At 35.2% G+C, this 72,089-nt stretch overlaps 3 protein-coding genes and 1 pseudogene across 6 annotated transcripts; 1 reads left to right on the forward strand and 3 right to left on the reverse strand.

Moving 5' to 3' along the window:
* The first annotated feature begins 11,556 nt into the window (after window positions 1–11,556).
* Window positions 11,557–25,506, forward strand: LOC107818011 (protein DWD HYPERSENSITIVE TO UV-B 1-like). Of its 4 annotated transcripts, none has more exons than XM_075218032.1 (10): window positions 11,557–11,705; window positions 18,269–18,335; window positions 18,757–19,010; window positions 19,876–20,452; window positions 20,808–21,446; window positions 21,965–22,405; window positions 23,306–23,500; window positions 23,632–23,688; window positions 24,728–24,790; window positions 24,869–25,506. In XM_075218032.1, exons 1-10 carry the CDS (start codon window positions 11,668–11,670, stop codon window positions 24,950–24,952), a joined length of 2,415 nt encoding a protein of 804 aa, XP_075074133.1. In that variant the 5' UTR covers window positions 11,557–11,667; the 3' UTR covers window positions 24,953–25,506. The 4 variants fall into 4 exon arrangements, with proteins under 4 accessions (XP_075074133.1, XP_075074135.1, XP_075074134.1 ...); XM_075218033.1 differs by lacking the exon at window positions 11,557–11,705 and adding an exon at window positions 11,784–11,825; XM_075218034.1 differs by lacking the exon at window positions 18,269–18,335 and having other exon boundaries at window positions 11,591–11,705; window positions 19,863–20,452.
* LOC142162482 (U4 spliceosomal RNA) lies at window positions 18,009–18,145 on the reverse strand (annotated as a pseudogene).
* Window positions 25,507–28,881: 3,375 nt separating the features above from the next.
* Window positions 28,882–34,026, reverse strand: LOC107818014 (uncharacterized). Its single transcript, XM_016643922.2, has 6 exons — window positions 33,711–34,026; window positions 32,649–32,854; window positions 31,655–31,928; window positions 30,998–31,105; window positions 30,019–30,263; window positions 28,882–29,360 (listed from the first exon to the last, which is right to left on the reverse strand). Exons 1-6 carry the CDS (start codon window positions 33,900–33,902, stop codon window positions 29,264–29,266), a joined length of 1,122 nt encoding a protein of 373 aa, XP_016499408.1. The 5' UTR covers window positions 33,903–34,026; the 3' UTR covers window positions 28,882–29,263.
* Window positions 34,027–45,750: 11,724 nt separating this feature from the next.
* Window positions 45,751–48,230, reverse strand: LOC107818015 (probable indole-3-acetic acid-amido synthetase GH3.1). The gene is given in 3 exon segments (NM_001326012.1): window positions 45,751–47,361; window positions 47,486–47,587; window positions 47,842–48,230. Coding segments are annotated over 3 exon segments (1,788 nt in total). The 5' UTR covers window positions 48,162–48,230; the 3' UTR covers window positions 45,751–45,995.
* Window positions 48,231–72,089: the final 23,859 nt, after the last annotated feature.

The following is a 72,089-nucleotide window of genomic DNA, read 5'->3' on the forward strand; positions in this document are numbered from 1 at the left end:
TATTCCTCTTACTATCTATTTCTTTTCAAAATCCAATGTCCAATTTCAGTCTTGAAATCTATTTTTTTGGCTATCCAAAAGAATTCTTTTCCAGTTTTCTGTTTTTCAGAACTTAACTCTCCTAAAAATGTTCCCTCTCAATTCAACCTGTTATTATCAATGTCTGTCTATGTGTGTGTATTCTTGCTCCCCCCTTTTACTGATGGAAGTCCTACCCTTTTATAAGCCTTAACATCAGCCCTTTAACAGCCTGTTAGACCAAAAGAACACCACTCCCATATGCTATCTTCTTTTCAGTTTCCACTTAGCTATTTAAGTATTAACCCCCCCCCCCCCCATCACATTCCCTGGCAGACTTACTCTTTTAAATGAGGTTTAATACTTCTTAAACTAAAGCAGGGTAATGGGCAACAGAATATATCTGACAGCATATGCTGTCAAACTATTTTTAAATCAAAAAGCCCTTTATGCAGGAACCAGGCTGTGCACAAGTGCACATACCCTCCAATTCAGAACTTAAACAAAACATTCCTTTTACATTTCTGATTCAAATTAACAACTATAAGTAAACAAACTCAGTTCCTAATTGATTCAAGCAAATGCTTAGCAGAAGTAAGTCGATTTGTTATTGTTCGGACAACTGAAACTAATTGACGACATATGTCGACTCGACTATACTAGTTATAACACATACAATCGAAACCAAAATCAGACATTTAACAGTATCGAACACATGATTCGAATTGTACTGACTAAGCAAAATTGTACTCGAGGAATCAGTTGGTCAGTTCAAATTTGAAAATCAGCTAATTGCACAACACATACATACATACGCATTATCAGAACAAGTAGAAGAAGGACTCAATCAAACGCAGAGGTTCAGGCAAGGTGGACAGGACACAGTTGGTAAAATTCGAAACATAAATTTCACAAAACATGAACAGCCTTTTAAACAATCACATGGACTAAAGCAAATAAAGAAAAGAAAGCAAAACTCACCTTAAACCCCGAAAAATCAAAAACCCTAGCTTGGACTCGAACAGACCTTTCTTAAGGCTGAACGGACTTTAATCGAAGTGTTTCTCATATGAGAAACACTTCGATTAAGGTCCATTAGACCTTAATCTCTTGGTTTAAACGAGATACGGACCAGTGACGAGGAACCCTAAGGTTCCAAAAATTAGATCCGGGATTCATGCTTCCCTGGTCAGATTCGGACCAAACCAAGCATGGTTTGGTCACGAGGGGGTCTGGGGAGTGTCTGGTGTGAAGTTGAGGGCAGATCGGTGTAGATCGAGTTTTGAATCGAATCTTCAAATGAAGATTCGAGAAGATGGGATTCGAAGTGTGTGATTGGTGGATTTGGGTTCAGGATGGTGAGGAGCATCTACGGTGTTAAGGGTGGGGCCACCGGCGTCCATGTCGCCGGCTTTCATGGTGAAAGTATACAGGGGCGGCTAGGGTTTGAAGGGGAAGGGTCTGGTGAAGACGAAGGTTGGGGTATTGGATAGGGGGCAGGGTATGGTTGTAGGTTTATATAGTTAGTGGATAGGTGGATCCTGGCCGTTGGATGAGACATGATTAAGGGCCAGGATCCTTCGACTAACAGGGAACGTCGTCGTTTCAAGGGTAAAGGGTTGAGGTCGGTCCGGGTGAGACGGGTCGGGTCTGTTAGTGGGTTCGGGGTGAGAGATCTTGGCCGTTGATCTTTCAGAGATCAACGGCTCAGATCAGCCTGGATTAAAACAGCGTCATTTGGACGTTCTTGAAGTAGGCTGGTCACGGACCGGGCAAGCATGGGTTTTGGGCTGAGTTTGTTTGGGCCAATTTGTTTAAAATTGGACTGGCCCAAGTCCGAGAATTTTTTTTCTTTTATTATTATTTTATTTTCTTCTTTATTTTAAAAATAAAACCTAAGTAAATCAAATTAAAATTAAATAAACACTTAATACAATTATTTGCACACACATATTAAAATATTTAAAACAGGTAAAATCAAACAAAAACAAAATCACAGACAAAGATGCCTATTTATGATTTTCTATTTAACGAACGGATCTCGGTTCAAATTACGCATGACACATACATTTTTGTATTTTGCTTTAACAAAAATAAAATGGGCAAAATTATAAATAATCAACAAAGTGCCATGTAAAATCCAAAAAATTGTACAATAGGACCATTTGTTATTATTTTTATTTCTTTTTGGAGCGATTGTCGCGTAAAACAAAAATCACGTGCTCACAACAATGAAAGTAACAAAGGGGAGCAAAACAAAGCCAACATGTTAGCATTAGGGCATTTATCAGATATAAATATCACATTGTGTGCAAAGCCCCTAGTCATAGTTAACGGTTCTAGAATGGCTTCGAGGGTACGAAGGTCATATGACATCATCCCAATTTCACTCTTCTTGCCCCATTTCCTTCTTCATTTTCCTTTCTAACACCACCTGGTTTTTCATTTCTTTCCTTTCATTTCTCACGTCCCACAACTTCATTCTTTTTTTCTCTTTTTCTTCTTTTTGTTTTCTTCTTCTTCTTTTTTTTTTTAAATGATGATTCGATCGAACCCTATGTAGGTTCCCTACGTATCGTGTCCCTTATGAATCAGATCAAGTGTAGTTCTGGAAAAAGTAATGGACAAATAAACTAAAAATAAAAATCTTTTTTAAATTTTTCATTTATAATTTTTTTGTTTTTTCAAATACATCACAGGAAGTATGATAACAAAAGACTAGACAAACTCTTACACCACCTAAAAGACTCAAAACTACTAGACAAGACAAGAAAGCAAAAGAAAACATGAAAACAAACTCAAAATATAAAAGGCCTCTTCAAATAACCTCCAAAATGCGATGGTCCTGAGATATCAATCATGCTCGAGCTGTGGTAAATGAATCCATACCTAAATGAGAAAAATAAGACCAAATAGATCAGTGACTCAAGACATGTGTGACGCCACGACACCTTCTATTGGACACATGCAAGGCATGATTAAGGCTATTTTTACAAAATGACCTATGTAGCCAAAATGTGGCTATTAGCACAAACTCAACAAAGATGGACTCAAAGACATGGAAAACCTCCCTAAGGCTTATATGGATTCATACTCCCAATAATCATGGCCCAAAATTAATTTACAGAAATGACCCATGTTGCAGAAACGGCCGATATGGCCAGACGTGGCTAAAGATGCAAACTCAATAAGGACGGACCTTAAAGCTGAGAGGACACCTTGCTGTGGGCTTAGGACTCTAATACATGGGTTAACAAGCCATTTTGAGAAAATATCCTTATTTTGCAAGAATGACCGATGTGGCCAAAAGTGCCTAGACATGCAAGATTTGGCTAAGACCCTGCAAAGCCAAGAACCTAAGGCTTACTAAGAAAGATCGGACCCTATGTGGGTTGCCTACGTCTCCCGCCCCGAGATACAAGAATCAAGTATGCGTAGTTCGGGAAGATTGGATATGAGAGAAAGCTTAAAAAATGAAACTAATTTGGAATATATATATATATATATATTTGTCTTTTTCAAAAATGATGGAAAATGTAATTTTTTTGGATTTTTTTTTTTTGAATTTTTGGAAAATGATGGGAAAGTGCAAAATCATTTTGGATTTTTCATTTTCAATTTTTTTTGGTTTTTCTTGAAAAATTTGTGAAAGAAAAATATAACTCGGCCCTACTTGCTTTATTTTTCACCCTTCTTTCCCAAACATCGGTCCGTCAAATTACCCTTTTACCCTCAAAGATGCAACATGTATCACATATGAATGATTGAATGTCTTTTTGGGCCACGGGCCCATTTTGACAAAATTTGGATAGGCTTCCTACAAAGGGACACGGTGCCTGGGACCGATCCCTACTAGGTCCAAATGACATGATGCAAATAAAAATGACCTAAAGGCTGACCTAAGTTTGGGGTTCACTAGACAAGGCAATTTGGGGCGGCACGTGGTCGATGGCGGCTGCTCTAGCTGTCCGCCCACTCCACGCTCCCACGCCACCCCCTAAAGACAGGGGTGACTCACAAAAAGGTCGTGTACGCTCAAACGTACTCCGGAAGACTTGTTGCAGAAAGAAGACTCGAGGTTATGCAAATGATGACAATTTATAAAGTAGTAACACATAAAGGAAAAGCTATAAGCAAATAAGCAACTAGCAAATAATAAAACGACATAAAATAAAATGAAATAAAGCAAACAAAACACATAAAAACCTCAACCGAAAATCCTAAAAAGCCAACAAAATCAAGTATTAGCTCGAACCTGCAAATTCCCCAGCAGAGTCGCCAGAGATGTCACACCCTTTTTTTTTCTAAAAATAATGTTATCCTTTCAAAACACCTGAGACTCCAAAACTAAGTCTGTACCAGAGATTCGGGTAAGGGGTTCATTTGACTCAGGAAGAAGGTGTTAGGCACTCCACAAGTCCCGTAACTAGTACAGTTGCGTACTAGATCTAATCAGCTTTAAAATATTCAATTGAGGTAGAAAACACAGAAAAAAGAAAATAAACACACAAGAGGCTCGAGGTCGTCCCCACCTAAATAAAATAAAAATAAAAATAAAATAAAAATACTACAAGTCTCTACTTTTGCCTCCAAATACAAATACTTCGGGGCATACCCCGGATAAAAATATATACAAATCCTTCGAGGCATTCCCCGGATAAATTTAACTAAGGGAACGACCTCTCACCTCAAAACTAACAGAAATCCTAAAGATTGCCTACCCAGGTGTGGTCGGCCTAGTCATGCTCCTAGCGAACGATGTAACAAAATAAGCAAATAAAAGAAAGAAAAAAAATAAAAAAAATTCTAATTCATGTTAATCTTTTTGACAACTAATTTCATTTGTTAGACCGAGCCCAATCCTAAAGCATGTAAGTACATTAATCACTAATGAGCTCAGTCTTTCCTCCCAACTCATGCGACCCATTCTATATAAAGAGGCATAAACAGTAACAAATGTGAATCAGAAGAGACAAAATCAACTATCTAAAACAAAGAAAGCATCCAAGATCATCTATGGCATCTACGAGTTAACGAAAGCTAAACATGAAAAAAGAAAAATTGAACTAAAGCCATCAGAAAGAGCCATTCAAAGGTGTCCCTCGTCACCCCACTTTCGTTAATTTTCCATTATGTCAAATCCAGGACTCTCACTATCACATTCAAGATTTTACTAACTTAATATTAAACTATCCTAACTGAAATAAGTAAAGAAAATTATATCCAAAGTTCATGTAGCCACACAAAGAGAAAAGTTTAGAAGCAAAATTTGTCATGATTTAACATTCGAATCAGAAGCTACCTAAGACATGAATTGGAAAAGTTTGCTCTAACATTTTAAGTTACTCAAATCTTACATCTTGACAGAGAGATGATCAAATCCATTCATTACAATAATAAGATCCCTTCTTATCTTCAATTTTATTTTAATAAGGTAAGACTACTAGCTAATCTTAACGTTTGAGATAAGAATAATAACAAACAAAAAAAACGCGACAAAAGATGCTTCAAACCTCACGACAAACAAAGATCAAAAAAATTAACTCTCCCTTAAATGGCTCTCCCGAGGCTTTTGTTCACTCTAATAACAACAAATAAATAAATGAAAGAGGGGAGGAATGAACCTGAAAATGCTTCTCCTTCAATATGTAAAGAAAGTTTCGGCAACAGATTTAACAAGATGAAGGCCCGAGGAAAATACAATCATATGAAGCAGAAACCGCAAATTCAAACCGGGAAACGATCTCGAAGAGAAACTCCAAATCCAAACACCCACTTCAGCTTGACTCCATTTCAAAAGAAAATTCTAGAGGAAGCAACGGAATTATCCTTTTTTTTTTGTATTTTTCTGATTTTAAAGTATAATTGAAGCTAGATGAACTGATTTTTCTTTTTTTTTATATACAAAAAAAAAGAACTGAATCCAAAGATCAGAAGACAAAATGTGGAAAACAAAGAAATCGACACCCTAGAAACTTTTTCTTTCGAATCTTTTCTTTTTTCTGTCCGAAAATCTCATTGATATTTCGTGCGAACTTTGAAGGGAAATAGAATGTCAAATGAAAATTGAAAAACAAAAATATCTTCCTAACACCTTGAAACCTTTTGATCTTCTGTGTAGGTGAAGATGACTGTTGGTGTTGTGGAGAAGAAGATGGCATGGGGTGGGGGGGTCGATTTTTGGAAGTTGCGGCTGGGGTCTTGGAGAGGAGGGTGGCGGTTGTTGTCTTTTGGGGTCTAGAGCTCTAGGGTTTGTCTTGTTCTCTTGTCTTCAAGGTTGAAGATGGCTGCTCCCCGCTCCAAATCAGAGGGGTCGTTGTTTTGCTGAAGAAAAAGAACGATGGAGGGTGGAGGGGTTCGATTTTTGGGAGTTGCTGCTGGGGTCCTCTTTTTGGGCAGGGATTCTAGGTTTTTTATCTCATTAAGGGAAATGGGGTATGGGCTAACAAGATTTGGGCTTCAAAAATAAAGCCCTAGTTTCCTACAAACATTGGGCTAAAAAAAGGCTGAAAATTTAATTTGCCTTTTAAAAATACTTATAACAAGGTATAAAATAACTCTTAATTGATTATATTTAAAATAAAACTAAAAATTAAAGGTGAAACTATTTTTGGTATTTTCAAAGATTATATTAAAATAAAATAAAAATAGGTTCAAAGTAATATATCCTTCTAGAAATATCTAATACGTGAATTAAATAGAGAAATATGGAACTATTTTTTGTAATTTTCCATATTTTTTCTTAAAATAAGGTAAAATAGTTAAAACTAGGTAAAATAGCGATGTTAGGCCTAAACTAAATATCTAAAAGCTAAAAAGTGTAAAATCTCGGGGAGGGTCAAAAATCACATGTCTATAGATATTATTTTATTTTAATAATTGAATTAATTTTTAACTATTTGCGTATAATTGTATACCCTGTTGGTATAGCTATATACTATACTGGTATCATATGTTAGTTAATATTTTTTGGTTGTATTAACTACATTTAATTGGTATACAATTTGATTTTATTTAGTAATAATATAAAAAAGGAATAATAAAAAATAATGAAAATAGTAAATAAAATTAGATTATAAAGAGAAAAAGAATATAAAAAAATAAAAGTTGAATGAAATTAGAAAAGAAAAAAAGAAAAAAATAAGAAGAAAACGAGAGAAAAAGGAGAAAAGAAAAGAAGCATAGAAATAAAAAAGAATTGGAGAATAAAGAAAAAATTCCCCACAAAACCTACTATGAGCAGGAAATGTAATTAGTTTATGGATAGAAAAACAAATGGGTAGATAAAGGTAAATAGTTTTATTTTGTAAGTAACTGTGTCAAAACCCCATTATTTTTAGAGCGATTATACAATGTTATTTTTCTTGCTAGAAGCTCAAGTTAACAGGCAAGCAATTATTTTTTCATAGACGTATGCATAAAACTAAGCAATTACCTATAGATTTTCTCTTTCTACTAGTAAAATAAAGATTAGATTATCTTTAGATATACGCTTATGCACGTGCAATAGGTCATTAGATATCACATATTCACCATCATCCCACATATTAGTGGAACATTACTTACATTAGAGAGAGTTTAATTAGAATTACAATCTTAAAAAGAAGACAGATTATAAGTAACACGCAATAGTATAATTTTTTTTACAGTTATCCATAGATATTAGGTATCTAAAGGAGTTTGTAATTTATCAATCATAGATATTTGGAATTTACTTATCTTCTAGAGGTTTAAATTAAAATTTTGAATATCTCAAAAAGTAATTCGTTTTCTCAGCATTCAGTAGCAAAAGTATTAATGTATTATTATGTGAAAAATAGAAAAGTATTATTATTAATAAAAAAACTGTATTTGTTATGAAACAATAAAAGAAGAAGAACATTGCAGAGAAACGTAGGGAGAGAGAATTCTTATTGATTTTGGGATGAATTACAACAAAATAAAACCCTCTATTTATAAGGAAAGAGTGACTTAGCCACCAAGTAATAAACCCTAAAATCTCTCTAAATATAGATATTCACCATAAATAAAATTCTATTTATAACACTCCCCCTGAATGTCTATTCAACAGATAATGTGCCTCGTTAAATCCTTAACTAAATAAAACCCAATGGGAAAAAAATTCTAGAGAAGAAAAAGAGTACACATATCTAACAACACGTCTTTTGGTTACCTTATTAAAAATCTTGCAAGGAAAACCCAGTGGGACAAAACCTTGTAAGAAAAAAAGAGTGCAACACGTATTAACTCCCCCTGATGAGAGAATCAATTCACATCTTTGAGTCTTCGCATTCCAATCTTGTGCACCATCTTCAAAAGATCATTGGTACAGACTTGATAAATAAATCAGCCATATTAACTTAAATGAATTTGTTTCACCTTGAAATCATTATCCCTAATAGATGTATTGTCTTCATATGGTCTTGTTGGAATCGTCAGTTCAATATCTTCACATAGAGGTGAAAACTCTTGCTATCATATTATCATGCTTATAGTTATAGCAAGATTTATTTGTGCACAAATTGTACTGAGGAAGTGGTACTTCAAGATCAAGAATTGTATATGCTTCAAGCAACTTAAATCCTTCATGGATTGTCATATAAGTTAAGTCATATAAGCCATATAATAGACTTTAGATGCATATCAAGTTTTCATGTCTTGCTAGACATATAAGATATCGAAAACTGATTGCATATACCATTGACTTTATACTTTCAAGTGTTTGAACTACATGTCCAAAACTATATGTCCTTCGTATGAAACCAATTCTACTTGAATTGTGTCTCTTCGATTTGGCCAATATTTTTGTGTCTATATTCGATAGACTTAATATCCTCATCTATACTTAGCGCTATGATAGATGTCTTCGATAAATATTTTATATCGGTTCTAATATTTTTTCATAAAGACATAACATCGAGGTCTCTTCATTCATATATTCAGGTACCTGAATCTCTCATGAAAATTTATGAAGTGTTATGTCATGTGATCTTCTAGATCACTTGCCTCCTTATTATGATCGGTTTAATCATTTGCTCATCTTTTTTATTAAGAAGTTTTATTTGAAATCGATTTGTCTATATGCTTTAAGCGTACCCTAGACTTTGTACTTCTAGGACTTAATATGAGCATTTTCAATGAGAATATAGTTACTTTCTTTGGGTCAGCAAATGCGTCTGGCATGCTTTGAAATATATTGCAAATGAATTATCCTTTTATGAACTTCAAGTTCATATTATTTTATTCGAGGATCTAGATGATCACATACTAATTCATTTCACGTAACTTTTTCTCAACTGTTTATCGTGTCTCCCCCTCATGTTAGAAAAAACTAACTTGTTTCCTCAACCTTGAGAATCCATCTTTGTGCGTTATGGTGTTAATTAAAATATACACCGCACATCAATAATAATAAGATGGAATTATTTGATTCCTGACCCTGAACCACTTGTGAGGAGAGAATGTAATATACTTTCGTATATAACCTATATCAAGCTGATATAGATAATTTTGTTCTCATAAGAAATAATTTAGCTATTAAGTGGAGGCACTCAATAAATCATTTTGCTAAACCAGTTGTGATGTAAACCAACTTATCAAGATAAACTATCTAGAATAGAAAATCTGGAAATTATGCTCTAAATTAAATTATTGAGCAAGTTACCTCGCAAAACACCATGTTGTAGGTTAATAATAATCGCACATGTAATCATCTCATAGATGCATCTTATGTAGTATACATGACAGGTGAATGGACCCATATTCACCTTTGATATTTCCAGCATTCATGGGATTCAATCCCAATTTTAGTTGATCTATTAATTAATGAGAACAGGCAATATAAGAGAATTCGTAAAGAACTTTCTAGTTCTTTAATATTTACCCATGTGAATTCTCTATTATTTTTGCACATCATACTTAAATTGATATGGCTAAATCAAATGTTAATTGAATAAATTATCAATATTGATAAACTTCAAATTTACACCATGATGTGTGCAATTATCAATAAACTCCAAGTTTATTATGATATGGGTTTTTATATCAATAAACTTCTACTTTATTGTGGCATTCTTTTGTTTGTGTAGTACAAACTGAAGAATAAAGCGGGTAGCTTTCTACATGTATATTACCCCGCTACATATTTTAGTAATAGAAGATATTAAATCTTTCCTTTATTTATAGTCTCAGTATGACCAACCGCTTTCGCGAATACTTTAGAAACTCAATTAAGTTTCTTTGAGACTTACTACAACACAATGCCTTAGTGATAAGCAATTTTATTCCTCCAAAATAATAATAATTGGCTCTTCCAGAGATCTCAATTAATTTGGTACTACCACATATTCATCAACATCCATACGGTGAATATCTCTTTTAAAGAGAAAGTTATACCATTATGGTTACGGTCAAAATTATATGCAAGATATGTTTCTTGCATTAATGTTATTCTTTAATAATCACATTACCAAAATATTTTGGCGTGCAATAGGTACGTGACCAATGACCATTCATGCCATAATAATGACATTATTTTCTTATATCATATCAAACCTCCTTCTAGAGGTGTGTGTGGTATATTCACTACCACTAGCACGTTCAAATTTTTCCAAGAATGAATATGTATTCATAAATTAGATGTTGTCACATTCACATCATGAATGGACCATAATCATCTATGTGTGCTTTATAAAATCTCATGTCAAATCGATGACAAATATTACTTTCATAGAGTGAATGATTGTTTTGAGAATACTTATTATTTTCATTATCACAATGATGATGATTATAATTTCGTCAATTGCCACGTCCACAACTATTGATACCTTCACGGTAATAATTTTGTCTTCTTTCAGACTTTCACATATTACTATCACATTCTCTTAAGAGAATGAGAATGAAGCAAATTCAATGAGACAGATTTTCACTTCTTGTGTTCACAATCATACATGACTTTGATCATTGCAAGACATAGAAAATTTACCACTTCGAGTGGTTATAATTTCTTACTAACTCCGTTATAATCAAAATTTATTGTCTTTGCTTGTATTTAAAATCAAATTATAGAATAAAAGAGAAAAATACGGTAAAATACTTACCTTAAATCCGGAATTTAATCATGAAGGAATTTTATGGAACAATTGACAATCAGTATGCTCAATCCCAAAGTTTCTACTCAATTGGTTAGAGTCTCGTGCTGATAACGTGTTATGAAACAATATTTAAGAAGAATATTGTAGAGAAACGTAGAGAGAAAGAATTCTTATTGATTTGGGGATGAATTACAATGGAATAGAACCCTCTATTTATAAGGAAAGAGTGACTTAGCCACCAAGTAATAAACCCTAAAATCTCTCTAAATATAGACATTCATCATAAATAGAATTCTATTTATAACATTATTATTATTATTATTATTCACCTTCTTGGAACTGAAACAGATGTAAACAGCTAAAAGAGAAAAAAGAAAATGAAAAAGAAAAAGAAAAAAAGGGGACGATCAGGAGAGAAAAAAAATAATAGAAGGGCTGAAGATCATATAAAAAGATGAAAAGAACAAAGTAGACTTTTTGATTCCAAAAATTGCTTCTCCCCGTATAACGGCCAACAGTGTCGGAGTAATTCAGTCGGAGCTACCTCAACATCGCCATGGCATCCGGCACCGATATCTCGTCCTTAGAAACAAGGTCAAAATTTTCATCATTCATCACATGCTAAACATTTTTTCCCAGTTTCGTCACTAATGAATTAATTACATATCAATTACACCAAATGTAAATTCAGCCGTGTCTGCTTTTATAATCGTGGTATTCTTTACTGGAGACTGAAATTTACTATAACTTATACTATAACTTTATTTGTCGATTAGCAGGATTTTAAGAATTGAGATTGCAGCTATTTGTATCCATTGTTTCTGCTGCTTGATATTCTCGGTCCGTGATTCTCAAATCACTTATTTTTTGTGTTAAATTCCCTAATTTGGAATTATCCGTGCTAGACTAGGATGTTCTCGAAAGTCCAAAATGATTAATTTGGTCATATTAATTAGACCGGTATGAGAGGGTTAAAAATTGATTAGATTAGTGATGTAATTTTGGTTTAGTAGTTAACAGGTTTATAAGTTGGCTTATAATCATGCTTGGATACTACTCCTATCATTTTTAGCAAGAGAGCTAGACTATTAATGTGAGATATTACCTCACATTTTCTGGAAGAAATGAAAAGGGATGAACCCTAACACTAACGAGGAGAGAGAAGAGAGAAAATATCTTGGTACTTCTTATTTCCTGAAAATTCTCTTTTATGTCTTATTACAACACTAATAAAATGAATGAAAATGAAAATAGTAAAGAATTGGGCCGGGTATACAATTGGGCCAGCTTATGTCTGACTAAACTATGTAGGCCCAATATTGTCAACACCCCCCTCAAGCTGGAGGGTGTAGACACTCTAAGCTTGCACAAAAACTGATGGTGGAGAGGTCCAGACAAGTTCTTAGTCAACATATCAGCAAGTTGATTGGAGCTGGAGACAAATTGAAGAGAAATCAACCCAGAACTCAAACTGTCCCGTACAAAATGACAATCAACTTCAATGTGCTTGGTGCGCTCGTGGAAAACTGTTTTTTTAGCAGTGTGTAAAGCTGCCTGGCTATCACAAAACAGAGGAACAGGAGCAGAAATATGCAAATGAAAGTCACCAAGCAGTCGAACCAATCAAGAAATTTCAGCTACCACCATCCTCAAGGCCCTATACTCAGCCTCAGCTGATGAGAGAGACAATAGGCTATTTCTTGCTCTTCCATGAAATAGGACTGCCTCCAAGAGTAATATAGAAACCAGTGACAAACCTTTTAGAAATAGGACATGCAGCCCAATCAGAGTCTGAGAAAGCTGCTAAGGACAAATCAGAGCTGGCAGAGAGGAGAATTCCTTGGGCAGGAGCATTTAAGAGATATTTGAGAACATGAAGAGCTGCTAGCATGTGAGTAACATGAGGATATTACAAAAATTGGCTGAGGTGCTGGACAAAAAAAGATATGTTAGGTCTGGTATGTTGTAGGAAATTGAGTTTGCCTACCAATCTCCTGAATTTGGTAGGATCAGAAAGAGGGTCTCCCATATCAGTAACAAGTTTAACAGTGGAATCCAAGGGAGTAGAAACAGGGGTGAAGTTGTCACAATGAAATTCAGCCAAGAGGTCAGAAGTGTACTTATGTTGGCTCATGAGGTACCCCTGTGGATGTGAAGTGATTTCCAAACCCAAGAAATAATGGACAACACCTAAATCTTTAATCTTGAATTGGTTATCCAAGAAAGCCTTCAGAGAATTCAATTCAATAAGATCATCCCCAGCTAAGAGGATGTCATCCACATAAATGGCAACCACAATAAGAGAAGCACCAGAAGCCTTTGTAAATAAAGAGTAGTCATTTTTGCTGGAAGTGTAGCCTCTGGATAGCAAAGAATCAGACAACTTTGAAAACTACTGCCTAGATGCTTGCTTGAGGCCATAAAGAGACTTCTTGAGTCTGCAAACCAAAGGAAAAGAAGGGGAAGATGGAGCAGAGATCACCAAACCAGGGGGAATCTTCATGTAGACCTCCTCATGTAGGTCATCATGCAAAAAGGCATTATTAACATCCAATTGGAAAACAGCCCAACCCCTTTTGACAGCCAAAGTACAGAGGCATCTAATAGTGGCGATCTTAACAACTGGGGAAAATGTCTCAGTATAGTCAACCCCTTCTCTTTGGGTATCCCCTCGGATTACTAATCTGGCCTTGTACCTCTCAATGGTACCATCTGACCTTTGTTTGATCTTATAGACCCACTTACAAGGGAAAACCTTCTTATATGGAGGAAGAGGGACAATGTCCCAAGTTTGATTTGCAGCAAGAGCATCAAATTCCTTTAGCATGGCCTCTTACCAGGTAGGATTAGTAGCAACCTGTTGGTAAAATTGGGGCTCATGCATATGCAGGTCAATTGTAGGAACCTTAGATGACACATGAGGAGAAAGGGAGGAAGGTATAATTGAATTGCAGGCATAGTCCCCAAGATAAGCAGGGGCTTGAACATTTCTGCAAGATCTTCTAAGTTCAGGAGCAGGTACAGTAGGTATAGAAGCGGAAGAATGAGAGGTAGAAGAAGAAGAGGAAGAGATGAAAGTAGGAGGAAGAACATGAGGAAGAGTGGAAGGGGAAAGAGAAGGGACAGGGGAGGAAGAGGGTGGGACAAGAGCAACAGAATGTGTAGAGGGGACATCAACAAATATGGGAGGAGGAGAAGGATCAGAAGAAAAGGAAGATAGAAAGGGGAAGATATGCTCATGGAACACAACATCCCTAGAAAAGAAAATAGAGTGGGAAGATAAATTCAGCAATTTGTATCCCTTCTTCCCACAAGGATAACCCAGAAAAAAGCAGAAATGGACCTGGGTTGAAACTTATCTCTCCCAGGCTTGGGACTGAGAGCATGGCAAAGGCAACCAAAAGATCTTAGATGTTCATAAGTGGGGGCATAACCATGCAATTTTTCAAAGAGGAGACATTTAGAAGAACAGGAGAAGGAATTTTGTTAATGAGGTAAGTGGCAGTGAGAACACACTCACCCCAATACTTGAGGGGAAGCTTTGATTGGAAAAAAAATGCTCTGGAGACTTCTAACATATGTTTGTGTTTTCTTTCAACGATACCATTCTGTTGGGGAGTGTGAGGAATGGTTGTTTGGTGATGAATCCCATTAGCAGTAAAGAATTGTTGAGCTTCAGCGCTACTACCTAGTTCATAGGCATTGTCAGATCTAAAACATTGAACAGAGGACTGAAATTGGACTTTGACCATCTGAAGGAAAGCTTTAAGAATGGAAAGGGCATTACTCTTACAAGACATAAGATGAGTCCATGTGACTCTAGTGAAGTCATCAACTAAAGTCAAAAAATACCTAAAGCCATTGTATGTTTGGGTGTTGTAGGGACCCTAAATATCAATGTGGACAAGTTGAAAAGGTACAGTAGAATGGATAGAGCTAGGAGGGAAAGGTAACCTCTGTTGTCTAGCCATAGGGCATACATTACACAGAAATGGTTGCTTAGGTGAAATCTTATCTGATAAAAAAGGGATATACTTCATTCTTGCAAAAGGAATATGACCTAATCTTTGATGCCAAAATACATAATTTTTATTAGCAACAACAGAAGAATTACAATGTGAACTAGAGAGTACAGAATGAGAAGTAGAGTAAGGAACCTGACTAGGTACATTACAAACAATAGAATTTGAAACTGGAACAAACTTGGAAATAGAAACAGGAGAGGATCTACCAGCTGAATGCAGAAAATACAGTCCATTTGCAGCCTTACCAATTACCAGAGGCCTCCTCAGAGAAGGGCCCTGTAAAATACAATTGTAAATAGTGAAAACTACAATGCATGTGAACCGTAGAAGTAATTTGTGCACAGAAATCAAATTGAAGTGAAAAGATGGAACTAAGAGGACATTGTGTAATGTCATATCAAGACTGAGAATTAAGGATCCAGTAGATATGACTTTTACCTTATATCCATTAGGTAAGGTTATTAGGAAAGGTGTGGTTAAAGGTTTGAGATTGTGAAGGAGATGTTTGTGGGGTGTCATATGGTTTGTAGCACCAGAGTCAATGATCCAAGGATCTCTACCTAAATTTGACACTACAGATGCATGAAATGCAGCAGAATGGACCTCAGGGTGGTTGTACTCACCTGCAAAGTTGGCAAATCCAGTGCTGTCAGCAGCAATGTTGTCAAGATGGGAAGTAGGAGTAGCAATGTTGACATTCTGAAACAGGGTCATAAAATGTTGGTATTGTTTCTTGGTAAACCCATGGGCAGCAACTTCAGAAGGACTAGGATTGAGAAAACTAGAACTTGTACCAGAACTTTCAGACTGAACACAGGCTGCAGATCTCCTACTCTTTGTAAACTTGAAATCTGGTGGAAAACCATGTAGCCTGTAGCATTTATCAATGGTGTGTCCAGGTTTCTTGCAGTATTTGCATACTACATTACGAGAAGGACCGGGAAGTTTCTTTGACTCAAATTGAACCCTCTGATTGTAACCTTTATGGTTGCTGATAGGACCAGTTGCAGCAGTAAAGGAGACAGAATCATTTGAAAAACTGGGAATGGGAGCAGAAGTCTCTTTCTGTTTTTCATCATGTTGAAGCACAGAGTATGCTTTACTCAAGGAAGGAAGGGATGGCATCATCAGTATATTGCTTTTACAGGTAGAGGAAGATTCATTTAAACCACTATGGAGGAAGATTCATTTAAACCACTAAGGAACTGATATATCTTCTGCTCCTCAATGAACTTAGGTAAAGCACCACAAGAACACACAGGTCCAACATAAGCAGTGGTAAGTTCATCCCATTGACCTCTCAATTTAGTGAAGTAAGTTGCAATATCTAAGGATCCTTGGGAGGCTGCACTAAGTTCTCTTTGGATCTGGATGTATTTGGAACCATTGGAAGTACCAAATCTTTCATTTATATCAGTCGAGATGTCCTTAGCAGTATCAAAACCCATGACGCTATTAGCTATGTCCCTAGACAATGAATTAGTTATCCATGCAGTGACCATGTTATTGCATCTTTCCCAAAATTGATAGTAACGTGAATCAAATTGTGGTTTGGATATTCTACCAGTAATGAAACCTAGCTTATTTTTGGCAGAAAGTGCAGTCAACATGTTTTTACGCCAATTGACAAAACCAGTTCCATCAAAGGGGGAGACACCAGATGAGTGCTCGGACTATCCGAGGGATGTACATAAAAGGGATGAGAGATAGGGATAATGAATTCATCAAAACCCCCAATCGTAGAAGACGAACTTACTTCAGGACTACCCATACTGAAAACCCTAGAATTGTAAAGTTTACAGATAAATCCTAAGTAGAACAAAATTCGATCAATATTACTGTGATAAGAAGGGTTACCGTCCTCCTTTGCGACCTAAAGGAGCAAAAGCCTTGAAATTTGTTGAGGAAACCAGCAACAATATGCAACTGACTGTCGATCGAGCAAAACACGACCACTACTGTATATTAACCCAAACACGTTGAAGAAACACTGCAGAAATCGCAAACAAACACTGAAAAAACCCAAAAATCAGCGAATACCCAGCAGAAATGAAAAATTTGACGGAACAAAATCTCCGGTGGAATCCGATAAAACTATCATAGATGAGAAGAGCGGAGCCAAAATCGATTGATTTTAGGCTCTGATACCATGTTAATGTGAGATATTACCTCACATTTTCTGGAAGAAATGAAAAGGGATGAACCCTAATAGTAACGAGGAGAGAGAAGAGAGAAAATATCTTGATACTTCTTATTTCCTGAAAATTCTCTTTTATGTCTTATTACAATGCTAATAAAATGAATGAAAATGAAAATAATAAAGAATTGGGCCGGGTATACAATTGGGCCAGCTTATGTCTGACTAAACTATGTAGGCCCAATATTGTCAACATAGACTGAAGCATCTGGTCCAGTTGTCCAGAAATTAAGATACTAGTTTGTAATTTTGCTCTATGCTGGAATAGAGGCAAAAAGGATATACATTTGCAATCAACTTTTTTCTCTGAAGACATGATATAAGAATAAATGACAAATTTGATAACCTCAAAACTCTGTAATCAACTTTGATCTCTTAAAGCATGATAAATAAATAAAAAGGGCAAAAGTCTTGATAAAATGGAAAGACTAATCTTACTGTTCTATAAACTTTTATGCTTCAGGCATGAAGCACACTACTTATTTCTTAATGCTGAATTCCAATTTATCTAACGCTTTGTTTACTTGCTCTGCTATTTTTTTATTTTTTTTGTTTCTCACCGGTGTCCACTACCCACATTGGGCCCGACTAATTCGGATTCGCCACTTAAGATCCATCAAATGTGTGAAGCGCTCCGTACCAGCATTATTTTCATTCCTAGGGTTCAAACCCGAGACCTTTGGTGATTTTAATTCTCAACAGCTAGGGGTGAAACCAGGCCGAAGAGGGGGCCTGGAAATAGTTTTCAACCAGCTATAGACGCACCTCGGTTAGAATCTCACTAGCTGCGTCATTGCCCCAAGCACAAAGATCAACTTGCTCTGCTATTTCATAAGATGGCTGATGCTTTAGTTTTGCTGTATGTTATATTGTTATTGCTTTGTGATGTTCCTGACAAATGGTTTGGAACTTTCTAATTCTCAAATTGAGTCCAGGTACATTTGTTCTTGCCAGGCTAGAGGAATTACGCCTAATAAACAAGTTCTGTCAGCTCTTTTCAAGGTTTGTGATACTGTAGTTGTCCATGGTTTACAACCATCAGAAATGCTATCTTTACTGAAAATATAAGCTTATAAATCCATGTTTTCACTTGCTCGCCCATTGAGGTAGACTTCTACTTGCTGAATATCTTCTGGGAAACGATGATCCTCTTATAGAAAGATTTGGGCTTCATATCAAGAAAATTTATATTGGGCATGTTAACATGATTTGAGATTTGTTTCAAGAAACTTTTTGTTCTTCAGCATGCTAAGTAAATGTATTTCATGGTTGGCATCATAGGTGTGGCTATTTTATTAAGTGAGTTCCTTTATCCTTCTCACCGCTAGCGATGTTTGTTTGACTTTTGCTGCAGAATGTGCTGCTTGTTTCTTCATCTGTGTCATCTGAAATCTTACATTCTTACTGTCATATTACTGCCCAGGCCAAGTTGAAGAAAGCCCGCCATGAGGTGTCTAGCTTAGTGATTTTGCTGGATGACATTCAGGATGCTGATTTCCACTCACTGCTCGATTTGTTGATGGAAGTTGATGTTTCTGAGATTGATGCAGTAGATGTTATAAATAGATCTGTATGCACCCTGAGTTGGGAGTATCTTCTTTCTTTGCTGCGTGCTAGCAGTAGAAAGCTAAGAGTTGTTGATCTCCAGGATATATTGTTTGGCAAGGACTTCTTGCTGTAAGTATTGGCACAGTTTTGTATTCTATTCCCAACTCTTTGCCACAATTGATAATCTGTTTTGCTTTGCTGCAGATGCAGCCCTTTTTTAATTAGGTATATTTTGGAAAAGTAAATAAAGAAAGAAATGCATCTTTACGGTAGGGAATGAACCCACTTCAATTATGAACCATGAATTGCATGTGATGTTTTTTTTTGCTAACATATAGACTTTTTCTATCTATTTCCTTTAAAAAAACCACATAGATTTCTTTAATTACGTATTTCATAAGAGATGTTTTAGTTTTGACTAATATATACAGGAGGAATCAGCACAAAGTCCTTTTCTTATTTTACCTTTCTGGATCGGTTGCCTAAACTCATAAGAAAAAAGTTAAAGTTTAACTGTTGGCCAGTCCGAATTTACCTTCGAGGATCTGTAATAATCTCAAAATATTTGGTACACACACAATAATGGATTCTGGGAATAATGATCTTGTGAAAAAGAATACTTTTGTAAAGATGTAATGAAAATGTCCAGCATTGGGAAAATACTTATCTGACATAGATTAAAAATCTTTAGCAAGTTAACTTATATATACTCGAAATATATTCAGAATTAAATTGAACAGAAGCATCAAGGGGAAAGTTGCTTTGAACCAACTATTTTATCCGGAAATCAAACTATTCTAAAATATCCAAAAGAATTAACCCGACAATTGATCGTCTTCTTTACAGTGAGCATGTGTCTTTTTTCCTGTTTTCCGACTGACACATAAATTGCTTTTCCATTTGTTGTGTTTAGACATAATGTAAAATGGATAGGTGCTCCTTTATGCAGTACTTAGGCTGATGTGCATTCATTACCTTTAGATGTGTTTTTCAGGGATCTTGCTCAACGAGGCTTACCATGCCAAGTGCTAAATCTGAGGTCCTCCCATTTCCGAAAGCTCACCATGGTTGGGAATTTTATGCGGATGCACACCCTTAACCTGGATTCCAGTGCATCCCTTACTAACTTCCGTGAGGAGTGTTTTACCTGTATGCCAAATTTGAAGTTCCTCTCGTTGTGTGAGACAAGAATCACTAATTTATGGACTACCACGGCTGCACTTGCAAAACTGCCCTCCTTAGTTGAATTACGCTTTCAGAATTTTTTACAAGATGATGAAGCACGTAAACATCCTGCATCAGATAGAAGGGATGACTACTGGGATTCAGATCATACAGAGATTAGTATTCATGATGAAGCGCCATCAGTTAGTGGTGAAAGTATCATGTATAGGCATTTTAATGAAGAACAATATTTGAATAATACTGATATGAATATTGATAGTAGTAGTGAAGATTCATCTGATGACAGTGAAGTGGATTTTTCAAGTCAGGATCGTGAAACGAGTTCCATGGAACTCTTGCCTGATGCACCTCCTGGTTGGGAGGATCTGGTTAATCTGCAAAATGAGGTATACCAACAATTATTTTTTGTATTATTGTTACATATATCACTTAGCATGAACAATTAACCAGATTCCGCTTCTTATTTTTAATTGGGCTGAGAACACCAGTGATATGGATAACAGGAAAGTAAAGTTACTCTCTCTCGTATAGCACTCTTCTCTATGTTTTCCCTCTGATATTAATATCCAAAAACTAGGGGGTATAAATTAATTTATCTTTTGACACCATCATCTCTCTGCTTCTACGACCTGCTAAAGCTTTGCATGCTAAAAGTTTGATTTCACTGCAGAACACCTCCCTCAATGCCCCTATATTTGAGTGGGAAAAAATGACAGTTGTCTTTTTATTGCACCATGACAGGTTTCTTTTGGCACATTAGATATGCAGGATGACGAAGAGCCCTTCTTCCGTTTGTCTGACTCACGACTGTCATACATTGCTCCAAAGAAGTGTATATCTCATAATCCTTCACCAATATGCTTTGAAAAATTCTACCGCGAGTACATGATAGTCTCACTGCCAAACCTGAAAATTCTTGATAACTTGCCTATTAGGAAGGTTGACAGAGAAAAGGCCGAAGTGATCTTCTCACAAAATTTTGAGTACCTACCATATAAGAGGAAGAATAAGGAGAGTGTTGTCAGCATTCTGCAAAAGCGTGAGACTAGAGCAAACCATACTCGCAGGCTCTTTCCTAGGCGAAAGTCGCAATACTATTATTCTAGGTCATTGTCTGCTGCCAAAGTTGGTTCTGCTGCTTGGCCTGCCCTTTGTCCCCTCCCTATCATGGACACCACAGCAAGAGATGATAGAAGAAGCTATCGACCACGCCAATTTGAGTATCATCCGTCTGATGCAAGCCTTATGGTTTTTGGAACATTGGATGGTGAAGTGATTGTTATAAACCATGAGAGTGGAAAAATTGTCAGTTACATTCCCTCACTTGGAACAATGAACAGTGTTCTGGGTTTATGCTGGCTAAAAAATTATCCCTCCAAGGTATATCATCTAAAAGCTGTAAGTTATGACTGTATCTGGTGAAGGAATATTCCTGGAAATTGTGTTCCTTGGAATCCCTCTGTGCATACTATTGTATTTCAGACTATTCTTTTTTTCTTCTGATAATGGTAACATGTATTTCAGACTATTCTTTTCTTGCTAAACATGCTCCTTGCTGTTTCTGGTTTACACCTGATATTATTAATAATTTAGATATATTGTTGTTCATTTCCTGAATAATGTTGTCCAAAAACTGAATAAGAATCCAACCTTTGGCCGCAACTAGAAGTTGTAATTCTCAAGTAATATCAAAGGATTTGCAAGTATTTTGGGAAATGCTTTTCTTTTTTATAATAGCCATGGGTCCTCTATTAGTCTCCATGAACTCTGCAGAGGAAAAAATTTCAATGGCCATGCATATATATGTATAGATTTTTAAAGCGTTGTAAACTCAACCACGCCAAGTCGTTGAACTTGAGCACCTGCCTATTTTGATAAAACCCTTTTGTTTTTCTCAGGTCATTGCTGGTTCTGATAATGGTTCACTTAGATTGTATGACATCCGGTTGATGCCTCCAACAGCCACAGGCAGCCATCAGAGTGCAGGTTCAATTATGTTTGATGACTTTGACCAGTTAACATCTGTTCACGTCAACTCTACCGACGAGTTATTTCTTGCGAGTGGATACTCAAAACATGTTGCTCTGTACGACATTAGCAGTGGCAGACGCTTGCAGGTGTTTGATGATATGCACCGAGAACATATTAATGTCGTTAAATTTTCACACCACTCTCCATCTATTTTTGCCACTTCATCATTTGATCGGGATGTTAAGATGTGGGATTTAAGACAGAAACCAAACCAGCCTTGCTATACTGCTTTAAGTTCTCGAGGGAATGTGATGGTTTGCTTTTCCCCTGATGACCAATATCTTCTTGTTTCGGCTGTTGACAACGAGGTAATTTATTGAGATAAGTCAGAGGTTTTGTCCCATTTACAATGATTCTCCATGTCGGTCCCTGCTGTTATTGTGATTGTCTGGAGCTTTTTTCGTGATATGTCCCTGTTGCGAAAATTTCAATGTATAGCACAAAGTAATCATATCATATTACATGTACTTATAAAAATAATCATATTATATTACATATAGATTTTACCAAGAAACCTTTTTATCTTAAATGCTTGACTTCCACTATCACCCTCGTATTCTTTAATCGAGGTTAGAAGAGAACTGAATGCTATCTGATAATGTCATCAAATTGTTAGGAAATGATTAACTCATAAAGATGATTAAATATTCGGACAATTATCACCTTGGAAACCTGTATGCAATAGCCACTAAACAAAGAATTGGCCAATGTAACAGGAGAAAAGAGATTTAAGTACTGGCTGAACTCTACAGAATTACGATTGATGTTGTATACCTGCAGCGAAGCCATTCCGAAGGCTGACAGGAAGAGGACAATTGTTTAGGACCAACTTCCTTGGATATCCCAGGAGACATACTCCTATAAAACAAAAGTTTGATATGCAAAAAGAGAGCAAGAACTTCTAAAAGCATATAAAATGCTCATTATTTACTGAGGAATATCTTCTTTTTCCCCCTCATTTCCTTTGAGAAGGTTGATGAACTTATAAATTTGATAACAAGAAAAAAAAAATTGTTCCATACAAATAATGGCCCAACATTCACGTGGATAGGATAGTTTTAAGAGGGATATGTGCCAAACTGGCATAATACAGCAGTAAAATGAAAAGATTTATGAAAGTGGTTTTTAATGGATTTGTATTATATGCAGTTCCGCAAAACATCATCCTTTTCCAGGTTTTATTGAGAACATGGAAAAATTATTGGCAGGTGAAACAATTGTTAGCTGTTGATGGGAGGCTCCATCTAGATTTTACTATAACTTCAACAGGGAGCTCTCAGAATTATACTCGCTCTTATTACATGAACGGAAGGGATTATGTCATCAGCGGAAGCTGTGATGAACATGTAGTCCGCATCTGCTGTGCTCAAACGGGTAGGCGGCTTAGAGATGTATCATTGGAGGTAATCTGGTTTAACTTAGCTTGCTTTTCCACTGTTTTCAATTTAACTGATTCGAAAACATGATGATTATCTTTAACATCATAATTGCACTGGTTGCTGTTTGACTGAGATTGTATCTTCATGTTGTTCAGGGAAAAGGTTCAGGAGCTTCAATGTTTGTCCAATCATTGAGAGGGGATCCTTTCAGAGTGAGTCCTCTTTTCATGTCACAAGTTTTTTTGCCCTTTTCCTTTTAGCATAAAAATGCTTCTACGAGGTTTTAAGCTGATTAAAATCCTCTTTCCATGTGTCACTTTACTATTGGAAATTAGATATCACTTTATACTAACATTTGGAATTGTAATTATAGAACTAATAAATACTGAATACTGACTAGCTGCATCACTGATAGTCTATGACTATGAGTGTTTAAATAGACTTGTCGGAAGGGAAATGATGCTACTCTTGCGGTTAATAGTTAATGTATGTAATTATCTGTGGACTGTACCAAACAAATTCGCTCAACCTTGAGACAGAGTTTAGAAATTGCAGGTTAAAGAATTGAGCTGATCTTTCTGCTGGTCTTCTTGTGAGCATGGCTAACGGGTCTTATATCATTAGTGAAAGAGGGGTTTGACTAGATTCTTTCACTCTGTGCCAGAAACAGTTCTTGCATATTCTCGCATAGGAGAGAGATTTATATATTAAAAACATATTTTCTGAATCTGGAGGCATATTGAAATTTCGACCTTAAGGGAGGGGGGGGGGGGGGGGACTAGTATACAGCTGTAAAGTTTTTCAACTTATATATCCCCATGAAACTGTCAAAAGGCTTAGTTTCTTAAAAGCATCTATTTGGAAGGAGACATTTGGATTAAAGAGGAGATTTCAAATTTTAAAGATTTCTTATGAAATGATTCAAGTGTCATTTGAAATGAACCCCAGATTGAAATGACCTGCAATTTAAGTTTTTTTTTTTTAATCTCAAATTTGATGATCTAAGCCAATTAACTTGAGATCGATAGTATCAAATCCTCCATCACCTAGTGTGCCAAATTATTTAGCTGGAGTGCTGGACCAAGCTAGAAGTTGAAATATCTATCGTGAAGCTTGTCATGCAACCTTAACTTGCCACTTGTATTGCTTGAGATCAGTTCAGTCAAGTGTCAAAGGCTGGTACAGGAACAAGTCAATCCGTCAAACTGGGAAAGTTTACGTATCTCTTTTTCAATATTATGGTGTTTTCAGGATTTTAGCATGAGCGTCTTGGCAGCCTATATACGTCCGAGTTCAAACTCAGAAATTGTTAAGGTAAATTCAATGCCTTGACATGACGATTTTGACATTGAGCACCCAGATACCTAATATTCTTTCATGAATATGATGCAGGTAAATCTGCTGGCATCAAGTGACCAAGACAAAGGGTACTCGTACACTCAGCATTCTCATCCATTATTTAGTAGCGGTGGCTGATCTTTCTGCAGTCATATTACATGCTACATATAGTTCTTATGGACTCGGTTGAGAATGATTCTGATCTAGTTCATGGCCTATTAGAAGTAGAAGGCACTCCGTTCGGGGCTTCGGTTGTCGGCTCCCTGTCATCAGGTCACCAACTTTCTTGACTTTCCGGCACTGGGCAGGCGTCAGCCCCTAGTGAAGTCAATACCAGAGACAAGCTGTTTGGCAGACAAAACCAACTGAAGAAGGTACTTAAATGCTTTCGGCATGTTCAGTACATACCTGTAGTCTTTGTAGATGCACTGTAGGCTAGATAGTTATTAACTAAATGAAATTTAATCCGGAGTGCAACAGAATCAGAATGTAGGTTGCTTCAACTTGTCTGTAACTCTATTTGAGCAACCTGGTCTATGTCGTAACATTTGTACGACGTATAGTGCCTGATTTAGAAACATTACTGAAGTGTCTGCTTCTCTGATGTTCTCTCACGTTCTCTCATCTTGTACATATACCAAATATTGTAAAGACTAGCATATTGGGCTGTTGATGATGGTTTCAGTTCTGTACCCACGGGGCATTTTGGATATCATATATTTTGGTGAACATCGTTTATTAGTTAGAGCGCCCTTTTTCTTGTTAATACACATAGGATTTCATGGGAACTTCCACAAGACATTAGGATTTCATGGGAACTTCCACAAGACATCTAAGGTTAGAGCATTTTAGTTATGTATGCGTTGAATTAGCAAAATAAAGTATAGTCTGCCTAACCCGTCCGAACTTGGGTAGGTTGAACTGGGAATATATTCATTAATTGGTTAACTTAGATAGGCCAAATAAACCTATGAAATTTTTTGTAGAGGAAAAATAGAAAAAAGATGTATCTTTGTGTGGCAGCTTTCACACTGAGTAACTCAACCTGCGAAATGCGAATATGACGCTCTTTTATTTTATAATATTGTCAACTATACTTATTTACATTGTGATTTATAAATTGAGGTAGTGAAGAAGTGTGACCTACAAAGAAGAAATTCTAGAAAATTATAAATAAAACTGAATTCTCTTTATCCTTAAACGTACACCCCTAAAAGGGAAAAAGAAGAGAAGAATTCGTCTTAGAACAAAGGCTAAATGGCTCAAGCATAACACCACTGAATCAGTAATATGTAGAGTATCCAGATGCTTCTGTTACTTTGTATTTAAAGGCATTAGTTTACTGTAAACACAAAATTAGTCGATGATTTTACTTAAATAAAGATTGGTCTGTACGTTAATAAAAAAAAAAAAAAATCACAGTAGATTGGAAGTCTTCCTAGACTACCACTTAAGCGCTAAAATTTCTAATAACGAAAATATTGGATCTTACACTTCCTTTCCTCTTTTGGGACGTGAAGACAAAAAAAAATGCAAGCTCATATTCTTGTAAAGACAAAATGCCACCAAATCTTGGTGCTGCTACAGAAAGAAATGAAGATAACTGAAGAGGCAATGGACGTGCGTTTTCTTGCAGAAAATCAGTGTGTATTGGCCAAAGCACAGCTGTCTGTGACCACATTCCCTTCATTGGTGCCTGTGCTCAATTTGTTTGTTCTAGTTTGAATTTCAAAGAACCAAACCGTCTAACATATGGTTTGTAATTTATTAAAAATTTCATGTACTCTGCACCTTTAGCTGTGTCATATAAACACATTCTAGTGGTTATATAGTGGATTGACTCGCATAGCATTTGATTTCTCAGAAGGAGCTAAGCAGATAAAAATTCAAGATTTAAAATACAAATAAGTGTTTGGATTTTATTAATTAAAATCCGCCACGGAGACTCCCTTCTATGAGGGGTGTCATCCTGACTGTTTCGACTAAAAATTTTACTATAAATATGCAAAAAATAAATAAATCAAAAACAATATGCACACATACAATAGGTCAACATTGCTTTAAAATAATGGTAAATAAAAATTAACTTAGTACACGAAGAAAAGTCTCGCAATCTCCACAAGTCCAATCAAAACCAAATACAAGTTGAGTTGTAATACTCCCTCCGGTCCATAATAAGTGACCAATTTGCTTTGAGCACACTCATTAAGAAAATACTAAATTCTAGACGAAAATAGTTAGTGTGATTAAACTACCCGTCATTAAATGTTGCACCATAGTTATAGTAGCACTTACTTCTCTTCTCAAATGTGAGGAGTAAATGACTTTTTAGCAATACGAACGTAAGGGTAATTTTGGAAAAACAAATTAAATTTTTTCTTGATTATATAAATGGATATTTATTTTGGACCAAAATAAAAAAGCAAATTGGTTATTTATTGTGGACCGGAGTAATAAACTAACACCGTTTGCGCTAGATTACGCCATTGATGGCACGTGTTTCCCATTTTACTTATATGAGCCATTGTCAAGGAATATAAAACAGAAAAATAAATTAAGATAAAAACAAAACAGTCCGAGACTCCTCTCTTGTAACGGGGCTACAAATACCCATGTTGTGTCTTTCTACTATTATATTGCTTAAAGTTCTGAGCTTCCTAAGAAACATTTCTTCTCTGCCAAATTCTGTACGAGAAGTGAAGAGAGTTGAAAGACAAAATGAAGAGGATTTTCGTAGCTTTTATGTTGGTGTTTGCTCTTCTTTTGACATCCTCCTTTCTTGAAACCGCAACGGCCAAATCAGGTAAATTAGCTTAACATTGGTGGCATTCATTCTAGCAAAACTGCTCAATAGAAAAGAGCATCCAATGCATCTATGTACGCAGTCCAAATAAGTCGACGTATGTTCATTTTATTTTTACATAATGTTGTATTTTTGTAAGATGTTGTTTGCAGGATTTCAACTATGATCTTCTCGTCACAGGATAATAACCCTTGTCGTTGCGCTAAAACTCTTTCTCTACCAAAACATCTAACTGACTGCATGAAATTTACAAGGATTTAAATTATATACATTGTATAAATAATTTTTATACTCAACTAACTCAAGTGCATTTAACCTGTCGCTTCAGCAGGTAAACTGTCTTATTTTTCGAGTTACTAATCTTACTTTTATAGATAATTGCATGTAATTATCTTTCAAGTGACCTAATAGTGTAAAATACTTTTATACGGTCAGTTTATAGAAGTTAAACTCAATTTACTATGGACATGGTGCAGTGTACTGTGCCCGCAAATGCAAGGCTCGGTGTTCCAAGGCAGGAGTGAAGGATCGATGTGTGAAATACTGCGAGTTGTGCTGTGCAAAGTGCAAATGTGTTCCTACTGGGACTTATGGCAACAAGCATCAGTGCCCTTGTTATAGGGACATGAAAAACTTTAAGGGAAAGCCTAAATGTCCTTAAAAATAAAACCAGATTTCTTCTCCTGCTTGTGTACCTAAAAGTATTTTTACTAGTATTTAGTTCGAGTAACAAGACTTTTTTGTGTTTGTTAAACTTCCTGAATAAATGAGCTCCTCTAGGACCTGTTAATGTTTGTGACCTCTATTAATGTTACCAAATCTTGTGTGGGAATTGAGAAATTATAATATTAAATCCTGCCATTTTTATTAAATGCTTGCTACTGATTAATTAGACTCCATAGAAAAGAGAACATGGAGAATTAAAAACACTATCTAGAAAGCCCCACGAATGACTTCAAGCAAAAATGTCAAAACAAGATTCAGTTACGCGGTTAAAATATGCTATAACATGTATCATCTTCTTGATATTCTATTAAATAGGTTAATGGAAAGATGATTGCTAAGATTTAGGCTTTAAACATCCTAGATACCAGCATTATACCATTTAATCCAATTAAATGGTAAAGGCCTGTCCAGACATCTAAGTGTGGTTAATTTCACATATGGTCACCGAATTTTTCCCACCATAACAATAAAGCCAATACTATTTTTGCAACACCCGACATACTCCTCTGGAAAGGAGAAAAGGGAAAGAAAAGAAAAATTTGAAACGTATTTATTCTCCAATTATAAAAGAGTATGTACAGTGTATCCTGAAAATCTTAGCACTAGTTCAAAGCTCTAAAATACTTTGTACATCAAATAACATATTTTACATGCTTATCAACAGTGTCCAGACAGGCATTGTAAATAAAAGTCAGACAATAATAGGTCTGTCTGAGTGTTCCATCAAATACTTACACAACCGCGTACCATTTGCATAAACATATTTCACCCAATACATTGATCTACGCATTTATAAATGTCAAGCAAGCAAATACGTCTCACGGATTCGGCCAGAGTCAAACAAGAGAAGAGCGCTCCATCTACTTGCTTATTGATACCTCTCAGCCTTTTTGGCTAAAAACAGGTGTCAATCAACTTGCTTATTGCTGGAACTTTTGCTCACTTGGCAAGGACAACAGTTCAGTAAGCTCCACACGATATTCTAGCCCTCTAAGGTAGTGCCCAAGCAGCATGCACCTGATGAAATTATCAAGAAAAAAAAAGAAGACAAAGTTACTGTCTTTAAATACCAAATAGTAAAATTCAGCATTCAGCTCAAAGGCAGAAATCCAGGGCTTTTCAGAATATTGTGAAATACTAATAATATTTTGATATCATGAAGCAACACAGCAGCACATATAGACAGTTAACAGACGGGCCAGTACATGAGTAACAGACGCCAACATTACATGATCATACGAGCACATACTGATAGTTAACGAACTGAACATTAGAAGAGTAACAGAAAGCCCAAGATTGACAGGCAAACACCTGATCAAAGCAGCAAGAGCAAGACTGAAAGAGAATGGGAAAACAGAACAGATGTTGCAGCTACACTAATACAATTGGAGCAAGCAAGAGCATTTGATTCCAACTTGTACATGAAACTTCTTTATTTTAACCCTTACAGGATTCCCCCAAGTACGACACAGTAAGTGCAAACTGGCTATAATTGTATCCAGAAACTACTCGTCGTTTTCAAGAACCAATATACCTACATATCTATAAACTTAAGTTCCTAATTTGTTCGTATAGAAGTCTAGTCAAATTAAAGACAAATTTCTCAAGACCCCAGTCGTACAACTAGAAAACTAATATATTTGCAAATATAAGATCATTAAGAAAGTATTCTCACCAAAACAACAGACGAGCCAAATAATCTCGAGTCAATGATATCTGAGGCTGGAAGTGAATAGATGTGTTCTCGACAAGATCGATGGAATCTTCAGCTCCAACATTTACAGTTCCCGCAGACGTATTATCTGATAAATCAGAGGCCTTAGAATGCATTCTAGGGGATAGAGTTGCGAGTAGTCCATGGACTACTGAATGGATGGTCTCCTTTACTTCCAAGGATGTTGGTTCTGATAGCTCAGCAACCTGCTCGCATTGATGTGGCAGTAAGCAAAGCAAAGACAATGGGAAGACAATAAGATAGGAATATAGGAAGATAAAAGTTTCCCAACTTCCAATTCTGAAAGGAATGAAAAGCTAGAGGACATATTAAGACAGCAAAAATTATAGAGTAAGTCAAGTTTACACACAACTACTACTAACGGGATAACAAGCTTCAAGGTTGACTTGGTAGCAAAATCAATTAACACCATAGGAAAGAAAATCCTCCCTACCCCCAATAATGAAACTATGCAAAAGAAAAGGAGGGAGAGAAACGCCCCTAGGGCTTTAGACCAGTGATAAAAGTGCATTGTGTGATGTGTGGGTTAGCTGACGGGTCGGAACCCTAACGCAGAAAAAAAAAACCTGACTTTTAAGTGGAAAAGGTAGAGGGGCAGGCCCATTATGCACCAAGTTTCGAACCATGAGGCACTGTTCCTCGGGGATTTCTTGGATATCCAAAAAAAGGAGAGAAGCATCTATTTCTATTCTTGGTATGAATAAAAGAGGTGTGCAAGTCTTTGTTCTTTCTCTGAATAGAAAAGAAGAATTTGAATAGGTGTTATTTCACTTTATTACCAAACGTATATTCTCTACTTTGTCCGTAATTCTATGGTCTCTTTTGGAGAAAGAGAAAGTTCAACCTAAAAGGCCCTCTCTCACTATGAAACTCAAGGAAAAGGAAAGTTGACATGTTATACAGAAAGAGAGCCATTTACCTTCTCCGGCTGCAATGATCTTAAGTAGTCCAACAACTCATTCTTTTCCTCACCCACAAATTGTTGCATCTGAAGAGCTGCACTTTTCCTCTTAACTTCATGGAGTTCCTTCCATACACAAAAACAACAGACAGGTCAATTTAATGTTCAAACAACATGAAGCAAGAAATACAAAAGTAACTAGAAAGCAAATCCGGCAGTTGAGTCGACATGGCACATAGTTCGTCTCAAAACATCCTATCAGCTACAACATTTAGTAACCCTTCCCCCTCCGCTAATGCCAAATTAAAACCTCAACAAAGGTGAATTGGTATTGGGGAAGCTGTAGAACTGTAGTAGGCAAGTCAGCAGTACAAATGAATTATTCTTCTCACTTGTACTTTATCAGTATCACAAACCATATTCATACAAGCTAATAATCAAATACTCTGAAGATGGGAAATCCAGACCACCCAACAAGTAAAAAACAAAAATTACAAAAGAGTATCAAAATGCTAATTCCCCTTTTTCTTTAAGATGCCAGGTGAGACTCTAGGTCCAATATGTTATATAGAAAAAAGTCTTGAAATGCTAAGTCCTTTAATAAAAGGTACATCCTACAATTAAAGGGGACTAAATCATTAATATAAGGTGTATACACTGCAGTGCTGATTCTACCTTTTGGTAAGATGCTAGGCGAGTCCGTAGGTCTAATATGTATTGCTGAGCTTCAGGGGTCATTTTACCAACGTCTGGAATATCAGGTGAAAGTTCACTCTTTCCTTCTGATGTTGGTCGGTTATGTTCCAAGTTTTGGCTCGAAACATTTTCATTCAGCAAGGTCTCATCTCCAACTTTGGAATCAACATGCTTTTGTCTATCAATATTTCTATCATATATTTCAAGGTTCTTTTCAAGACAAAGCCTGTACTCGGCATTTCGTAGTGTATACCTGCAATATTACAATGGAGTGCACTTTATGCTACACCTTCAAATACAAGCAACAACAACAACAACAACAACAACCCCCAGTAAAATCCCACCACCTTCAAATACAAGCATCAAGTAGAATGAGCAACAGAAGCAATTTAAGCTCCTCTTTGCCAGAATTTTGTAAAAATAGTTCATATCTTCGATCTTTCGCTACTCCCCTTCCCATGTCTCAATGAAATTAAAAACATCATACTCCCATTATTCTTTCAGGTTTTGTATTAAAGTCAAGCAGAGAGTGAACACTAAAAACAGTGAGAATTTGATGTAAATGACAGCCATATTTTGAAATATTTCATCCCTTCGCTCATTTCTTTCTGTTCATCTTTTTTCAATTTATAGTGGGTTAGGGATGGAGGAGAATGTTTTACATGGAAAATATCTTCTGAAGAAATGTTTTACCTTGTAAAATCATTTTCTAGACCATTTTCCAATATATAAAAGTTGGTGGCATATGATAATTGTCCAAGGCGTAGAACAAGGTATTCAATAGGCATCCAAGGGGTGTAAATGAGTACAAAAAGCACATAGCTCCTGTACATTACTTTTACGCCTATCTAAGACTCAAGGACCAAAAACTTCTTTCCTCTACGTTTCTTTTGATCTCTAAAACTAAATCCTGCTAAGCATAAGCATGATGAGGTTGTGGGCACGAGGTGATCATGTAAAAAATAAACCATACCCAGTCATCATTGAGGAGATCAAAAGCTTGGAGATTGGTTCCCACAAAGCTTCAATTAGAACTTGAAACTGGTCAGATGGAAGCAAGCCCAACATGCCTGATATAGTTCTTTTCATTGCATCAATGGTTGTGGGCGGTACATCTTTTTGAATAAGGCTGACGTCCAAAGGCTCTATCTCTTGGATCAAATTTGAGAGGACTGATTTCTGGAAAGAAATAAAGAAGCAAAAAGGGAAAAAAAAGAGCAATCTTTAATCAAGTTCATCATTATGCTAATATTTCCTATGGCACTATTCCAAAGGTTGTTTATTTGTGAATGAATAACTATCACTTGCGCAACATACAAAAGTGACAGCGAGCAAATCATATTTTTAACTCAAGTCTCAATAACGAGAATACTTGTTTTTCTATAGATATAAATATAAATAAAGCCTCAAAGATTTTGCAGTACATCAAGTAATGGACTAAAAGAACATAAATGCAACTCAAATCAATATGTGATATACATGCCAATATGATAATATAAGTATCCTTCCATGTTTTAAGAACAATGTCAAACCTCTGTAGTTAGTGACCTCGAATATTATCAAACATTTTCATTCCCATAGTAAATTACAGGATAGACGATCATACGCATCCCTGAATCAACACAAGGATCAGCTATCGTAAGCATCAATACTACATCATTGGAATGAGTAAAACTCTAAAGCCAAATTATTTTGTCTCTTTACTTAAAAGTTAAAACTCATCTCCCAGACGACCACAGCGTGTCCCAAATTTAAAGACTACAAATGCAACTCTAACAGATATACACGTTCTTTTAAAAAAAATCAATGTGTATATATATAGTATCCAAGTTCGCCAGTCAGTGCCTTATGTGCACAAATCAAAATCTAATTAACATAAATTGGAAATTACTTTCCATATATAGAGACATATAAGGCAAGTTAATTTACGTTTATCAGCAAAACAGTACCCCAAACTACTATGAACTGTAGCATACATATTAAACCAAATTAACAAAAGCAGATTAGAATATGTAAATTAGGTATCACAGCTAACCTTGGATCTAGAATTCTGATTGCTCGCACTGAAACCATCAAAGGAAGATGCTGAAGAAGCAAAAATTGAAGCAGTTCGTAAGGTTGAAGTTTTATTAGGAATTTTGATGGAACGAAAAGTTGGTAGGGATGAAAAAGAGAGGCGCTTGAGAGGAAGAGGAGAAGTGGAGAGGGAGAAGGAGAAGGTTGCCATTGACAACCGCTACTGTCTCCTTCTTCTTCTTCTTCTCTCCCCTCTTTCTGATCCGACCCGGGAAAAGGGACTACACTGTACTTGCACCCTAAGGATCTAAACGTGTGGAGGATCTCTCTTTCGCCAATGGGCCAGAGCCCAGCCCATTGTTTTGGGTTGGAAATATTTTACTGGACTCGTTAGTCGGTACTAATGGGACAAGTGCACATATAGTCATTCTCAGGGATGGTATTTAAATATTAGTCAATATTTATTTTTATCCTGAAATTTTAAACTAAAAATCTTAACTTCATGAAAATTCAATATATTTTTGTCCCAAAAATTTGAATTGAAAAACTGAAATTCAGGACACTAATTAATTCATAAATAGAACCCTTTAGAATAGAGAATACCTGGTGTCATTTCTACGATATTAAATCCACAGCTACAATGCCTAGCAACGATAATCCTTGTGTGAGAACTTTTGATATGCATCTATTTGTATATCTTTAATTAATTCAAATATTGTACAGTATTCCCTCAAATATCTAATATCAGTGCATAACATAAAACATCATAATTAAATGATGTAATGGTTGATAGTTTGTTAGATTTGTAAAGATTTACAAGATGATGGATCAAAAATGCACATTTTAAATAATATTGAAGGTTAATGTTGCGGAAGCCAAATGTATAGAGTGTGAATAAGTCACAACTACTATACCAAAAATTATGACAACCACCAAATAATAAATAAGACAATAAAGCAATAATAAAGGGAACACCAGAATTTACGAGGTTCGGCTAATTTTGCCTACTCCTCGGACACAACCAAATATTTTATTCCACTCCAAAAATACAAGTGAAATAATACTAAAGAGAGAAGATACAAATGCCTTAAACAGATGAGAAGGCAAATGAGAGGTGTGTTTCAATCCTAAACATTAGGCCTTCTTTTATAGGGGAAAAATCCCCCCAAACTTAACTCCCAACCAATGTGGGACTTTGGCATTTTGCCAAACTTCAACAAATCTCCACCTTGGCAAAATTCCACATTTTCAATTCTCTCTCAATAACAAATTTTGGTTGTGTCTTCATCTTCAATCTTCAGTGTTCAACAATGTTGATCAAATCCAAACAATGTTGAAACTTGACCGCAGTCACCACCTTTGTCAGCATATCAGCAGGATTCTCTGTAGTATGAATTTTCTTCACCGTGACTCCACCTTCTTCTATGATTTCTCGTACGAAATGATACCGAACATCAATGTGCTTCGTCCTTGCATGATAAACTTGGTTCTTCGCTAATTGAATAGCACTTTGACTATCACAAAAAATTGTGATACCTTTTTGTTCAACACCAAGCTCCTTTAGCAATCCTTGAAGCCAAATTGCCTCTTTCACAGCATCTGTAATAGCCATGTACTCTGCCTCTGTTGTAGACAAAGCAACTGTTGACTGCAAAGTAGACTTCCAACTAACTGGTGCCTTTGCAAAAGTAAACACATAACCAGTAGTTGATCTTCGTTTGTCCATATCACCCGCAAAATCTGAGTCACAATATCCAACTACAAACTGATTGTCTTCCTGCTCAAAAACTAACCCGACATCTACAGTATTATGAATATACCGTAGAATCCACTTCACAGCTTGCCAATGCTCCTTCCCTGGATTGTGCATATATCTGCTAATAACTCCAACAGCTTGTGAAATGTCAGGCCTTGTGCAAACCATTGCATACATCAAGCTACCAACAGCATTTGCGTATGGTACCTTTGACATATACTCTCGTTCAGCTTCATCCATTGGCGACATAGTATTACTTAGCTTAAAATGGGAAGCAAGTGGAGTACTAACTGGCTTAGTCTTGTCATCTATGCCAAAACGTTGAAGTACTCTCTTCAAATATTCCTTTTGAGATAAACAGAGTTTCTTTGAACGTCTATCTCTAATTATCTCCATGCCAAGAATTTTCTTTGCCTCACCCAAATCCTTCATCTCGAACTCCTTCTTCAGTTGAATCTTCAACTTATCAATTTCTTCTGAATTCTTGGAAGCTATCAACATATCATCAACATATAGGAGAAGATATACAAAGGAACCATCTTTAAGCTTGTGCAAATACACACAATGATCGTATTTGCTTCTCTTGTACCCTTGCCGCAACATAAACTCGTCAAATCGCTTGTACCATTGTCTAGAAGATTGTTTCAATCCGTACAACGATTTTTCAAGTTTGCACACCATATTTTCTTTTCCAGCAACTTTGAATCCTTCTGGCTGAGTCATGTAGATTTCCTCCTCCAAGTTTCCATGTAAAAACGCAGTTTTTACATCCATCTGAACTAGTTCCAAATCCAATTGTGCTACCAAAGCCAACATAATTCTAATGGAGGAATGTTTTACAACTGGAGAAAACACTTCATTGTAATCAATTCCCTCCTTTTGAGCATATCCTTTGGCCACCAATCTTGCTTTGTAGCGAACATCTACTTGGTTAGGAAATCCTTCCTTCTTTGCAAATACCCATTTGCACCCAATTGCTTTCTTTCCCTTCGGGAGATTGGTCAATCTCCATGTATGATTCTGATGAAGGGACTGTATTTCATCATTCATGGCAATCCTCCACTTATCTTCTTCTGAACTTTGGACAGCGTCTTTATAAGTAGTAGGAACATCATCAGCTACAATTGAGGTTGCACAAGCAACCGTCTCTATGAGACGAACAGGTTTCGTTATTGTTCTTTTTGGCCTGCTGGTTGCTATTGATTCAAGTTGTTGTTGAGATTCCTGAGTTGGAATCTCCTCTACTGGCTCTCCTTCCAGAGGGTAATCTTCATTTGTTTCCTCCTCTGCTTCTTGTGTAGGAAAAATAAATTTTCCCTCAAACTCCACCTGCTTAAAAGCACCTTCATTTTGTTTGGTATCTTCTGTTACCTTATTTACCATAGCAAATTCATCAAAGGTAACATCTCTGCTGAATATTACTTTCTTTGTCATAGGGCACCATAAGCGATATCCTTTGACTCCAGAAGTAATTCCCATAAAAATAGCCTTCTTTGCCCTTGGATCCAATTTTGACTCTGTCACATGATAATATGCAGTTGAGCCAAACACGTGCAAAGAGTTATAATCTACAGCAGGTTTTCCGTACCATTTTTCAAATGGTGTTTTGCCATCAATAGCAGCAGATGGTAGACGATTAATGAGGTGACATGCATATGTAATTGCCTCAGCCCAAAATTTTTTGCCCAAGCCAGCATTGGACAACATACACCGTACCTTCTCCAGCAAGGTCCGGTTCATACGTTCTGCCACTCCATTCTGTTGTGGTGTATGTCTAACAGTGAAGTGTCGGACGATGCCATCATTTTCACAGACCTTATTGAAATGATCATTTTTGTATTCACCTCCATTGTCTGTGCGAATACCCTTGATCCTCCTGCCTGTTTGATTCTCCACCATCGTCTTCCATTTGAGAAAAATTCCCAGCACTTCATCTTTGTTTTTCATTGTATACACCCACACTCTTCGAGAAAAATCATCAACAAAGGTTACAAAATAGTGCTTCCCACCCAATGAAGGTGTTTTGGAAGGACCCCAAACATCAGAGTGTACATAATCCAAAATGCCTTTAGTATTATGGATCGCTGTACCAAATTTAACCCTTGTCTGTTTCCCTTTGACACAATGCTCACAAAACTCCAAGTTGCAAGCCTTTACTCCTTTTAACAATCCTTGATCTGATAGAGTTTTCAAGGATTTTCCTCCAGCATGTCCCAAGCGCATGTGCCATAGCTTGGTTGCTTCTGCCTCTTTGTCGTCACTGGATGTCACTGTCGCTGTCCCAATAACTGTACTGCCACGATAGCGGTACATATTATTATTCTTCCGATTAGCCTTCATTACCACTAGTGCACCGGAGCATACTCTCATCACTCCATTTTCTGCAATGATTTTGAACCCTTTTGATTCTAGGGCTCCCACAGAGATGAGATTCTTCTTCAAATCCGGTACATATCGAACATCTATCAATGTTCTGATCATTCCATCATGGTTCCTTAATCGTATTGAACCAATGCCATATGAGGTAAGAGGGCTGTTATCCGCTGTGTGGACGACTCCATATTCTCCTTCTTGAAATTCCACGAACCAGTCCCTGTTGGGACACATATGATAGCTACAAGCCGAGTCCATCAACCATATGTCTGAAGATGTTGATGACTCTGTTGTAACTAATGAGAAGTCTGAATCATCACAATCAGCTACATTTGAATCCATAATGGCCTTTCCATTGTTATGTTTGGCCTTATTCTTCAACTTCGGACAATCTTTCTTCCAGTGCCCTTTTTCTCGACAAAAGGCACATTCATCTTTGCTGGGTCTGGATCTTGACTTGGATCTTCCCTTCTTTGTCCTCGTTTGATTTTGAGGACGACCCCTCACAAATAGTGCTTCTCCTTCTCCGCCCTTCTGTTTTTCTCGCTTTCTTTGTTCATAGCTGTACAAAGCCGAACAAACTTCTCTGAGAGAAACTTCGTCATTTCCATGGAGTAGAGTAGTTTCAAGGTGCCCGTACTCATCAGGAAGTGACTCCAACAACATCAAGGCCAAGTCACCATCATCATAAGTTGTATCCATATTTTGCAAATCTGTAACCAACTTATTGAAACTGGTGATATGTTCATTCATCGTGGTACCAGGAACATAGGTGAAGTGAAACAGTCTCTTCTTCATGTACAATTTATTTTGACTGTTTCTCTTCAAAAATTTATCCTCCAGTGCTTTCCATAATTTACTTGCAGAAGTTTCCTTTGTGTATGGATATTTCTGCTCTCTAGCAAGGTAGGATCGAATGGTACCGCAAGCAACACGGTTGATAATTCTCCAATCTTCTTCTCCAATAACATCTGGTTTCTTTTCTTCAATGGCCAGATCTAGCCCTTGTTGAAAAAGGACATCTAGAACCTCGCCTTGCCACATCCCAAAATGTCCGGACCCGTCAAATATTTCGACCGTAAATTTCGCATTTGACACAATTCTTGTCATAAGCGAAGATGCCAATGATGACGTATTGTTGACACTTGATGTAGATTCTTCTTGTTTATTGTCTCCCATTTTTGACACAAATATTATTTAATAGCTGACGACACAAATCAAGATTATTTCCTTTCTGGTGTGGAAGATCAGACTAAGCTGCAACCACAGAGCATACTCAGACAGAACCTTGACTCAGTTACCAAGATAAATCTTTTCTGATGTGGAAGATCAGACTATGCTGCAACCACAGAGCATACTTAGACAGTACCTTGGCTCTGATACCAATTGTTGCGGAAGCCAAATGTATAGAGTGTGAATAAGTCACAACTACTATACCAAAAATTATGACAACCACCAAATAATAAATAAGACAATAAAGCAATAATAAAGGGAACACCAGAATTTACGAGGTTCGGCTAATTTTGCCTACTCCTCGGACACAACCAAATATTTTATTCCACTCCAAAAATACAAGTGAAATAATACTAAAGAGAGAAGATACAAATGCCTTAAACAGATGAGAAGGCAAATGAGAGGTGTGTTTCAATCCTAAACATTAGGCCTTCTTTTATAGGGGAAAAATCCCCCCCAAACTTAACTCCCAACCAATGTGGGACTTTGGCATTTTGCCAAACTTCAACAGTTAAATGTGTTTAGTAAAATATCTCAAGGACTAAAATTATATCGATATCTATGGGAGTAAAAGCTCAAATTTCCCTTAATGGTATCCAAGCAATATACAAATTGACAAAAATCATAAAAGAGATAAGGTATTCTATTTCAACTCGATCTTTTTCTTATATAATCATTCTATGGAAAAACTGGTTAAGAAATTTTCTCAGATTAGATGGTGTAGGTTAATGCCATAAAAGTAACGAAAGAGGATTAATCAAATTGTAAGGGTCAAAATTGAAATTTCAAATTCACGTTCCTTTAGGCATAAAGGATTAATATGTCATATTTTAAAACTTGACAGGCCCGATTTGTAATTTCAATACTTCAAAGTTGTGAGTGAGAGGGTATTTGGCTAAGCTTATAAGCTGATCAAACTGGCTTATAAACACTTTTTGGCTTATCTATGCGTTTGGTAAAATTAAAAGTATAAGCCAAAAATAAGTCAAAAACCATAAATTGGTCTCCCTCAACTTATCAAATTTCAGCGCACTTTAAGTTTGACCAAAATATTTACTATTCTATCCATAAAATACTTCTTTTTAATACAAAACTCTTCGTATACCTAGTTGTTTAGCTGCATATTATTAATTTCAACACTTTTATCCAAACACATAACTGCTTATTTTTTTAAATCAGTTTCAGCACTTAAAAGTATTTTTCAGCACCTAATGTTTATCAGCTACTCTAAATCGGCTAAGCCAAAGTCTCAAGCGAGTTCATTAACTGAAATGTGAATCCTAAGTTCTTTTAGACCCAAGTGTAACTATGCTCACAAGTTAAGGACTTAAAGGTAATTGTACAACAAGGAAGTTCCACCTGGCCATGCTTCATTGGCCTCCTGAAATTTAGATTTCTGACAATGAGTTTCTTGTAGCATGGCTCCTAATAACAAATGAATAATCAGCATGTCCCTTACCTTATTTTATGTTTCAAAATTAATTGCTATGAGTTGGCAAACCATATTAGACAGTTGACCAAACCTAAAGGATTTTCTTTTTATAAATTCCATAAATTTCTCATTGAATTCCTGTCTCAGGTCAATAAGCAGGCCAGAGACAGAAGAATTTTGAAACTCATTTTGTTTTTTTCGAGTCTTTAGAAAGCAATCATTATAGGCAATTAAAACCAGAAAAGCCTTAAAAATATAGAGAAAAGGACTGATGAACTTCTACTATTTAAAGGAAAACTGATATTAAAAAAAAGGCCTAAAAGTATGGCAAAAGTATCTAATTAGGATAAGCATATTCAAATTATATTTTACTGGTATACACCAGAGTTCAATAATGCAACAGAAAAATATGAAATTATCGTGTCACTTTCCATATGGATGGGTCATGCTCTTCAGTTCATTACGAATATATAATAGTCTAAAATATAGTAGAATAATACTCGTCATACGTTAATTAAAAGATTATAAATCTATCTCGTTGAATTACTCTTACCAAATTTTGCCACAATTCTTCTTGTGTTTTCTATATACTTCTTGTGGGGGTTTTAGTTTTAAGTATATTAATAGCCCGTTTGGCCAAGCTGCAAAAATCAGCTTATTTTGAGAAATGTTTTTTTTCAAAAGTGTTTTTCTCAAAAGTACTTTTGGTGAGAAGTAGTTTGTGTTTGGCTAATTAGTTTGAAAAACACTTCTGAGCAGCAATTAGTATTTGGCCAAGCTTTAAAAAACTGCTTCTAAGTGCATTTTTCTCAAAAGTGCTTCTCAAAAAAGTGCTTTTGGAAAGAAGCTATTTTTTTCTGCTTATCCAAAATAGCTTCTGCTTCTCCTCAAAAGCACTTTTTTTCCTTCCAAAAGCTTGGCCAAACACCTCAATTTTTGGCCCAAAAAAGCACTTTTGTTTGGCCAAACAGACAATAAATGCTTAAAAGAGGGTGAATGAGAAATGGAGGGAAATATTTTAAGTTCCCTCCTACCAAAGGGACATTGTCCCATATTGGAAGAGGAAAAGGTTTTTTATGGATATATAAGCAATTGCTCTTCTTCTAGTTCTTAAAGAGTTGAGAAAAAGGCAAGCCTCGCGCCGTCGTCGTTCGCTCGACTTTCGATTAATGATTGATTGATTAGTTTTTTGGACCAAATTTATTTGTTAATAACAAAATATTAACAGAAATGTTATTAAATATCCGTTTTAATAACAAAATATTAATATTAAAATTAAAATCCAATTTTTCGTTTTCTGTTTTGGTAACAGAAAACTAACTACTCTCTTCAATTTTCCCTCTTTATTGCTGAGTAAATAGCCATTTATGTTATGGCATTCATGTTGTGGCCGTTTTGCATAAACAGTCATTCTGAAGAGTTGCACCTCTTCAGATTTCAGCCCAACATTGGTTATAAATACAAGTCCATTCTGCTCAGAATTTCAATACGATTTTCTGAGTTTCTCCTCCTTCTTCTGCATACTTTTAACATCAAACAAAGCAACAGTAAGTGTGATTTGCTACCGAACTTTGTGTTCGCTGAAACACTGGGATTTGAAGTGTCACTACACCAGTGTGTAATTCGTTCTATCCTGGGAGGAAATAATCCACAACCTTGGGTACTAGGAGGGGATTAAATTCCTTAAGGAAATACTATGAATTCAGTGGGCTCGAATTAAACATTTCTATTTATGTTAATTTATATTCTCCAAAATTATTTTACAAATACAACTTTCTAATCGTGTTTTCTTCTTTTTAATTAGCTAGAAGTCATTTCTTAAATTTAAAGACTTCTGATCGTTCTACTTAATTCTAATGTCTTTAATTTATATCCAACAAATAAAGATGGACTAAAATCTTTATGAGAAACTATAGGCACTTACACTAATCAAGGCATGAAGGATTAATATGTCCACCTTTAAAACTTAACAGTATAGTATATAAGGTTATAGTTTATACAGATCAATTGAAGTTTATTCATCGTTCCATTTTTTATGTTTTCTCATTTATTGCTCTAAGTTGGCAAACCATGTTATATTGCCGACCATAAACTAACTAATTTTTTGTCCATGAATTTCCCATTGAATTTCTGTCTCGGGTCAAACAGGCTGCAGACAGCAGAATTTTTAAGAAATGTTTCCTTTTTCTCAAACTCCACTAAAGATATTAATTAGCAGCAATCTATATATCTATATCTCTATATATTCTCTATATATATTAAAATAAGAAAGTTACTATATATAATTGCATTGTGGTTAAGCCAAGTGGCAAGCTAATAAATGCAAATAGTATATGGTAACTTTATTGATAGTTTCTATAGCAATTTTCAAGTGTAACAAAAAGTATATTTTAAAAACAAAAGGCTGGTATGACATGAAATATTTTTTTTAAATGTAAACAAATTATTTCAAAATGGATTTTTTTAATATAATGTAATTTTAAAAATAAATGGATAAGATATTTTTGAATTTTGTAGAGTTTTTAAATTATTATAATAGAAGTCATATCATGGATAATATCAAGAAACCGAAATCTTATGGAATATTTATATAAATATCTGGCCAGATTTATTGTTTACGTTTTATAGCTAATATCCGTAGATGATATACTGGCAACACACGATTATACATATATTATATATGGATTATGTATAAATTATAAAATCTTCAAATTTTTAATTTAAGTGGTAAGACGAACACTTATTTAGATTGATTCTAAAGCCAAAAGAAAAATATGGAAGAATTTCAACTAAAGACTAAAAATATAAATAAAGTTCTTATTTAGACAATTTCTATTTAAACTCATCCTTTTATAGAGAAATAAATTATTATTATTTAAAAAAAAAAGACATAAAAAATAAGATAAAAGAAAATAAATATAGAAAAAGTATATGAAAAATCTAAAAACCAGAAACAAGAGATGACAACGAATTTCTTCTTCTGTTTCATCTATGTTAAGTATAAAAAATTTGGAAGTTGATATCATCGATTTTAAATATTTTTTTCAACTCAAATACATAGATCATAAGACAAGGATATCTTTGAATATTTTTTTTAATTTACATTGTGTTTCATTTTTAAAAATCACTATTACTAACAAACTGATATGATATCTGAATTTGAATATAACTGCAATTTGAGTAATTTGCATTGAAGTTAAGCAAGTATGGTGTCGAGAAAAAACTACTTGGCAATTTCAAGATAATATATGAAATGTTATATAATAATAGTCAACTAATTTAACATTTAATGATTCAAAGAGCAAAAAATTTATACATATATATAGGCGGAGGCAGATTTAGAGTGCTAACAACAGTTACAATTGAACCCATAACTTTTCATGCTGAGCAAAAATATATATGTAAAAAATTCTTAAAATTATAAAAATAGTAGATATGAACCTATAACTCTAAAAATATAATGAATTCAACGCTAAACCTTAAAAATTGAATCCATAAAGTATAAATCCTAGATCCACTTATTACGGCTAAAATTCACGTCATATTGAAATAAAATTTCACCGGCTAAAGAATCGTTTAAATTCTTAGATAGTCGACTAAAGTGAATTTGAAATTAAGAAGATAATAATATATAAGGTTTTAGAAATTGAAACGTCAAAATAGAAATATTTTTTGAAAGATAACAACATACTAAATAAGAGTTCAAGTCGTAGTAAAAGAGTCATGTCATAACCAAAGAATCGTTCATATTGTGTCAACCTTTGTGCTTTGACATAAATACGAGTTATTATTTTACTTTTTGGCTATGTTTAGGTTCCAATGACACCAATGAGAATGGTGCAAAAATAAAATTATTACTACGAGATTTGAGAAAATATTAGTCTTTTTTCATGTATTGTTTCATAATTGATATCTAACGATTATTTAGAAGGTTTAAATTTTAAGGTTATTTACATATCATTCAAATAACTCGGATATTTAATATAGTTAATGTCAAATATCAAAATGTAGCCATACTGGAAAGTATAAGTTTCAAAATGTAGCCATACGGGAGGGATATTTAAACAAATGGTTAATCTTTTTCATGCAATATTTCTTAATTAATATCCAATGACTATCCATATTTAATAGAGAAAGTATAAGTTTTAAAATTATTTACATATAATCTAAATAACTCAAATATATTATATGGTTAATGTCCGCGCATTCGCGCGGATGATAATTCTAGCTAAGCTCAAAAGGCCAAAAATAATAGAGAAAAAAAGACTGAACTTCGCATATCGAAAAGCCAAAACTGCAACTTATTAAAATGTTAGATTCTTAAAAGCCTGGCAAGAGTATCTAAGGCTAGACAGAGTTGAATTATATGTATAGCAGATACTTATAAAATAGAGTTCAATAATGCAACTAAACAATGACGAAGTTCTGCAGATAGTGATAAAGACCTTCCACTTTCCGTGGACGGGTCATGTTCATCTTGAACAGATAATATTTTAAAACATGGAGCTAAATAATCCCTCCCGTTTTCTTTTATATTTGGTAAACAAACCACTTTTTTTTGCCCATATATATTTATTTTGAAAGAGTTTTACTTCTACGCTTTAACACAACATAATCTATTTAAGTCATCAATTAAGTTACGTGGAATAACATTATATGTAAAATTTTATAAGAAACAAAACATGATCTAATAATCTTAAAAAGAATGTAAATAGCTTGCTATAACGGGTTAAGGTACACTAATACTGTAAAAATTACTTACAATGTTATAAATATGTATGAAATGTTTTTAACGATAAAAACTATGATTTATGATTTCTTTCTGTAATTCTTAAATTACATAACCTCCGAATTCGCCAATTTATATAGAGCCTCTTACTTTGAATCATGTATTTGTTTAAAGTAAGTAAAAAATAGTCAGTTGTTTTGGAAGTTAAACCAAGATTAATTGGTATTCCTATATCGTTGTCTAGGATTTTATATTTACTAGTAGTTTATTTAATTTATGTCTAACTAGGAATATATTTTCTAGATTCTAGTGATCAAATTTGGTTTTGTAGTATTATAAATAAGGGTGTTATTACATATGTGGAGAGGTAGTTGTGATGTAGAGAGATTCAAGAATTTATGAGTTGTGAAAAAGTCTCCTACCAAGTTTTCTCCCTAATTTAATAAAGTTTTCAATATAGTCTTTGTTGAATTTGTTGTTTGTGTCTAAATTATTCTTAGGGGTATCAATTCTTCGAGACGTAGACGAGTTAAAACTTGGACGGAAGAAACAGTTCATTTAACAAGCTTGGGATATTACATCATTTTCACAAGTTAATTGAGCCATAACGTACAAACCTAATTCTGCCGAACGTCCATGTCTAGTTACAATCAGGACCGTTCTAGTCACAAAGTAAGACAAGAAAATGAAAAAACAGAAGACAAAAAGAAAAAGTTTAGGGAATCCTTCATTGACTCTCCCATGTCAGTCATGCATGTGTAATTAATAAACAGTTCTCTCCTCAATGACGCCGTTCAGGTGTCCATTGAGGCAACGATGGGCTAAAGTGTCTTGACATTACTCTTGAGTCAAGAAGTTCCAAAATAGGTGCAAAACTAACACATCTTGGCACCTTATATTGGTTAATTGAAGCACCCCTTGAAATTGCATAATCCATTAGTTCTTCAAATGTGCCATTTTTCACCACTCTAATCTCCAATGGACCAATTGAATTGCAAGCAACTCGTCCTTGTCTGTACACTGTGTTGAGTGACTCTTCCATGGCCAAACAACACTTGTTCAAAACTTCATCACTAGGAGAATTGTTTAAATCCTTCATTAATAACTCCCAATAAATCACGTAATGACCAGGAATTGTCTTTGTATCTGCATAACTAGTGTACTCCACCACGCTAGTGTTGAATTCCTTAAGAAGTTTTGAAGCATTTTCCACGGCTCTCTGTAATTCGGCCTCGTCCGTCTTGTCCGAATCAATGCTCAATAGAACATTTTTTCTCCTCACGAAATGGAACTGCGGCGCTGAGTTATGAAACCCTGTAACCCGGAGTATATCACCGACTCTGTAACGGTATAATCCCGCGTAAGTCGTGATGACAAGTTCGTACTCTTTTCCAACTTCAACGTCAACAAGGTCAACAAGATTACGAGTTGAGTCACGGGATGAGTTAGGGTCATGTGGTAAGAATTCAAAATAACCCATGTTTGGCATGATTGTGTACGAAACTTCCGAGGGCTTACACATGGGATTTAAATTGAGTCCAAAGTAACACTCGGAAGCTGCGTACATAGTACACGCTTTTGGTAATCCACCACTGTAATAATCCAGAGTAGGAATATATTGAGCCATAGCACCCGTGACAATTACGTCAAGGTACTTAGTCTTAGGCCAAATTCTCGTGATGATTCCTTCCCAATTTTCCTTAGAACATTCATCGGTAACAAAATCGGCTAGCTTTGGATTTGGTCTCATAACAAGACCCATGCGTTCACAAATTGAGGGGTCGGTAATTTCGGGGTTCAGAGTCCCGGTTCGAATGTCATGAGCAAGCTGTGGCCAATGGAGTTGCAAGAACCGAATAGCTCGGACAAGGCCCGAGGCAAAGACCGCACCAAGGCGAAGAACTTGCTCGCGCTCGTAAAGACCGCAGAGCATTTGAGTGTACATACTCTGAAATGAGTCTGCACACAGGATGGCCTCATTTGGGCTGGTGTAAACATTGTAGGGGTCATGTGGTCTTCTTTTGAAATGTTCGCTTTTGTAATAGCTTGTGAGTACTGGTCTTGCTAATAGCCCACCAGGCGTTTTCGTCTCGGACTTGATAAATAAGAAGTATAGTCCTTTGCCTTTGTCTAATCCAGGCACGTACCTGTCACATAAATGAGGCTTCGTAAGAAATACGTATGCTTTTTGTTTGCCAAATAATTCGAATACCAAGAGAGGTAACGTAACTCTATTTGGTTTTACATTTATTAATTCGTAGATATACTTACAGGTTCATAACAGGCATAAGAAGACTGTAAAGTAGCTGGCGACGATCCAACTCTTCTTTAATTGTTGGCATGAGTTTCCTTTCGCCAGCTGACGTTCCAGAGCTGTTAACATAAAAAAAAAAAATCAATAACTTAGGTATAGCAATTAAAGGCTTGCATATAAAAAGAGCTAGCAAACTAGGTACTCCTCCGTTCCATTTTACACGGTGAAGTATAAACCATACACTCATTAATAAATTAAAATATTCAAAAAAAAATTGTTACGTAGTCCAAGAAAATTTATTTTGACACTTCAAATAATAATAGTGTCACGTAAAATTGAATCCACAGAATAATATATTATGTTAACGGTTTACCTAGTGAGGAATTCAGAGATGGGATGAGCAGATAGGATAGGAGAACGGTCGCCGTTAGCAATCCGTTGGATCTCAGGCTGAAGATCTTCGTAAGTTACGACCGGAATTTTGTTCTTAAAAGTTTCACGGTCACTGACGCCGTCAAGTTTAAAGCGCTTAAGGTACTCAGTTTGTGAGTTTCGAGTCAATATCTCATTCAAGACTCTTTCTTGGACGGCATCAGCATTTCTAGTCATCTCTTCGATGAATTGAAGTGCCTTTGCGTCTTTCTCACATGCAGGAGGACCCAATGGTGATGATAGTACCGAATCAACAGCCATATTTAGGTAATTTATCAAAGCTTATAAAATAAAATATTGACTGTTGAGAGAAAAGAGAAAGAGTTTGTAAATTACTTGAGTTGTATGGAATTAGAAGACGAAGGGAAATGGTGGTGCGAAATATGGAGTAAGAGGGTGCTTAAATAGGAGGAGAGGAAGAGTGCGGGGTGACACGTCATGTGCCATGTCATAGTGGGACCCAATAGGGCGGCAAAGACAAAAAGAAGGTTGGAAGGAAGTCGACGGAGGGGCCGTGGACAATTTTGTAATATCAACGTGTTTGGTGAAAAGGGGACACTGTGGGGCCCAATCACGTCTACATAACCCCTAATTTAGGGGTGCATGAGGGGCCCAGCAATAGCCACCTCAGCTGGGGTACAGCTATAGGGGGTGGAGGGTTTGATTTTGGACTGTGGCGTGAATCGCCCCACCACGCTGCTCATTTCTGGTAAAATTGTTGGACCCCGATTACGATAGCCCACTAAATAGTTTCCATTGCAACAAAATTATTTTTTATATATAAAATATAAATGGATATCTTACAGGAAAACAGACACTTAAATGCTGTGTTTTTCTGCATGTATTATGTAAGTATAATACAAGGCAGGAGAAACAAAAAGTGTTGCTCTTGTTTAATACATGCATGCATCATCCAAACAAAATGATTCATACAAAATGATTCATATTATGTATAAGGATATATAATAAAAATACTTTAAGTTTCTTCAGAAAAATCATAAATAATAGATCAAAAGATTACCATGTTTGAATTAGCACATTAATTAGAAAGAGGATATATAAGCTAATAAAAAGTGAATACACTGTATTGAAACTTATGTGAGCTAATAATGAGTAAATAGTAAGTAGCATTTTTTTAATTAAAAATTCATAACAACACGCATCTCAATTAATCAAAACTCAAAAGAAAAAGTCTAATTCCTTTCTCTTGGCCTCATTAATCATGAACGATCGGTTTAATTTTTTTTCCTGGGTAAGTTTATTTTTTTTATACTCAACCACATGTTCTTGCTGATTGATAATTAAATATGATTTCCTATGTCCTAATTTATGTGGTATTTTTCGCTTTTCGAGATTCAAACTATATGAACTTGATCAATATTTTAAAATATATATTTTTACTATATGACACGTGAAGAATTGAAAATTATACTAGTACTTTTCGTATTTCTGAGTATTTCATTTTTAATTTTAAAATATAAAATTGATCTAATCCAATCTAGTTTTAAAGATTAGTCAAACTGACTCTCGAAAAATTAACAGTGCCAGATAAATTGGGTTACTATTTGTAGGAGTATTTGTTATATTTTTTAATTAACATATTAAGGTTAATATGATCAATTTCATTATTAATTAATGCTAACAAGTGAATTTTTTAGTATGTGCGAAAACAAAAACAAAAAAAAAATAAAGTTGATCGGAGGGAGTAATACAAAGTACATAGCGAGTGTAGTAGCTCCCCATATCCTCATGCATTAATGAGCATAATTAACAATAAGTAATATTCATACCTGTTAATTCTTTTTTCTTTTTTAAATATATAATTATGTATGGATTTGGGAGTTTGGAGTAGTGTGGGCTAGCTATAGATCCAAGCAAAGTGGTGGAGTAGTAGTAATATAAAGGAGGAATCACGTGGGGTGGCTTAGCTCATTTTGCAGTTCCTGGAACTTATGTTGAGCTTTCTTTTAATTTGGAATCTGATCGATGATCAGGATTATATTGTTGCAGAGACAAGAAGCTCCTAGGAACATTCAGGCGGCGATTACAGCAATTCCACTGTTACATTTATTTTCTCTTTTAAACTATTGAGGTGGCAGAGTGGCTTATATTTAATTCTGATGGCGTTTTAGTGCATTCATTAATTCCTGCTTATATATATAATTAAAAGCTTGGTACAATTCAACTATGTAATAATTAGGTTTAGAGAATACTAACTGTCAACTTCATTTTAAAGGTGGTTCACTTTTCCATTTCTCTTTTTGGTTTTGGTGGGCCTGAGCTGTTTTGACTAATAACATTATATTTGTTATCTTGAGATAAGTTCATAAAAAACGTTTATTCGAATATGACATCTTGATTTCTTTTGTCAAAATGATATTCCCATATATACGTATTACTGATATAAATTGATTACGGTTATTAGGTTTTAGACTTCAGCTTGAAACTTGTTAAATACAACGAATTTGAAGTTTAATTCCGAACTGAGACATCCATCGCCAAAAAAGAAAGAATATATTCTGCCTTATCCTCCTAAGTTAAGCATGTGTTATTAGAGCAAATTAAAGCTAGCTTTATAGTTTTCTTTTCGCAAATAGTAAGTCTCATGAAAGTTCTCAAAATATTCTTGTGGACATATATTCCCTGTATTTTCATATCACAATAATAATTTGTAAACCATCGTATTGCAGATAAGTATAATTAATTAATTAGATTATCTAATTAAGAACAAGCCCGCAGTCTCTCAAATTTAGCGCCAAGTTGGGCATAGACTTTTACTATCATAAGGAGTTATCAATAATATGAAGGCGACGCCTGTGCTAGCTCCTATGATCAGCTTGTCGATGTCTTTAAAGATAGCTGTATGTTCTCATAATTAATTTTGTCCCTCCAAGTCGAATTTCATGTAGTACCATCTCCACCTTTTCATTGAGGGGGACAGAATTTCAAAGGCATATTTATGTATTACTTCGTCCTATGAGGCGTACATTTCTTTTTATCTATCAAAATTAAAAAATAATACTAATATTTTTATATGTGAAATAATTACACTTTGAACTCTCATTTTACTTTTAGTGAGATAATTTATATTCTTTAGCCGATCAAATGTCTATAGCTTATTTTAGACCATTAATTTTAAAAGTATTTTTTTCTCTTAAACTCATGCTCAGTTAAATACCCTCACATGGAATGGGACGAAGAGAATATCATATTTCACTGTAACGAATTTGTACAATATTCTACTATAAATAAGTACTTACGTATAAATAAAACACGCCGGCCAAAATATTCAAGCTGGCCGGCCAAATATTCTGAAATAATGTTTTTCTTTTCCAAATTATAAGTAGCAGAAATCTGTAAATTAGGATCTAAAACGAACTCTGCGTGCATGTTCTATATTAATGTTTTTTCTTGTACTATTTATCAGCTACCAACTCAAATAACATGAAGTTGGTTAAACACTAAGGACATTTCGTACAACGCCACGCTTAGCCAACTTACTTAGATTCTGATTATCTTAATATTTTATAATTAATCCAGAAGCTAATTCTAGAGCCAGTCGTTAGGACATTTCGTACTTCGCCTCAATCCCCGGAAAGGTAGACATAATGCTTAATTAGAGTATTTGGTCCTGTTGGTGTATAACAAATAGTAGAAGCTAAGCCTCTAGATTTTAATATTTTAATCCCGCGTGTAAACTGCCTCATTACTAGTATTACTAACAATTAATAAATGGCAACTGCACAGATTCCTGTGACCTGGTAATTAGCTATTGCTTATACTAAAAAATTAAATATTCTCCCCAATGTGTTGACTGTTGACTAGCTAACACTCCTTGATTAACTAGTTATAATTATAATGTAACTAAATCAAGATTAATAAAATAACCGCCACAAATAATGCAGCCAGCGTACAACTAAAAATATATTACTACGACAATATAATATGCCAATCGACCTAGTCTTTGGTATAACAATTTGGTTCCCGAAATTCACTAACCCCACTAACCAATACAGTTTTGCCATCTAAGAGGGGGAAATTGCTCGTTATCAAGAATTTTTCAACTCCCGGGACTCGAAGTTAAGATCTCTAGTTAAAATTTGAAAAAATCCCACCACATACCTTGGTGATCCAAACGAGCTAATCGTGTTATGAACAAATTAATTACTTCTGCTAAGACTTAACCAAACGAATCGCCCATGCTTGATGAACGGCGTTTAATGAAAGTTTCTATATACTTCAGTTTCATGTGATTACACAAAGAAAAAGAAGAAGAGTGTTGTCATTATGTTAGTGATGCGGACTATATAGAAATTGCACATTAGGTTATTGTTTCGATTAATTAGCTTAACAATAAATTATAAGGTAGACCTAGACATGTACCTAACCCTAATTTTGTATTGACAAGCATCTGCGATATCAATGGAGCTATATTTTTCTTTAGTGGAAGTGCTAGCTCTATTTATTTTTTTGTTGGAACAAAGATAAGTTAAAGAAATGTCTAAGACAACTATTTAATTGTGTATGTGATGAGAGGAGCTGACACTTGCTATGAGAGATGAGCAATATTAGTACTAGTTTTTGCCCAACACGATAAACACTTCCTTAGATCAATAGGATAAAAGTAAAGATAACAAAAAAAACATCACCATGAATACATCACCCATAATTTTTAATCCCTCTACCAGTCTCGCAAGGAAGTCCTTGATTATATTATCTTAATTCGTCATTTAAGTTTTATTAATAGGAGCCTTTATACTTTAATTTACCAACGTGTCATGTACCCTCTTGTCTCAACAAATTAAAAGACATCTAAAGTGAATAAAATTTAGTTAATGGGTTCGTTAGACTATAACTCCATCTTATTTTTTAAAGTAAACGATATTTTTTCCTATGGAAAATAAAGGGGTAGTTGTAGGATTTGGTGGTCTTTCTCGTCTTAGAAAAGAACGTAAATGGAAAATAATAACGTTCGAAGGCATTGAAAGTGAATAAAATTTAGGAAATGGGTTCATTAGACTTAGCTCCATCTTATTTTTCAAAGTAAACGACATTTTTTCTTTGGTAAATAAAAGAGGTTGTAGAATTTGGTAGTCTTTCTCGTCTTAGAAAAGAAAATAAATATAGAAAATAATAACGTTCCCCGACATGCACGTAAGAATACTTCTTCATTTGAAGTACATCCATATTACCTTTTAAAAAGACATTTGTACCAATACCTTCAAAAGCCTTAGTTTAATTTTCAGCAGTCAAAACTCAAAAAAGAATGAAGAAGAAAAGCAGGAAACTATTTTTAGACCTTTTAGGCTTGTTTTCTTGGTTAGGTATTTATGGAAAAATTGATTGTGAAGACCATGACTCATGTGTATACCAATTTTCAAAAGCAATAATAGAACATGTCAAAGGCACTTTAGCATTGTGGATGTTCAAGTATAATTGGTAAAAGGAACTTTGGTTTAATCCCTAAACTTTGTTCCACCAAAACGTCCCTATCGTGTTATAAGCTTTGTCTAGTCCAAGTGACTATGATACTTTGAGTTGTTTAGCAAATTGCGTCAATAGCTCGTTCTCTGTCCCCTAATTAGGATATCCTAACCACTTGGTTAGGTGTATGCTTTGTCACTAATTGTCATTGGTGGTTTTAATTAGCATGCTTTTTAACTTAATTTATGCCAGCGCTCTTTGAACTTTCTAAATAATTTAAATAAGAGTGTAGTGTACGCCAAAGAGTGCTAAATCTTCGGCAAAAGACCGTTGAATCTCGTATTGTGGCCTACCCTCCACTAGTTAGATACATGTTTTGTTTTAATTTTATCAACGTGTTTTTTTTTTGGGGGGTTTCTAATGCATAACTTATAATGAAGTATAAGAAGAAGATATTTTAGTTATCGCATACAATATATATATATATATCATCTAATTGCTGATATCGTTCAATAATAATTTATTAATTAATTATTTTTATCTCTCATCGGTGATGTTCTTGAGTCCTAATCATATGTTAAGAAAATGAACATTGTATGTAGCTTAAGATGTGTCCAATGTTATAAGATGAGAATGAAGCGTGGATACATAACATGGAACCATTCGTACTTTGAAAATTTAACAATATTCTAATACCAAGTTAGATAAGGATCTAATTCAACTTCGAAAGTTAAATTCAAGATGTGTAGGGATAAAATCGGGGGTAACGTCTACCATACTTTCCCTGAGAGAAAACGGAGGAAAGGCACGGGCGCATGAGATTGTAATCGAGGTTAAAGACCTTTCATATTGAGATACAGGGAGAATGAACAATGTGCTTATCATCGGATATGGTAAAGCAATGTATCCCGGATCAAGAATGAGTTCTAAGATCTCAGAAAACATGATAAACGGTTACACACGACGGATAGAGGGTCGTGATATTCGCATCCAACCGGATATCACGACGCCGATCTCACTTCAATGTCGATTATGGATCAGTAATTACTGGGGAAGGGAAGTTTTTACCTTTTTTAACTTATACTAGGGCTGGAACTGTCACAACCCGGATTTTCTACCCTCGGGAGTCGTGATGGTGCCTACTAATGGGAGCTAGGCAAGCCAAACCTTAACTACCTACTACACTTTCATATTGCTTCCTTTTAACAAACATAAGACGACAATATGATAAAAGCGGAATTTTAAGAAATAAAGCGGAAGTCAACAATTATATAACTTAAGGCTACGTCTATTACAACTTTTAAAAACCTCAATACCCCAAAATCTGGCGTCACAGTGTCACAGACTGTCTAAGAGTTTCTACATACAAGGTCTGAAGAAATACAATATACTGTTTCTGAACAAAAGGAAATGAAACAGGAAATAGAGATAGAGGGAGACGCCAGGGCCTGCGTACACCTACAGGTCTACCTTGGGTCTCCGGGTGGACTGAAGGAAGCACTCCAACTACTGTCCGAAAGCTGCACCTGGATCTGCACACAGTGCAGAGTGTAGTATCAGCAGAACCGACCTCATGTGCTTGTAAGTGTCTAGCCTAACCTCGGCGAAGTAGTGACGAGGCTAGGACCAAACTACCAAATAAACCTGTGCAGTTCATATATATATATATATATATATATATATATATATATATATATATATATATATACAGCGGAAAAGAAATACAGAAATAACCAGTCAATGTGGGAGGGGGAAACATGCTGTGGGGAAGATAATAGTTCTGAATAGAAAGGCATCAAGTAAGGAAAGAAACGACATAACTAGAATATCAACAAAAAAGCAGAAATCAACAATTGCACGACATCACCCTTCGTGCTTTTACTCTCAGCCTCACCAAAGCAGTTATATAACAAAATGTGCACGGCATCACCCTCCGTGCTTCTACTCTCGTCCTCACCAAAACAATCATATAATCAAAATGTGCACGACATCACCCTTCGTGCTTTTACTCTCTTTCCTCAACATATAATCAATAGAATCGGCACTGAATGGTACGTCGTGCGGCACGACATCACCCTTCATGCTTTACACTCTTTCCTTACAATAACAAACAATGCACGACATCACCCTTCGTGCTTTAACACTCTTCCTCACCCAAATAATAATCACAAGCAAAGGGGCAAGGGAATAAACAAAATAGTAATAGAGATCCCGGCAAGGGAACAACAAATAAATCAACAATAGTCCGACAAGGGTGTCAACATATGATCTTTTCTCTTTCTCAATTTTACTTCACAATTCACTTCACAACTCGAGCCAATGCTCTAGAGGTTCGATTATCACTTATACTTTCACAACTCATTTCACAACTCGAGCCAATGCTCTAAAAGTTCAATTGTCACTTATACTTTCACAATTTCACTTATACAACTTGAGCCAACGCTCCTTAATGTTCATAGGTCACAATTATTTCCACAAACTTTATACAACAATTAGAAATCTTCACCAAGGCATGAAGCATACAACGAAATCATAAAAATCACAATATAAGACTCACGGTCATGCTTGACACCAACGTATAGATACTCGTCACCATGCCTATACGTCGTACTCGACAAGAAGCAAATAGCAAATAGGACACAACTCCTAATCCCTCAAGCTAAGGTTAGACCAAACACTTACCTCGATGCAACGAACACAGTTCAAGCCTCAACTACCGCTTTACCTCTTGTTTCCACCACCAACACGCTTGTATCTAGCCACAATTTACTTAACGATATCAATAAATGCTAAATAAATCAATTCTAATGCATGAAAATAGGTTTTATAAAGATTTCCCCAAAAGTCAAAAAATTCCCCCGGGCCCACATGGTCAAAACCCGTGGTTCGAACCAAAAATCGATTACCCATTTACCCACGAACTCAAATATATAATTTATTTTGAAATCGGACCTCAAATCGAGGTCCAAATCCCCAATTTTTGAAAAAACCTAGGTTCTACCCAACCCACCCAATTTCCCCCATGAAAATCATTGATTTGAAGTTGAAATCATGTTAAAAGATGTTAATGATTGAATAAAACTAGTTAAAAACGACTTACAATTGATTTGGAGAAGAAAGGTTGTTTGAAAAATCGCCTCTTATGTTTTAAGGTTTTGAAAAGTGAAAAATAACTGAAAAGTCCGTTTAAATATACTCCTCTCAGACCCTCTCCGCGGACCGCATAGAAAAGACTGTGACCGTGGAGCTCCACCGCGGACCACAAGAAATCGAGCGCGGCCGCGAAGGCTTGAGCTTGCTCACTGCGGACTGCACAAATCCCACCGGGGTCGCGAAGTCCCCACCGCGGCCACGAAGTTTCCACTGCGGACCGCGAAGTTCTCACCGTGGCCGCGAAGTTTCCACCGCGGACCGCGAGACCTGGCTTCAGAGACCTATAACTTCTCTAAATCTGCAACTTTTTCCTAAGTTCAAAACTTGCTGAAACACATCCGAAACACACTCGAGCCCGCGGGGCTCCTAACCAAACACATGTACTAACTCAACAACATCATACGAACTTATCCGTGCGATCAAATCGCCAAAATAACCTCAATAACAATGAATCAAACCTCAAAATCAAGAACTTTTTCTCAAACTTCATCAAGTATCAAATTTAGCAATTTAGGTCCGAATCATGTCAAACGACGTCCGTTTTCAACCAATCTTTACAGAAATGACTTAAACCATATATAAGACTTGTACCGGGCGCCGGAACCAAAATACGGACCCGATACCATCACTTTCTAATTAGACTTCATTTCAAATTTCCTTAAAAATTTCAGAAAATAATTTCCTTTAAAAATTCATTTCTCGGGCTCAGGACCTCGAAATTTGATTCCGGGCATACGCCCAAGTCCCATATTTTCCTACGGACCCTCCGGGACCGTCAAATCATGGATTCGGGTCCGTTTACCCAAAATTTTGATCGAAATCAAATTTATTCATTTTACAGTCAAAACTTATCATTTTTCACAAAAATTCATATTTAAGCTTTCCGGTTACGCGCCCAGACTGTGCACGCATATCAAGGTGACTCTAAATGAGGTTTTCAAGGCCTTGGAGACACAAAATTCAATTAAAAGCAAGTGATGACCTTTTGGGTCATCACATCAACTCTCCTACTATATAAAGGGAAAGTTTTTCTTTTGTAAGACACACTGTAACACATGAATCAAAGCAATACACGTTTATTTTCTGCCTTTTAACTATTGTTAAAATTTTGCTCATTTGTTATGTTCTTCATTCACGGCCGGGCTTGAACCGAGGACGAGGTCATTTATCAGTCTAAATCCAGGCTTGATCATAGTATTGCAACTGGTTTGAATGTTTATTTCACTTCTAACTCATTTATTTGATATTCTTAATTGTTCGTGTTAAATTATATCATATATCCTTAAAACCACGTACAAATTTTACCGTTACCCAATTTTAGAGTAAACACAAGAGAAGTTAATATTGTTCGTAACCATATAAAGAAACTTAACTTGTATATACTCTCAAGCAATGTGAGACTTTAATATCATCAATAATCTTTTTTTAATTAAAAGAAGCTACGGGCCATTACCTTATCATCGATTTTTCTTCAGAAAAAACTCTGAAATCATTATTGTTAGATTGAAATCTCATGCGCCATTATATTAATAGTTCTAAGATATACAGAAATATTCATATATCTGCCACACGAAAGTACACTAATATAATTACTAAAGGGATAAACATGATAAAACGGAGAAGAGGAAATGTATTGAGGCAAATGATTGTGTTTAGTACGGCTACGCGATTAATACCTGGAACGAAGTCGGTTGTAATTGTATAACCAATAGTTGGGTGTGTTGACCAAATTAAACACAAAAAATCTCCACTTGACTCAATGACTTAACGTAACAAATTTAGAGACTATCTAGTTGTGCCAAAAGGTGGACGAAACAAACAGCGTAATGAATCATATCCATCTGGACTATGAAAACAGAATGGCCGATTTCGCCGACGAGGAATATAAATTACATTCTGTTTGAATTATATACATGATGATAAGTTCTTTTAGAAAAAATATACTTATCCTAAATTCGTATTCATAATCATCAAATAATATACGTAAATAATAAATACAATAATATGCTCCATTTGTTAACTATACTACTATAATTTACTACTCGCAATCAATAATGAGAGTCTTACTATTTCTTTTTGCCTGCGGGTTGATTTTCTTTTTTCCTTCTTTTAAAAAAGTTAATGATGGCTAATTAAGGAAGATTTGATTAAAAGTACGTGATAAAACGTGGGGAAAAACTAAAGGAAATAATTAAGGGGAAGGTTGATGGGAAACTTCAGATAGGAATGGTTGGTAATTTGCTTTGGTGGTTGAAGTTTGGGTAGATTTTGCTATATTTTCTAAGTCAAAAAGAGTATTGTATGCACGTGAAGGATAATTTGGCGCTTTGCCCAATTCCCAAAATTGCCGTCAAGGAAACATCCTCCCTTATTCCTACTTCACGTGTTTGTAAATTTTTGTTATTTCACAGCTTAGAAATTAAAGTTCAATTAATCCTTACTCCTTATTCCTCTTTCTTTTCTTTCCTTTTTTTGACGTTGGAGACTTTATAAGCTTTTATCGTTGCTCTTGTATTTTTGACATGGCAGACATCACTTATTTGTCGCTCATTTTGCATGTGTAATCACCAATTTTTTGAATTTACGCGTGTAACCAAGTTCTTGCGTGGAAAATATTATCATAGCATGGTTCCACATAAACCAGCATGATTTATAATTTATAGTAAATTGATATATACAGACTGAAAATAGACAATGACTAGAAAGGGGAAATGGAATTGAAGCAATTTTAGAAAAACTAGCTTAAGCTCTTCAAAAAATATATTGTGGAATATCACAAGTATATTGATAAATATGAAAGTCAAAGGTGAAAAATAGGAACAACAGGAGAAACTGAAGAAAATGTAAGAAATAAATGAAAAACGATAAGAGTAAAGATAGTGTTGACAGGCCAGTGATGCTTGTGTTAGCCTTAGGTTACCAGTATCATAATTTTTGTATTTATGACGTTATTGTCAAAATTTCTATATACCATATGTGTACTATTACATATACTATTCGGCGTATCTAAGTTTTTCAGTAGCATGACGGGCATATTTTCTTCAAAATTAACCTATATACAATGGAGGATCAATTTTAACTTAGTCTATTATATATACGGTGACACTAACATACGTAAGAAATAAGAAACTTGACAACAAACATGTATGGTAGAAAGTTATTTGGTATTAAAGTATTTAAGTATTCTTCTTGATAGTAATTACTATTGGTATCATTTTCTACTGCGTCAAAAACTGAAAAGTATTTCGTTATTACTACAAAATTTCGCATTCAACCTTTTATTTAGTTGATCAATATATTCATTTATGTTAGCTAAGATATCTTTTTAATTCTATCATGCGATTTGCATAAATTGTGTTTTAATCTAATGATAGAAATATTTCTCTTATTAAATGCACTATTATTACCATTAGAATTGATAACCAAGTGTGCAGGAAGAACCAAATCATACTTTATTGGATGCTCTTCTTCGTTTCCTGCACGCACGAAGCAAGAATACACTGAATATTGGATCTTTTCTTACTTTATACATATTGTTAGTTGAATCTTTTTCGTTTGAGTCCAGAGGTATAACTTTGGCAAGCTAGCTTTTAGAGTCTCTGCTTTTGTGGATTTTGGAACTACTGGTAGTACTTGACAGAAATCACCTTCCAAACCATTAATTTTTCACCAAATGGTTCATTAATATCCAATATATCTTTAGAACTCTGGGCAATTATTTCGATCTTTTGACACTTACCTATAAGTGCTTCATCCTATATTATCAATTTTGCTTTCCTTATAAATTTAGCGTCATTGCTCTGCTTTGATATATTTATGAGTGTTATTTAAGTTGTTTGAAGATGTATATCAAATCTAAAGTGGGTGGCCTCATAATAAAATCATTGTCGGTACAAAACTTGCTTTTATTGCTAATAGCGTCATGCCTCTTGATATGATATTTGCAAGTAATGCATGACATAAAAATATTATTTCGATTCCGCCGGAAGCATCTACAAAGAATAATCCCGTTATACCAATGTCGACTCTTTATAATATAGTCTTGAAAGTTTGTTCTTGTTTAGGATTTAGCTTTGATTGTGCTTCCTTAGACGCTTGTATAGCATTTTGATTCTTAATAATATACTAATCTTTTTACTTCGTGTTACTAATGCTCTTTTTATAGAATAAATTTATGTACCCCTAAGATTTTTTAAAAACTTGAATGAGAATTTTACTCATATGATGAATTTAAAAAATAATTGAATTGGATTCTCTTGCTAAACAATTAATTGAAGATTTAATTATCTGGTTTTGTCACGACCCAATTTAGGATCGTGACCGGCGCTTAGGAGCAAGTGCTCCCAAGTAAGCCTCATCAGTATTTTACTGAAAATCGGACATAATTTTCCCTATTTTTGGACTATCCCAAAAATTTCCTTGTCTCAAATCAACAACTAAATATCCTAATATCATACCAAACAATCGACAACTTATCAATCAACCAAAACGAGTCCCTCTCATTACTAATCAACTCACTAACAACCATAAATATTAATTTATCTCTAACTTTGATAATAAGGAATGATGCTCAACATAAAACTATAATAACAAAATAATACTCATGACACTTAAAGAATGACTATGGAGCGACTCTAAGAATTTAAAGGAAAGACCATAACAATAAATAAAATCTCCGCTCACCCGAACAAATGCGAGGCTCACCAAGAACTATCAACATGTGCGCTCTAATTAAAGAAATCCTTGCGACTGTTGTCTCTGTAAAAAAAATTAGCGGGGAATGAGTTGCTAGCTCAGTGAGTAATAACACTTAACCACAACCGTTTTTATTGGGGACAAATCAGAAAATATGCTAGTATATCAAACAGAAAATAACATAGAATGCCCTTTCAAAAACAATAAATAATTTTCAGTCTCATCATGTTTTTCTTGTAGTATAATACACTTAACAATTCAGTAATCACCTCGGTAACCACTATATAATATCAATATTCACATTTTGGGAGGTTTCAATGAACGGATCATGTAATCGGTATAACTGTGGACTTCTTCACAAGAAGTCAAATATAAAGGTTGTCCCTACTCGAGGGAAATCGATAATGGTATGGTAGTTCTACCTTCCCATAAGCGAGAGCTATAACTGTACTCAGTAGTTGGTAAATACAAGGTGCACCAGGTCTAACGAACCCACTGTTAGCTACGTGATCCTTCAAAGTCTACTCTCATTTATATTTATCTCTATATCCGTATATACTCATAGGAAAATATTTTAAAATAATATAGCGCATTTCGATTCTTATCAAATCATGAAATTTCATTCCGATAATAGTAAATTCAAGTAACGGTAAAACATATCTAGTGACAGCAAGAATATTTAAAACAACGGTAATCATGTCAAATAACTATTTCGGTATAATATCGAGTAAAAGACTTTTCCCACATGCAACTTAAAAATAATCGGTAACATATTCATATTAAAAATCATGTGTAAATCATGAAAGTTATGAAAATACAAATTGCGGTAAGATTACTACTCACAGTACTCGTGCCGAAATTTCAAATGCTTCACCTCGAGCAATTCGTACAACTTCCTCCAATTCAATCTGTAATTACATAATATCGCTCTCATGTTAATTTCTATGTTTAGACTAATTCATAATTAATTTAGAATACCCAAACCTCGAGGTTCCGTATTTGATGCTTAATTCGTCGAATTATATTTACCCACATATGAGTAATTATTAATCTATCAACTCCAACCTATTCATATAATTTATTAATCCAATTTAATAAAGTTCTATTGATTCTTTAGGAAAAAAATTCTCAATTGTGTGAATAAACTAGTGTAATTTCTATTACTTAGTAGAATCTTCTAAATCATGAGAAACGAAATTAAAATCTACCAGAACAAGAAGTTCAAGTAATACCCGTAAAACACAATTAGTGCTTAAGATTCCTCAACATGGTTCCAACGCAATGCACCAACTTCTTCCTCCTTCTTTTCTCTTTTCAATCTTTCTTCTTCTGCTCGTTTTTTTTGATTTTTTTTCTTTTCCATCTGAAGCTTTCACATTTCCAGCAGAAAGCTTTGCTTTCTAAACCCTTAAAACTTTGGCAAGATATGTTAATGGGCGTCGGCCCTTTGTTTTCAATTCTTACTCTTTTTTTTATAGCTAGTTTATTATTATTATTACTACTATTTTGTTAATGACCAATTCACCCTTATAAAATATAGGATATTACATCCTCCTCACCTTATGAAATTCGGTCCCCGAATTTAACTCAAGTACGTACCTGTAGACTTAAACAAATAGGGGTACTTCGCTTGCATATCTTTTTCTACTTCTAAGTAGCTTCCTTGACTGTATGATTTCACCATAAGACTTTTACGAACTCGATTTCTTTTGACCATAGCTTTCTTACTTGCTATTAACAATAGCCATCGGCTCCTCCTCGTAGGACAACTTCTTATCGAGTGGTATAGTCAGTTCTTCAATCACCTGAGATGAGTCTGATATACATTTTCTTAGCATTGAGACATGAAACACTGGATGAATAAAGGACAACTCAGGAGGAAGTGCTAAACGATAAGCCACCGCTCACACTCGGTCTAGTATCTCATCCAGTCCTATTAACCTTGGGCTCAACTTACCTCTTTTCTCAAACCGCATCACACCTTTCATAGGGGAGACTCGTAGGAACACTTTGTCCCCAATTGTGAACACTAAATCTCTTCTTATCTTATAAGCATAAGACTTTTGTCTACTTTGAGCTGTAAACAATCTCTATCTGATCAACTGGACCTTGTCCATAGCTTCTTGTACTAGGTCGGGTCCCAATAAGTTAGTCTCACCAGTTTCAAACCATCCGATAGGTGAACGACATCTTCTACCCTACAATGCTTCGTACGGTGCCATTTGAATATTGGACTGGAAGCTATTGTTGTAAGCAAATTCAGCTGAAGGTAGATAAGTGTCCTAACTACCTCCAAACTCAAGAATGCATGCTCTCAACATATTCTCCAAGATCTGTATAATACTTTCAGATTGCCCGTCTGTCTGTGGATGAAATGCAGTACTAAGATCTACTTGTGTACCCAATGCTTCTTGAAAATATTTTCAAAAACGTGAAGTGAACTGTGATCCTCTATCAGAGATGATGGATACTGGAACTCTGTGAAGTCGGACAATTTCGTTCATAAAAATCTGTGCATACCTCTCTCCATCATATGTAGTTTTCACTGGCAAAAAATGTGCTGATTTATCAGTCGATATACAATTACCCACATCGAATCATAACCTCTACAAAATCCATAGTAATTCTTTTCCATTTCCATTCTGGAATCTCAATTTGTTGTAGTAGTCCTGCGGGTCGCTGAGGCCTAGCGTTGACCTGCTGACAAGTCAAACAACTAGAAACAAAGTTAGCAACATCTTTCTTCATACATTCCCACCAATAAAATTGCTTCAGGTCATGGTATATTTTTGTGGATCCAGAATGTATAGTGTATTTAGAGTTGTGGGCTTCTTCAAGAATAGCATGTCTCAACCCATCTACGTCTGCTACACATAGCTTGTCACCCATTCGAAGTACACCATCACTTCCAACAATCATATCCTTGCTTTTACCAGCTAAGGCCTCATCTTTGTATTTGCAAAATCGCTCATCCTCATATTGGGTGGCCTTAATGCGCTCTACTAATGAGGACTTAGCCTGAGCACAAGCCAACAATGCCTCTGACTTTCCGACACTAAATCTGATACATGTATCTTCTAGTCTCTTAATATCTTTGGCCAAAAGTCTCTTTGCAGGAGCTATATGTGCCAAAATCCCCATAGATTTTCTACTCAATGGATCAGCCACCACATTGGCTTTTCTAGGATGATATCAAATAGAACAATCATAGTCTTTGAGTAGTTCCATCCACCGACGCTGCCGAAGATTCAGATCTCTCTACTGAAAGATATACTTCAGACTTTTATGGTTAGTATAAATCTCACAAGTTTGGCCATATAGGTAATGCCTCCAAATTTTTAGAGCAAATACCACTGCAGCCATCTCCAAATCATGTGTAGGATAGTTTTGCTCGTGATTTTTCAATTGTCTCGAATCATAAGCTATAACACATCCATTTTGCACGAGAAATACATCCTAATCCCACCCTTGAGGCATCACAAAATACTTAAAATCCTCCAGTTGCTGATGGTAAGGCTAACATTGGTGCAGTTGTCAGACACGTTTTAAGTTTCTGAAAGCTTTGCTCACATTCCTCCGTCCACTAAAACTTTGCATTTTTATGTGTTAACTTGGTCAGTGGCGCTGCTATTCTGAATAAATCCTACACTAAACGCCTGTAATAGCCTAGTAAGCCTAAAAACCTATGAATCTCTATAGGAGAAGTAGGCCTGGGCCATTTTTGCACAACTTCGTCTTCTTAGGATCTACCATAATTCCATCTTTGGAAACAACATGCCCCATAAATGATACCGAATATAGCCAAAATTCGCACTTCGAGAACTTAGCATAAGGCTGATGTTCTCGCAATATCTGCAACACAGTCTTGAGATGATCCTCATGTTCTCCTCGGCTACGAGAATATATCAGGATATCATTAATAAATATTATTACAAATCTATCCAGAAACGGCTTGAACACCTTATTCATTAAATCCATGAATGTTGATGGAGCATTAGTCAGTCCGAAAGGCATCACAAGAAACTCATAGTGCCCGTATCGAGTTCTAAAAGCAGTCTTAGAAATATCTTCATCTTTGATTCTAAGTTGATGATAACCAAAATGGAGGTCAATCTTTGAAAAGTGGGCAGCTCCTTATAACTGATCAAACAAGTCGTTTATATGAGGAAAAGGATATTTATTGTGTATTGTTATCTTGTTCAACTGCCTGTAGTCAATGCACATTCTCAGGAATTCGTCTTTCTTCTTTACGAACAATACTGGTGCACCGCATGGTGATACACTAGGTCTAATAAAACCCTTATCTAGCAAATCCTGTAACTGTTGCTTTAACTCCCTTAACTCTGTTGGTGCCATTCGATATGTCTGTATTGATATGGGTTGTGTGTCAGGTGGCAAATCAATATCAAAATCTATTTCTCGTAATAGAAGCAATCCTGGTAAATCCTCAGGAAATACATCAGAAAATTCTCTCACTACTGGTACATTTTCTATACTAACTGTTTCCTTTCTTGTGTCATTTACAATAGCTAAGAGACCCAAGCAACCTTTCTTCAGAAGTTGTTGAGCTTTCATAAAAGATACAACTTTGCAAATCTCTAGAACCTTACTCCCTCTTAGAATAAAACTAGGTTTATTTGGTATATCAAACTTAACTATCTTTGCATGACAATCGACTATAGCATAGCAAAAATATAATCAATCCATCCCCATCAGCATGTCAAAGCCAATCATATCAAGTACAATAAGGTCAGCTAGAGTATCTCTACCCTCAACCCGAATCTGACAAGCACAATACACATATTCAGCTAATAGAGACTCTCCAACATAAGTAGCAACTAGAAAAAGATCATTCAATAGCTCAGGTTGTCTACTAAACCTCAAAGCAAAGTACGAGGACACATAGGAGTGAGTAGATACCGAATCAATTAACTCAAGTGCATTAAATGAACAGACAGAAAGAATACATGTAACCACAACATTCGAGGCCTGAGCATCCTGTCTAGTAAATGCAAAAACTCTCGCCTAACCTCTACCAGCATTCCCTTGTCCTTGATTCATAGTAGCACGATCTCTAGCACCTCGACCTTTATTTCCTGTACCTGTAGCACTTGAAGTATTATGAGTAGTCTGAGTCTGTGCAGCTGACTGAATAGAAGCATGGTTGAAATTTCTCGGAGGTTGAGGGCAATCCCTCAAGTGCTGTCTCAACTGGACATACCGAAAACATTATCCAGTTTAAACACGACATTGGCCCAAATATGATCTACCACAGGTCTGGCAGACTGGAGTAGTGGCATCTATCTACCCAGAATTACGATGTCTAGAAGATGATGGTCCCTTATTACCTTGTTTGTAATGTAGTCTGTATGTGGATTGTGAAGACATGTGTGTCCCTGTCTGAGAACCCTGTTGTTGTTGTTGTTGTCCCAGATTTCCTGCTCTTCTATTTTCACTAAAACCACCACTGAAAGCCCCTCCTGTCTTGGCCTTCTTACGTAAATCACTAGTTGCACGCTCATCACGTCCCTTGTTTTCAATCTTTCTAGCAAGGTCGACTACATCAGAGTAGGATAAAGTCTTCATATGTCGTACTACTGTAGTGTATAGACGTCCAACTAATCCGTCAACAAACCTCTAAATTCGAGCTTCTTCGGTAGGCACTAAGTAAGAAGCATATATAGCCAGCTTACAAAACTTAGTGTTATATGTTGACACATCCATATTTGGAGTCTGGACCAATCTCTCAAAGTCTCTAGCATATTTTTGTTTCAGGCTGTCTGGAAGAAAATGATTCTTGAACAACTTAGTGAACTCGTCCCATGTCAGTGGTGCTGCTCCTGCTGGCCTTCCTAGCAATATAGTTTCATACCATGTGTTGACCATATCCTCTAGTTTGTATGCTACGAGCTCCATGGCTCTCTCACTAGAACATCAAAGAGCACGTAATGCCTTAAGTGTCCCATCCAAGAAACTTTGAGGATCTGCTGAATTGTCAGAACCTGTGAATTTTGGTGATTTCAATTTCAGAAACTCTTGTAGGGATTCCTTATTTTCGAAAGTCTGAGTCTGTGCAGGTGCTTGTATCTGTAAAGTAGCCTGAGGAGCTGAACTTCCACCCTGAGCAGGCACCAATGTCTTTAACATATTCAATAACCTTGCCACTACGTCTGCAGGTAAGATAATTAGGTATAACAGTTGGTACAAGTGGTGGAGCGTCCTGAACTCCCTGTCCTTGCACTTGATCTGACATAGCAGCTTGGGGTTGACCTATGTTCCCAACTTCAGGTTGAGGAGCAGTCTGTCTTCTAGTTTGATGAACCCCAACTTGACCGCCACCCCGGGTAGTACTACGTCTGGCACCACATCCAACAGACGAGGGTGTGCGTGTCCTAGCCATATGCGAAAGAAATATTTCAAAATCAATCTCAAGTTATCTCAACGCACGATCAAAGAATGAAAGAAGGAAAAACATTCCTAGCTGTTCAGTAGCCCCAATATCATAAGTATGAGCGCCTACATACTCATGATCAGGACTCTACCAAATATTGCTCCATGACTCGGGATTTAAAGCCTAAGCTATGATACTAACTTTGTCACAAACTAATTTAGGATCGTGACCAGCGCTTAGGAGCAAGTACTCTCAAGTAAGCCTCATCGGTATTTTACAGAAAATCAGACAGAGTTTTCCCTGTTTTTGGACTATCCCAAAAATTTTCTTGTCTCAAATTAACAACCAAACAATCGACAACTAATCAATCAACCAAAACGAGTCTCCACCATTACTAATCAACCCACTAACAACCATAAACACAAATTTATCTCTAACTTTGCTAATAAGGAACGATGTTCAACATAAGACTATAATAACAAAATAATACTCATGACACTAAAAGAATGACTATGGAGCGACTCTAAGAATTTAAAGAAAAGACAATAACAATAAATAAAATCTCCGCCCACGCGAACAAGTTCGGGGCTCACCAAGAACTATCAACCTGTGCGCTCTAATTAACAAAATCCTCGCCTGCATCAACCGCTGTCTCTGAAAAACAAATTAGCGGGGAATGAGTCGCTAGCTCAGTGAATAATAACACTTAACCACAACTATTTTTATCAGGGACAAGTCAGAAAACATGCTAGTGTATCAAATAGAAAATAACATAAGAATGCCCTTTCAAAAATAATAAATAATTTTCAGTCTCATCATATTTTTCTTGTAGTATAATACACTTAACAATTCAGCAATCCCCTCGGTAACCACTATATAATATCAATATTCACACTTTGGGAGGTTTCAATGAACGGATCATGTAATCGGTATAACTGTGGACTTCTTCGCAAGAAGTCAAATATAAAGGTAGTCCCTACTCGAGGGAAATCGGTAACGGTATGCTAGTTCTACCTTCCCACTAGCGAGGGCTATAACTGTACTCTGTAATCGGTAAATACAAGGTGCACCAGGTCTAACAAACCCGACGTTAGCTACAGGATCCTTTAAAGTCTACTCCCATTTATACTTATCTTTGTATCCGTATATACTCATAGGAAAATATTTTGAAACAATATAGGGCATTTCGATTCTTATCAAATCATGAAATTTCATTTTGATAACAGTAAATTCAAGTAACGGTAAAACATATCTAGTGACAGCAAAAATATTTAAAACAACTGTAATCATGTCAAATAACTATTTCGGTATCATATCGAGTAAAAGACTTGTCCCACATGCAACTCAAAATAATCGGTAACATATTCATATTGAAAATCATGTGTAAATCATGCAAGTTATGAAAATACAAATTGCGGTAAGATTACTACTCACAGTACTCGTGCCGAAAATTCAAATGCTTCACCTCGAGCAATTCGTACAACTTCCTCCAATTCAATATATAATTACATAATATCGGTCTCGTGTTAATTTCTATGTTTAGGCTAATTCATAGCTAATTTAGAATACCCAACCCTCGAGGTTCCATATTTGACTCTTAATTTGCCGAATTATATTTACCCATATATGAGTAATTACTAATCTATCAACTCCATCCTATTCATATAATTTATTAATCCAATTTCATAAAGTTCTATTGATTCTTTAGGAAGAAAATTCTCAATTGTCTGAATGAACTAGGGTAATTTCTATTGCTCAGTAGAATCTTCTAAATCATGAGAATCAAAATTAAAATCTACAAGAAGAAGAAGTTCAAGTAATACCCGTAAAACACAATTAGTACTTAAGATTCCTCAACGGTTATAGCTACGGTTCCAACGCAGTGCACCAACTTCTTCCTCCTTTTCTCTTTTCTTTCTTTCTTTCTTCTTCTGCTCGTTTTTGTTTGAATTTTTTTCTTTTCCATTTGAAGCTTTCACATTTCCAGCAGAAAGCTTTGCTTTCTAAACCCTTAAAACTTTGGCAAGATATGTTAATGGGCGTCGGCCCTTTGTTTTCAATTCTTACTCTCTTTTTTTATAGCTAGTTTATTATTATTATTACTACTATTTTGCTAATGACCAATTCACTCTTATAAAATATAGGGTGTTACAGGTTTTAACATAAATAATAATTTATTCCATGTTGATTCAGATCTTAATATTAGTTCATCTCTTATTTTGAATATTTAATCTTAATTATAATTTTATCCACTATAATTTTATTTTCAAAGAGCAAAAGATTGATATGATATTTCACTTTTAGATCTTTATGTTCGTAGAATCATTAGTGGTATTGGCTCTTACCAATCATTTTTTTTTCTATTTCCTACACATGTATATTCTTAAATATTTTCTTAGTTGTTGTTTAATAATTGGGTATTTTTCAATATTACATGAAGAATTGATTAAAAAAATATTATTTAAGTAGGTAAATAGGTCAAATATAATATAAAATTATATTATCGTGGGGGTATTTCTTTTCCTCAATTGCAACTCTTTATGCAATCCATTTAATATTACTTTTATTTTTTCTTCGAATTCGACATTACGGAGTGGTAGTGTATTGCCAATACGGAGGATTTTTATGAAATTGATTTTATTAAACCTTCCTACATATTTTTAATAAGAATTTAATAGATAAAATTTTATTAATTTTAAAATCTTAAATATTAAAAATTAGCATATAAGATATTGTAGTCCCAAAAATAGGTTATTACAGTTATGTCCTTTCCCTATGAGTTCTTCCGTTTAATAATTTAGAGATATTTTAATATATTAATATTATATTTATGCTTTTATAATAATATAGGCTCTCATTTTTCTAAATAGATTTGGACAACATAATTCATTCTCAGATAAATTAGTAATAGGATATTATAATATGTTTTCAAATTAAATTAGTAATAGGAATTTTTAAGAATTATATCCTAAAAAGTAATAGGATTATGACTAAAGGTATTTACTTGTTCAATTTTATATGAATTAGACATCCCGACAGTAATTATACTAATAGAATTCCTAAACGTAATCATGTAAAATTCCTAAGGTGTAGCATTATGTCCTAAAACTAATAGGACTATAGGGCTAATATTTAGAATTCTGGTTATGTTATTTCATTATGAGTTGTTATGTTTAATATTATAAGGTTATTTTTGTAAATCGTCATTGTATTCATACTTTTATAATAATATAGAAATATAGATATAGATAGATAGATATAGAGAGATAGGGGCGGAGTCAGCATTCTGGCTATGGGTTCGGCGAATCCTGTAGCTTTGGTTCAAACCTTATATTTGTCTTAAAAAATCCATTAATTAGTTATAAATCTATAATTTAGAATCCAGTAACTTAAAAAGCTTAAAAAACTGAACCCATAAACTTAAAATTCTAGCTCCACCTATATAGAGATAGATAGATAGATAAATAGATTGTGTCATACTAATTGCGTTATACTAACACACTATTTTTTCTCTAAAGACTATCATACCTTAAAAAAGTATTCGTGGACTTTATACGTATATTACAATCCCTATCAACTTTCAATATTAAAGTTTGTGGTGTTTCACTCGTTTTTCTTGAGAGGGAGAGAAGGGAAAGAAAGGGCTTTTCATATACACATTTGGCCGGTCCGTCAAAAACAAATATTTTATATAATTAATTTAATTATATAAAAAATATATATCTAAATATATATTTATCGGTTATTATTTTTGGGTGTGGTTATTGTGTGAGAATTCTTGAAATAAAGGACAGAAATAAGAAACTTCAGTGCCATTATTGATTTTTTGACTCCGCTTGCCCCATAGGTAACACTTCAAGTTTAATATTTCCTTTGTTTTAAATTTATGTGAACGTATTTTACTGAGCACAGAGTTTAACACAAAAAAAAAAAAAAATTTGAACTTCTGGTGTAAAATGAGGCATCTATATATTTTTTGTGTGACTAAAAATCATTTCAAAATATGGAAAGGGGTCATTATTTTTGGTACGCACTAAAAAAGAAATAGTTCACCTAAATTAAAAAGTAGGGAGTAAGTGTTATCCCATGCTTACTACAAAGGCAATACTTTTATCTTTTTGACCTTAAGGCAAACAGAGGTCAAAAAATCAAGAGCGAAATTTTTAAGGGCATTGGATGTAATATCCTGGATGAAACTTAACATAAGACGCCTGTTGGGCCTAAAATGAGGTTGATTTGAAGTGGCCTACGGTCATTGAATCTTAACATAAAGCGTGCTTTACAGATGGACTTAAAATGACACTATTTTGCAGTGGTCTACGATCACTGAATCTTAACATAAGCTGTGATATATTGTTGGGCCTAAAATGACATTGTTTTGAAGTGGTCCTCGATCACAAGTTATAGCTCTGTGATTGTTACGATCCGAATTTTTCATCCTTGAAAGTCGTGATGGTGCCTACTAATGTGAGTTAGGCAAGCCAAACCTTTAATCTAATTACTTCCTTAACCAATTATCACGACCC

Source organism: Nicotiana tabacum, chromosome 7 (assembly GCF_000715075.1).
Source record: "Nicotiana tabacum cultivar K326 chromosome 7, ASM71507v2, whole genome shotgun sequence".
NCBI classification, from domain to species: Eukaryota; Viridiplantae; Streptophyta; class Magnoliopsida; order Solanales; family Solanaceae; genus Nicotiana; species Nicotiana tabacum.

Coding starts and splice junctions, on each gene's coding strand:
- LOC107818011 (XM_075218031.1), top strand. CDS start 18,195: ATGTTATATTGTTATTGCTTTGTGATGTTCCTGACAAATGGTTTGGAA. Junction 22,406..23,305: donor TTTCGGCTGTTGACAACGAG/GTAATTTATTGA, acceptor AATTATTGGCAG/GTGAAACAATTGTTAGCTGT. Junction 23,501..23,631: donor TTAGAGATGTATCATTGGAG/GTAATCTGGTTT, acceptor CATGTTGTTCAG/GGAAAAGGTTCAGGAGCTTC.
- LOC107818014 (XM_016643922.2), bottom strand. CDS start 33,902: ATGGCAACCTTCTCCTTCTCCCTCTCCACTTCTCCTCTTCCTCTCAAG. Junction 31,929..32,648: donor ATCTCCTCAATGATGACTGG/GTATGGTTTATT, acceptor GTAATATTGCAG/GTATACACTACGAAATGCCG. Junction 31,106..31,654: donor GCCTAGCATCTTACCAAAAG/GTAGAATCAGCA, acceptor TGTGTATGGAAG/GAACTCCATGAAGTTAAGAG.